Source organism: Epinephelus fuscoguttatus, linkage group LG13, assembly GCF_011397635.1.
Source record: "Epinephelus fuscoguttatus linkage group LG13, E.fuscoguttatus.final_Chr_v1".
NCBI lineage: Eukaryota > Metazoa > Chordata > Actinopteri > Perciformes > Serranidae > Epinephelus > Epinephelus fuscoguttatus.
The window spans coordinates 31,183,128-31,255,216 of record NC_064764.1 but is presented as its reverse complement, the minus strand read 5'-3'; the positions used below and the strand labels follow the sequence as shown (position 1 = coordinate 31,255,216).

General features: G+C 41.4%; 1 protein-coding gene across 2 annotated transcripts; it reads left to right on the top strand.

The window, feature by feature from the left end:
* The first annotated feature begins 37,948 nt into the window (after positions 1–37,948).
* Positions 37,949–46,520, top strand: shox (short stature homeobox). 2 transcript variants are annotated; one of them, XM_049593626.1, is made up of 6 exons: positions 37,949–38,367; positions 39,876–40,084; positions 43,201–43,258; positions 43,486–43,574; positions 45,739–45,951; positions 46,312–46,520. In XM_049593626.1, exons 1-6 carry the CDS (start codon positions 38,127–38,129, stop codon positions 46,399–46,401), a joined length of 900 nt encoding a protein of 299 aa, XP_049449583.1. In that variant the 5' UTR covers positions 37,949–38,126; the 3' UTR covers positions 46,402–46,520. The 2 variants fall into 2 exon arrangements, with proteins under 2 accessions (XP_049449583.1, XP_049449582.1); XM_049593625.1 differs by having other exon boundaries at positions 43,465–43,574.
* The last annotated feature ends 25,569 nt before the right edge of the window (positions 46,521–72,089 follow it).

Here is a 72,089-nt window from a genome sequence, read left to right as displayed (position 1 = left end):
GTATGGGTGAATGTGACTCCGTAGGCTGCAGTGCAAAAAGCACTTTGAGTGGTCAGATGACTAGAAAGGTGCCATATGAATGCAGGTTCATTTACCATTTACCATGAAGTAAAGGTTCAGTTGTGGGGATAGACACTGGGTGGATAGTTGGCTTATCTAATTGAGTGTTGATGGATTAGTATAGAATAGGGGTAGGCCTAGACAAGCACGTTGCTTCTTCCAACTCCATTCTGGACATAAAATAGTAATGTCTGTTGTATATGTTCAGCGTTATCTATCTTATTGCTGTTTTTTTTTAACATATATTTATTTCAAAATAAAGATGTTTGAAACAAAGTATATTTAAATTCAAAATCATAGTCCTAGTACGGCTTCATTGCACCCTGCTGTTGTTGTCTTGGTCACTCTCCTGTGGCAATGGAAGTTCTTTGGTCAGAATATTCAGGGCAAAGAAAACTAGTTGTTAAGGCTGTGTTTTTTTTAGTTGTTGCCTATTCCTGAGACATTTGACTCATTAAAAGTGAGGCCATTGATTCCAATCCAATATACGTTTTGTCAAATTCAGACAGTATCTTTTTATGGTCCACTATACGATTTGTTGTATGTGTGCGCTGAAAAAAAAGCTCTGTAAATGGGAAACAAACAACTATTCCAGCCAATCAGCAACAGCAGGCATGCATGTGATGTAACATCACAACAGGGGAAAGGCCACGGATGTATAAAGAGAAAGGCACGAGAAGGACGTGCTGTACTCCACAGCATGTTGTCAACAATCTGTCTCCAGAATCGCTGACTCCACCTTTAACAAACTGCTTTTTACATGGAACTTTTTGAGTACAGATTTTTTAGATGCTTTTACATGTAAAATCTTATGCACATTTAGAAATTAGCAAACACATTCACATATCGTGTGGCTCAGAGGTAGAGAGGGTTGTCCACCTAATCAGAAGATCGGCTGCTCGATCCCCGGCTCTTCCAGCCCGCATGTCTAAGTATCCTTGGGCAACATACTGAACCCCAAACTGCTCCCAATGGCTGTTGCATCGGTGTGTGAGTGTGTGTGTGAATGGTTACCGATTAGCAGGTGGCATTATGTATGGTAGCCTCGGCCACGAGTGTGTGAATGGGTGAATGTGACATGTAGCGTAAAAGCGTTTTGAGTAGTCGGAGGACTAGAAAGGTGCTACACAAGTGCAGTTTCCAATCTTGGCCCCGCCCACTTCCAGTACAGAAAGACAGATATTGTGGTGACTTAAACAGATACAGATTTGTATTACACAGCAGCAAGAGGATGGTGAGGCATTACCAGACATCTCCATTAATTTATTACAGAAAGTAAACAAGATGTAGTCCATAATAACCAACTTGAAAACAAAGAAAAATAACTGTGACATTAGCCTTGAGCTCTATTCTCCCTCAGACTTTTGCATACTGACTAGTTCTGCTGCTTCCAAACAAGCCTGATAATTAAACCCATGACCACAAGTGTTCAGCCGATCCAGCTCATCGCAGTAACAGGTAGCTAAAAGTGACTGACAGGCGTAACAACCTTTTAGACTTTACAGCATGTCTCTAAATCGCAGCGATCGCGATGTATCAACCGTTTATCTCTAACTAAGCTCTTGATCTGAACTAACTTTACTGAACATAATTAATAATCATAACAGCCGCTCCTCATCGCCCGTTACGATGTATTAGCGTCAAATATTTGTAGTGGTAGGAAAAAATCCAAATGTTGGAGAGGAAGCGATGAAGAGAAAGAAAGTTAATGCGAGGCGGTGAGAGGAACAGGGGTAACATTACTTGATTAGGTGAGCAGTTGGGGAAAAAAAAGGTGATTGGGTCTGTCCTCGGGCTACCTAACTCCACACACACACACACGCTGGTACTGCATGCTAATCATATTTCACCCCAATCACTAAACACACATTCATATTTGAAGGTTTATCCCAGGCGGCCATTTCAAATTATTATGTATGTGATTCCAACCACACAGAGCACAGAAAGTGTTTACTCTCTTCATTGAGGCGCTGGATAAGTTGAGAGCAGAAGCTAAGTGTACTACAGTCTATGGCAGAAGAATAAACATTTTCCTTTATAGCCCGAGGACCCACTTTTCATCTGTCAAGCATGTTTTAATAATTAATCTGTTTAATACACACACAGCATCTGCTGGGTACAACTCCCATCCTCCCATTCAAACTGACTAGCACAGCTGCCACTGTTTGGGTGTACTGTACAGGCCTGGAATATGATAAGATGGGTTTTTTTAATGCTTTGGAATACACAGACAGAATACGGCCGTGCATGCGGACATACAGGACATAGGCACACAACTTGTATATGCACACACTCCTGCAAAATAGTTAATGCTGTGACTATGGGCCTACTCTCCCTATGTATTTCTCCTTGGTGAGCAGGCCAAATGGGGATTGTGTAAATTAAATACATTTCTTTTTCCGGCAGCAGAGAGAAATGATGCCAGATTAAGCCCATGAATATATACATGGGCCAGGGCTGACCTGTCTCCAGACGCCTGATTTCCCTGGAGGGGTGCTGACATGGTGAGGGGCTCCAGGGGTGTGTAGGTGTGTGTATGCATGTGCTTGCTAGTGTGTGTGTGTGTGTGTGTGTGTGTGTGTGTGTGTGTGTGTGTGTGTGTTGCACAGTGCACCTCAGACAGAGGTGAGGAGATCTTTTGAACAGGTCCAAATTGAGCTTAATCTCATTCCTCATTGTGCTGGAACAGGAATGAAATTGCACAATTGCACTTTAATCGACGATCGAACACCCTCCTCCCCCACCTCCCCCTTTCCTCTCTCTCTCTCTCCTCCTTTTCATTTCCCTTGCTCTCTCTGTCTCTTTGTGTCCTTGGCCTTAAATTCCTTACATGGGCCGGTGGGCATGATTGCCGCTTAGCCTCTATTTTCTCCTCCTTTCTTTTTTGTTCCAATGGAAGCATCTAATAATGTCTGTTAAAGCAATCAGGAGGTTAATGTGGTTAGGATAAGGGCAATCATAAACCAATAAAGGCCATCCGGATGCCCCGTTTCTCTTTCATTCCACGTCTAATCCTGGGAGATTGTGATTTCGGGAATCCTGCGCTGCATCCGTTGCACTGGAGCGCATCTCCATCATGGGCAGGAAGGATTCAGTCAGTCCCCTGGGGTTGATTACACACACACACATACACGCAGTCATTTACGCCACACAGGTGCTTCTGATTACCTAAGGTAGGAAACCTTTGGTCAGCTGGATATTAGCCATATGAAGGGCATTTGCCTTTCTGAGTGAGTGGGGAGCAAAAAAGAAAAGAGGTTTATTTAAAAAAAAAAAAAAATCTCCGTCACGGTCTCCCAATCCTCGCAGAGTGATCATATTCAGCAGTTTGCCTTTTTGGTTCTCTCTCTGAGACGTTGTTCACAAAATCAAACAAACCACAGTCTCCAGGAGAATCTATTTTTGTTATGAGCGAAACAAGTTGAGGATAACATCTGACTCCACTAAACTAACAGCGACTGAGCGAGGATTACAGAGATCCGTGTCAGTTGCCACAAAGAAACACCCGATACGGTTGAATGCAGTTCAACCCTTAAGTCAACAGTCTTATGTGATGATACCAGAGCAGGGGTCTTCAACATTTTTCAGGCCAAGGACTCCTTAGCTCAAAGAGAGACGGAGCAAGGACCCCATGCCGCATATGGTGTGTAAAGCTAAGCTGCACTTGAGATCATCCCTTGAATATTTTTGTCTTCTCTTATTTGTGCTTGCCTGTCGCTGCTAATTCAGCAGCAGTTGTAGTATGGCTCGTGTGTTAGCCTCACTCACCAGTGGTTTCTGAGGTGGATGGTATTTCAGAGTCTCTTGCTCGATGAGTTAGAAAAAAACCCCATTGTGGCTCCTAAGAATGTCCGTACACTTGGAATAATAATACAGCTAATGGGCCAATATGTTTATGGGTAAGTGCTGCACAGTGATTCATTGTTAGCTAGCTCATACGATTGCACAGGGATTCCTGGGTAACAGTTAGCTTATCATTATTGTTGTGCCCTGTATAGTAAAGGGATAGTTCAGATTTTGTGAAATGGGGTTGTATGGGATACTTATCCATAGACAGTATATTACATACAGTAAATGTCAGTCTGCACAGCCCCAGTTTGGAGAAGCAGGCTGGTGTTTGACATGGAAGTTAGGTAACGTACTGCTGTGGAGGGGTCAGCAACAAAACGTATTTCAGCCACCTAAAAAAAGGTCAGTATCTATCTAACTTTAGAATATTTTCCCCACTTTAACTTGCTTTCAGGCACTTATTTCAAACAAGACAATGAAGCCGTTTTATTACGCCCTTCAAAGCCAGACTCCATTAAGAAAAACAGTGATTTAACATTGCTGAACACCGGAGCTGCTGGTCTGCTGCTGCCTTGATCAGTTATCTTGTTTGCGTTAATGTGTGACTTCAGCATTTAGAAGGGTTAGTTCGGATTCACCAAAGTCACACAATAACACAAACTAATTAACTGATTGAAGCAGTGGTACACCAGCAGCTCCTATGTTCAGTGAGCTTAAATTACTGTTTTTGTCAATGGAGCCTGGTGGTTTTGACCAGAGCGTAGATGGAGAACTGAAGCTGTTTAATTGCTTCCTCATCGGAACAAGCTGTCTAATGGAAAGGTAAATTGGTGAAAGTACTCTGAATATAGTGTACACTTCAGTTAATACTGATTTTTTGAAGTCACTAAAATATGTTTTGTTGCTGACCATGTCCACAGCAGTACATTGCTCAGCTTCCATGTTGGACTCCTGCCTGCTTCTCCAAACTTGGCGCATGCTGATTGACATCTACTGTATGTAATACACTGACTGTTCATTTAAACCTTTATTAAAGACTCGGGAAATCAGTTGAGGGAGACCCTCATTTTCAGTGATGCAGAGCATGGACGAAGACATTAAAAACAATCAAGCAAAGAACCATTATGTGTCAATTAAAACAGAAATGGAATCATACAAAACAACAAACAAGAGCAGCAATAAATGATCGCTAAAAGTAGAAATACAGGGTGATAAACATGCTAAGTTTCAGAAGTTAGGCATTTAAACATCCATAAGGGTGGCACAGTGTCCAAGTGTTCTGCGGATTATTCTATGTTTAAGGTGCACTGTAAGAGAATTACATCCTTCCTAGTTCAGTTCTGATTACAGAAATGTGAAGCAACACCCTATTCTGTGAGCGAGTGCCAAGACTATGTGAGGTCACATAATCTATGGATTACCCAAGACAACCCCACTTAGAAAAAAAAATAAAACAAATCTGACCTATCCCTTTAAATGTTTTTTTGTTTTTTTTTTTTATTCTTATAAATAGGCCAATTTTTCTTTACTAATAATGTGCAAGATTCACGTTAATGTGTGCTTTCAGACATATTTTAATGTCTAAAAAAACAATACAGAAAATTAGAATATCAAACAGGCACTCTGAGGACCTCCTGTTGAAGACCAGGGTACTAGAGGAAGAAAACCTGTGGCAGCAGCAACAAAAATGCAACACCGATACCATAAAATGTTTCCAAGTCATAAAATGGCACCCAACTAGCTCGGCAAATTGGATTTTTCCCCTTATTTCATATTGTTATTTGGTTACATGCACAATCAAAATGATCTTCCTTTAACTGCAGCCAGCTGGAATTCATACATGTGTATAATAGCACAATTATTACTCAACACACATTCCTCACCGTAATTTAATGGTTTCACAGCATTATACTGTGATGATAATGATTTCTGCATGTCAAAATGTGTATGCAAACATAATGAAAGGAAAAACATACACCATGGAAAGATGTGTCCCTGTTACATATTTAAAGAAAAAAAAAACTGCAGGTACTTGAGCCATGTAAAATGTGTTGATTTGTTGCTCAGGGTGTCGGAACAAAACAATGCAACAAAGGTTCCCAGGCTGTTGTATCTGGGGTGGATGTACTCATTATGGCCCATAATGAAGGGCCCTGCTTACCGCTGTGCATCTACTCAGCAACACTGACGACCTACATGCGCACACACACACACACTCACACATACGTATACATACACAGGCCAGGCTGCTGCCAGGCTGTCAAGTCCAAAAATAATTAGGCATCAAAATGAGTTTCCCTGTTTTTTTTTTTTTCTTTCCTCCCCTTGTTCATTTTATTCATGTGCTGGAACTCGGGAGACTGGCTAATGCAGTTAACATGCTCTCATCATGAATTTTCATTACACCATTACATGGGTACATTACAAGAGCAGGGGAGCTGTGACTACAGGGATGCCATCAACATGCACACACTGACAGAAACACACACAGACGGAGAAATCGCAGACACACATAAACCCATTCGTTTATTCAAATGAGCCGATGCATACTGGGAGATTCTGCATACTCTGCGTTGCCGTATGTGTGATATATGTAGCTTTTTGAATCACAGCTGGCTTACATTATTGGTAATGCTGTAAGTTCTGAAAAATGTGGTTAAAGTAATAGTTCGACAATTTGGGAAATACAGTTTTTGGCTTTTTTGTCGAAATTTGTATTAGAATTGACACTACTCTCGTACCCATCCATTAATTTTAGAGCTACAGCCGGCAGCCAGTTAGCTTAGCATTAAGACTAAACGCAGGGGGGACACAGCTAGCTTGGTTCTGTCTAAAGGTAAAAAAATCCACTACGGCTGCCCCCAAATAGTCGACCAAATGTTAGTCAACCAGAAAGGTCATTAGTCAGTAACATTTCACTTTGTTGCAGAAAAAAAACAAACAAACAAGCGTAAAATTCTATTAGGAGCTGCACCTTTACAAAATAAATCAAAACCTATATAGCTGGACCATGTGGGAATTTAATTTGAAAGGACAAACACAGGAAGTGTCCACACTCAGCAGTCAGGTTACAATCCAATCACAGCCGACAGACATCTTTCCCTTCTTCTGTAAATATACAGTCTGATAAATACGGAAAAGTTGATCATGTTAGTGCAGGGCTACCCAGAGTTTTACATCTGTCCCACAGACGATAGGCCTACACACTTACAAACAGCGCCTGGAAGAAGATCAGCTCTGCTCTCAGGATTTCAGGTAAATAGGCTCTATGGTGCTTGTTAAGGTTACAGACGTAACCTGCAACCGCGCTCTCGAAAGCTGACTCACAAAAGGCACCAGTAGCACACAGCACCCGACCTTGCATTTCCCAGGTGGTTAAAGATGTGGCATGTGTACGGCCCCTAATTTCCAGGGCTGGTACCTGGGGTTATTCCACAGGCTAGTGAATAACATGTCGGGCAGGAAATCCAAAGTGTGGGATCATTTTGAGAAGGTGAAGGACGAACCCAAGGTGATATGTAAACTCATCTTCATTGGTCGACTACAAACACGACGTATCATCTGAAACATGGAAGTAGCTACATGCCCATTAGCCACTTAGCACAGTCATTACTACTAATAAACTTTTGCTTGAAGTGTGCTATATTAATGCTCTGTTGTTACCGTAACAACAGAATTGGTTGATTTCCACTGACTTCCAAAACGACTTATATGACCGGTCCCAAAATGATATATGTTAAGTCCCCAGCAGTTTTAAATACATCTTTAACGTTATGAAACAGTCAGTGTTACTATACTATACTATACTATACTATCACTATAAAACTTAATGGGTAGCAACATTAGCAGGTGGTTAAGTGATAGATGTCACATATGTCACAAGTTTTGTATGATACACATACAAGCATACTATGCTTTGTTGTTATGAAGTCAGTGTTGCCACAAACAAAAAACTCTGCTGAGTGAAAGTCCTGTGCTTGTTTGACTCTTTCACCATCACTCCCACCTACCCTCTAGAGACATGTCTATATTTATATAACATTACTTGGAACTTCTTAATCCTACATCATCTCACTCCCTCTTCTGCTGTCTTAATTATTCCTCCAGCCACTAGCAGGCGCAGTCTTACAATAAACACAAGCATGGGTCATAATAAGCTGCTTACACAGTCGGCCTCTGTGGCTGTTTTGTTCGTTCGGTCGAGAGCTGCTTGAATCATCATCACATAGTTAGGAGTTAAATTATATCCATGCTCATGTTGTCCGGCAGGGGGAATATCATCACAACACATCCACGTTTACTCCCATGCACATGAACTGCACTAAAAACACTTAAATGCATCGTTACCTCTGAGGGCACAATGAGCAACAAGGGTGTGTGCAGGTGTGTGTGTGTGTGTGTGTGTGTGTGTGTGTGTGTCTCATTGCTAGCTGGGGCAGTGGAGCATTTTGGAGGCACGTGTCTATCTGTGTGTTAAATGGGTTTTCTATTGCTGATCTGCTCATGCTCAATTACCCAAAGTCTCCTGGGGCTTAGGGAAGGTAAACACACATCAGCTGGGCTTGATTTATTTCACTGTCCCACAGCAGCCTGGAATTAAGTCATGCATGCTCTCTCACACTCACATAAACGCTCTCCCCGCACAGATATGTGCAGATTATATTGTGACACTTATTTACTTACAGAGATGATCATGATCATAATTGTTGCTCAGTCAGTCGCTGAATTATATACGGATGAAACATCTCAAGTAGCCTACCTAAAAAGACATTAAATCCCAGAGATCAAACGGTTCATTATCACCAGACAGTAATGCTTACAATGCTTACACAGCTAACTTATGAACGTCCTAATGGCGTGACAGATGAGAGAGCGCTGCTGCCTTTGTTACCATGCCAAGGCCCTGCATCCCCTGAAGCCTAAATCTCCTGCCGTCCTTCCTTCCTTCCTCCCTCTGCCTTCGTTTCTACTTTCCTTTTTTACCTAACAGGTATCTGTGTATATGCCCACCTTTCCGTCCTCTGGATCTCATGCATGGTGTATTTATTGATTCTCATGAATAGACTGTCGATTGGGAGCCTGACCCCATTAGACCCCTATTAGATCCTATCTAAAGCCAGTCCTGGACCCAGCATGGTATCCTTGGTGAAATATGTCAAGGCTAATCACATGGCTAAAGCAGAGACGGAGGGAGAAACAGAAGGAAGAGAGAAGAGGAGAGATTGTTGGTCAGCCTACTTGTTTAATGATGAAAACATCCCGGGGTGGTGTGTTGGAGACCTTAGGCAAATTAGGGTTTATGGTTTCCTCCAACCCCCAATTTCACCATTTCCCTCTCATCATTTGTCTTAACAACACTAGTATTGAAACATGTGGAGTCACAGTGACTGACCAGCAGAAAAGTCCAATAACGAAACATCACCAAACTCCAAATAGGGTGGATTCTCTAAATTTGATCATGTTCAAGTGAGTCATTATTGAAAGCTCTCAATGTTCGATAGTTTTCTATTGTTCACTTCCCCACCGTTGTGCATGAACGCACGACAGGGCTTTTCTGTATACTTTGCATTTTAAAATTACATGCACCAAACATTTTTACCTGCATCAAGTTTTTTGTGACTGTCCTATTTTTTGTATTTGCCCATCTTTATCCACACTCTCGCCACGGTCGGGGCCGGGTACGGGTTCAGGTCTGACCGCAATTACAGTAGGTAATATACAGTGAAACTACTTTAAATTTTATATGGTCATAGGAACATTTTTAGCAGCTTCTCCACAAACCTAACATAGAAACATATTTTATTTAATTATATCACAACTTCTTTGGTAACTTCTTCTGCTTTATATGAAAATGTATACATATCAATAAACAGATATTACTGACTGAATATTGACCTCTATACTCTATATCTGAAAAAAATTGCAATTTTTATTCAGAAAAATATTAATATAAAATAGAAGATGCACTAAAATCTCTTGTGCTATTGGAAAAAAATGACTTTGCCACAACACCTGCATGGCTTTTGTAAATGGCAATTCAGGCAACACAGCAAGTGGTACTGCTGAGGCCTGTTCATTTAAGTATTTGAGGGAGTTTTATGAAGAAATAGGTGCAGATTCCAATGGAAAAATTCTCACATTTTTATGCAGTTTGTGCTCACCAGGTCTGAAATTACAAGTCTGAACATTAGCCACCTTGGCAACAAATTCGAAACGACACATCAAGTTGAAGCATGCAACCATTTTTATTTTTAAAAAAAGGAAGAAATCAAAGCAGCTAGTTGATTTTTTGAGGGTTTGAAGAACCTAGATTAAGCTCAAATTGTGAACTATGAATGTGAATCGCTTCATTTCAGTGGCACTCTAGAGCAGTGGTTCCCAACTGGTGGGTCGCGGTCCAAAAGTGGGTTGCGGGTCCATTCTCAATGGACCGCAAGTGACTCTGAAACATGTCAAGTTTGTAAAAAACACACTTTGTTTTACGGTACAGTGAATTTCCAGGATAGTGCGGTTATTTTTAAGTTGACAAATGGATAGCTACTTGACAGAGACAGCAAACTAGCTCAACGACATGGCCAAACACAAGTATGACGCCAAATATATTAAACTGTGTGGACCTTGAACTAATGACGAAGGAGAAATCTGGACCCTGTGGCTGGACCAGTTGGGAAACACTTCACTAGAGCATTATGTCAAACTAATATTTGAGGGTCTTCTGCTGTGGGTCAGGTCTGACATTTTATCCAGTTCATTAACAGTTAACTTTTTACAGGAACTGTAGTGTCATGTCTGTGCAGGGTAAAAGAGGAACTGGACACAAGATATCAGTGTGCAGGTGTCTTTTTAAAGTGACCATGAAACCAGTCTTCTAAAAAACAAAACCAGTTGATTTGAGAGCAGTGAGCGTGAGAGGGCTTGTGTTATTGGATACTGTATAAAGACTGGGTTGTAGCAGAGTGCCATGAGGATAGATGAATAAAATACAAAACAAGGAGGCAAAAGAAAGCACTGTAAAATAATGGTAGAAACACAGAAGGTTAAGGTGGGAACAATCCAACATTCTCCTCCCTTTCCTCCTCTCTCCTGCCCATCCGTCCTCCTCCTCTTCTCCGTCTTGCCACTTTCAAGCTGTCCTGGGCGATTGTTTGTCTTCAGAGCGTCGCTGTCTGCCAGACAGGACTGTAACATCAATGTTAGGAAGCGTTCCTTTCTCTGGTGTAAGGCTGCAATGACAACGTCTGCCATGTTTCACTCTGATCTCTCCATCAGTGTGAATAAGTGTATCGCCACGCTTCCTCAGACTGTCACTCACTCCTCTGGGGAGACACGCGCACTGCTCCTTATTATCTCTGCCAAGATGGACACCTTCAAATGGAAATGCTGCAGATGTAGATGCACAGGCGTACACACACACACACACACACACACACACACACACATATATAAATTGTATATTATATATGTGTGCATGTTATAAGCATATCTCAGCAGTCTGCAGATACACAGTTCTAATAGAAACTGGTAAGAGTGTGTATTTTTACAGATCAGCAGGTCAAGCTAGAAAATAGAGGCAGAAAGATGTGATGGATAAGGCCAGAGTCCTGTATTGTGTGTGTTTGTGCACATGGATTCCACTGAGCGTGTGCAACTAGTTTGTAGTGGCTGTGTTTGTGCACTTACGTGTGAGAATCTGTGTGTGTGAGCGAGCTGACCTGTAGTGCAGCTGCACAGCACAAGCTGACTACCTTTGTTAGATCCCTCTGTCTTTCGTGTCACATCAAAACACCTCATTATCTCCTCCTCTGTCATTGGAATTCAGACTGTTCTTTTTTTACTATTAACCTACTCAATATGCTCCCTCTCTCTCTCCTACTCACGCTGTTTGTCTCTCTCTTCCTCACTCTGCTCTCTCTGTCATCAGCTGCTGAGACAGTGTTGGGTAACAATTTCTTCCTTCTCGTTTGAAAGTGTTATTTAAATAACAGATGTCTCGTCCAGTGGAGGACGGGAGAAGAAAGCGTGAATGCTCGCGCTGCGGAATTCTTTCATAATTTGTCAGGTGAAGAAGACCTCTTCAGTGTGTGGCTTTAATGATCTTCATCAACCCTTTAGCTCCCTCTCAGGCAGCGGCAGACCATATGGTGGAGTGCGCCCTAGAGGGGACGACCCGGGTTGAAGACACAGATTTTATTTGTTAAATTAAAGGTAGGGTCTGGAGGATTTTCCAGTTGCTGTTTGTAAACACACATTCAAATTTGGCCCCTCCTATCAGGCTCAACTCTCCCGGTTTTCGGAGCCCGGAGGTACGGAAGAAGGCTTCACAGAAGAGGTTCAGGCAAGGCTCGCGCTTGTGCACGCTCGGACACGCTTGGGCACGGCACCTGCGCTCTCTCATTGGCTGGGGAAATCTCCGCCCAGAAGCAGTCCGAGCTCACAAAAGCATCAAAATACAGTTAAAGGGCAGGAGCTCTGCAAACAGAGTCACCACCACACATGAGTAGAAGCCCATAGGTGATGATTAAGCAAGATTTCATTTGTATATGTATATATTTTGTTTTGTTTGAAAATCCTCCAGATCCTACCTTTAAGGTTAAAGGTATACTATGTAGCAATTGTTGGTTACTGTTTGTCAACAGTGTCGCCAGCAATATTCGTTGTTGTTTTGTTTTTTTTCTTTTTGTGGGTATGTCTGCGATTTTGGAGCTTCCTTTTATATGCATTTTACTTACAGTCTGGCACCTGGTTGCTACTCTTTATTAAGTCCTGACCTCAACTATGCACTGTGCCCAGCAACATCAAAAACACAGCAAAATAATAAGAAAATACAGGCAGAGGGCAAAGTTTCTGCAGATAAAAACACTGCCACACACTTCTAGGGTCATAAGTGATGATTGAGAGGGATTACTTTTGTATAAAAGCCCCTTTTACGCTGCTTGTTTAAGGCAGGAAAGTCGCACTATTATTCCACATGGCTGTTCTGTATAAAAGGTAAAATCGCAGAATGGGGGACGGAGTTGTCTCGCTTTACAGCCGGCAACAGAGGTAGTAACAGCGCCAAATCCACATCTGTGTAAAAGGGAAAGCTAGCAGGATGGGCTATGTCTGTGACCCACTGCCAGGTGATTTAAAAAGCAGCTAGAAGCAGTTAGCGGCTAACTCAAAGGAGAAGAACTGCAGCTGAAAATGTTCACAAACTGGGGAGGCAGTGAGGTCCAGGAGCTCCTTACGCCCTGACCACAATGCATATATGAGCAGCACTGCTCAGATGCAACTCAGCTACACCTGGCCAAAATAAGTCCTTATGGTTTGCCCTGAGATTTACTAGTAGTCTGACTTAGTTGCTGCTTTCGTATGGATAGTTTTTACCATTATATTATTCAGTTTATATACATATATATATATATATATATATATATATATATATATATATACATATATATTTATGCAGTAATTGCTCATGACTATCATATTTGATGATGGGTGCCTTCTCTTCAGCTAAATACACACAGATTGTGAGACAAATTGTGTTGTCAGCAGCTCTGGTTGGCCTCACTTTAGTAGGTGTTATTTATGTGTTTATTGTAATTTTTTTGTTTTTGTTTTTTTACTTAACCTGCTGAGGGTATGAGGACCGAAATGTTGTTTGTCTGATAAGGGATGAAGGGACTGTTGTGCGATCTCTGTGTGAAAAGGACTTGACTCTCCACATTGACATGTAGAAAAATCCTACAGAGTATACCTTTAGGTCAAAGTCAAGTGTGGGAAAATTTTGGAAGTGACTTGAGGTTAACACACTGTTAGCCATGCATCAGAGTGCACAAACCAAATCTGATTCATTTCTCTGAGCTTGTTATGTTATTAGTGATGTTAGAAAATTTTGCCATGTCCAAGTCAACATACTATTTGAAGGGTAAGAATAAATAACTTTGCATTGCCAGCAGTTATTAACAGAAAATGGAAGCATTTCTAACGAGTCAGCTGTGATTCACAAGTACCCGGATGGCATGTATTTATCTGTTGCTGCAGGCGATCTCTCAAATCATTTGTTTTGATTTACAGACGGTGATGTGTTCAATGTGGACTGTGCATTTTTGTACTGAACTTGTCCACAGAGGCGAACAGTAATGCAGACTGCAGTTACTGCAGTTGAGGCCCCGGCCCCTTAATTACAGTACAAGTCAAACAGGAAATAAAAATTACTTGAAACAGGAAGTTCATATTACATCGTGAGCCTGGCTGTGTCAGCAGTGATCACTCTCTCCTCATTAGTGTGTTGTTTCACCTCATTGAAACGTTCACACACACACACACTCTGCACCTGTAGACTGTGGGCGCCAGGTGTCCGGAGAATGGATCACTTTTTCTATGGCTCATTTCAAGTAACAGCTGTGTTTCAAAGGAAGTCCATGCAGCAGGGACTTCCTGTGGAAGGATGCGTGGGGGTTACTGTAGAAATTCACATACTCTGTCTTTCTTCTTGTTGAGTATGTACTCTATACATGAATGAGCGTACTGTATATATGCGCGTATATGTAAGGATGTGTCTACATGTTTAGATAGATGTAGATACAGATAGGTTTGGTAATCACTCACGTTTTTCTCCCCGCTCACATCTTTTTTGATGGTGGCTGAAGGGTGACATGCACTCCTCCTCCTCTCCGCTCTGCATGGAGGATGGAAGCCTTCTCCTCCCTTCCTCCCGTATATGAAAGAGCAGCGCGGCCGAAAGCGGGGAAGGTGATAACCCTTTTGTTTAGTCTGAGCTCCATCACAGGCTCTGTCAAGCCCAACAGACAAGCAGACAGAGCCGTGACAGGCCCACTAATCTGACAGCTCCTCCACATCACAAAGCAAAGAGCAGCCATCACATCAAAGTGGCGCGAGAGAGGCACCGGCAGTGAGAGATTGACGCCGCTCCTTTGCTCTGCCATTTTCGCTGGTATCTTCATAGCGCCTCTGACATGCTGCGCACCAGGAACCTTCAGAGGAAGTATCCAGGTGGCAAAAGGGGGAAGCCTGAGTTGAGGGACTCCCCTCTGGCTGAGTGGTGAGCGCGGGTAACCTTCCTGGAGGATGAGTGTGTGATGCTCTGAGAGTACATGACAGGCTGTTTAAATGGATTTGTGTTTATGTGTTTGTGTTGTTGATGGGGGCGGGGGGCTGTTTTGAAGAGGAGTGGGGGGGTCATACCGCAGTGTGACTAGAAAAGTCACTATGAAGGAAAAGATATTACAAGAGACATTTTGTTAAACTGCTCTCTTTTCAGAAAGGCCCAGTTTCTCACATTTAAACCTGGAAGCTTCCCAGTACAACCTCAGTCATATCAAGACCATCCTTCCCCAAAATATGACCACATAAGTCATTTGTAAAAGCAGCTTATTGCGACTCATATTTACATTTATTGTAAGGTAGCTACCTTTACTGTCCACAGTAATTATGATGGGAGCAAAGGAGCAAGTCTGATGACACAGTATAAAGAGCAACACAGTCCACAAAAGGAATAAATTTGGGTGGATTGATGGATCAAACAAACATAGGACTTTGACCCAGAAGACTGCTGTTTGTGTCCCATGTGGAGTTATTTAACCTACATGTTACGTATGTGTAGCTTGTGCAAGGTACCAAGCTCATGTCACATACGCTGTAATTCAAATAACGTAACAAATGCTTAATTTAACTCAAACCATGATCTTCTTCTAAACCCAAGGAAGTAGTTTTGTTGAGTTAACCTAACCACGACTAACCGATACCGCCACAAGCGGACAATGCTTATACAAGCCATTTTTGTGTTGATCTCCTGCTAATGGTAGAGGTAATAATTAATAACATACTCCTGTGGGGCGTATTAGACGGTAGGAACAAATGACCTCTGTGGTCGTGTTGGTTGAAGGACATGTTGGTCTTATCTGGTGGCAACACTAAAGCAGGTGGGTGTTTGGGGGCTTGCTCAAGGAAAACTTAGGCCCTCTTTACAGCTGGTATTAACATGCATCCTGGTTGATCGGACCACAGGTGGACAGCTCTAAGTACAGGTGTGAATGCACTAAATGCATCCTCAACTTTTTAAAGTGGTGGTTATGAGGGACAGGCAAATGTTGTTCTTTCACCTTTCTGGCCCATGTATTGGGGATTGAACCAGCTGCCTGATATTCTCTTTTTGAGATGTAAAATAAGTTTTAAAAAAGTAAAGTGGAAATTAAAGGTTCATTTGACCCCACTATTAGGTGTTTTAAAATAATTCTATATCATTCAAAGGAAAATATAAGACTTCTAAGCATTTGAAAGTAAAAAATAATGCTGTTACAGCTGTTGTGTTCACTGTAAATGTTCTTTATATCTTGCAGAGATTTCTTTTAACTTTGACCCGGTTGAGAGTTTTAAACTAACCTTTATATACTAAAGCAGAATGAAATATATATGTTGGCAGTGATGGTACAGTTGTTAGCACTGTTACCTCACAGCAACAGGGTTCTGGGTTTGAAGCACTTCTCTGTGGTTTGCATGTTCCCCTCGTGTCAGCATGGGTTTTCACCGGGTTCTCGGGCTTCCTCCTTCAGTCCAAACACATGCAGGTTTCAGTTAGCTGGTGACTCTGCCCGTAGGTGTGAATGTGAGTGTGAATGGTTGTTTGTCCCTTTGTGTCAGCCCTGTAATAATCTGGTGACCTCTCGCCCAATGTCAGCTGGGATAGGCTCCAGCCCCAGCCAGTCAGGATTAATGGTTATAGATAATGAATGAATAAAATGAAATGAAAAAATATATTCGGAAATGCATAACAGTATAACCTCCTGAGACCCAAGCTGTTTTTTGGTATGCATTCGTTATTTCTCCTAGCTACTTGGGATCAGTAGCACCTGATAAGTATAAAAAACTAAACACTGTCAACAACAATAAAGTCCTGATGTCCTTAAACGAGACAGCAATCAAGTCTCAATGTCTTCAAACGAGTACTTCCTAATTAACAGTGTCTTAGCTTGTTACTCTCGCTAAAATAGAGTGTGCCAGGGCTGACGTCAAAACCTGGAAGTTTAGCATCACGCTGGTGAGAGAAAGTGAATGTGATTTTTGCATTGTGTTTTGGATTATGTCAGAAAATAAGCTCTGTGGCTGACACAAGTTTATGGTACTTACAGGTTTTGTTCAGCGAGATAATCTTCACATATGAACACCTTTCATACCGCATTTGAAGTTTAAATGCGATCGCCAGAAGTAAAAAGCTAACGTTAGGCTTTAACGGACTACATGACTACTCCACGGTCCCATGACTCTTTACGTCACCGCCACTAAGCTTTCACCTGATTTCGGTCGTTTTATTTTAAAAACATTGTATAATGGGGAAATCGGACTGTTTAAGCTAAATAAGAAGCTGTGATGGCGGACTGCCAGCACTCTCGTCTGTTCGGGGGTGATGACGTTTAATGTCCCCAACAGGGTTTGTAGTCGTATTGAGCAACTTGTTAGCAACCGCCTTTTTTACAACATGTAAAAGCTTCAAAATTCACAAGTAGGGTATTTACTGACGTGTTTTATGTCGTAGAACAAAACCTGAAACTCGATTAAGCTTTTGTTAACCACAGACCTTATTTGAGGCATTTTACCAAAATCCCATTCAAAAAACGTATTGACTTTTAGACAAGAGAACCAGAAGTGCTAAAAGCGCTAACGGAGTTCCAGGTTTACTGGCACACTCTATTGGTCAAATTTGTTGCCATGTTAAACTACAAACATTATTAATTGGAAATAACCATGTTTCAACCATAAAATGTGATCAGGTTTTAGATCTTGTCCACTTTTATTTTACATGGATTAGTGTATTGTGCTTTCACTACTATCAGATGGCACAAAAAGTGTCCACAAACAGGTCTGAGTTAGTAGAATGAAGTATAAGGTCAGGTAAACCCAAAATGCGATAGGACACAGGGTCTCAGGAAGATATGAATATGAAGGAATAACCCTACTTTCAAGCACACATAATTTCGAGAACCCACTGTGTGTGCCTTTTTCAAAGTTCTTTTATTAATGTATTTATGACCTAATTACCTCAGTCAGATTTGACACACTTCCATGTCGTCACTGTCGCAGAAAATCTTTCGTCTCTGTCGGGGTGGTTAGATGTTGCCTTTTCCAGTATTTTGAGAGGTGTTCATTTTTGACCCTCAAACTATTCAAAGGTGTTTTAAGTCGTGTGTAACTCCATCCATCTATCCATCCAAATAAATCCCACCAATCACCTGCCACTTCTTACAACTTCTGGAGCAGTTATACTGTAGGACTCTGAGACGTGTCAGAGAGTGGGGTCACGCCAGTTATGTGGGTCACATGTGATCTTCCTCATCCAGATGGTTTGCCAGATGCAGAGCTGCCAGTCGTCTGACAGAGCACACACCCTACCTGCATACGAAAACAAACACATTAAAAACAGAGAGCGGCATTCATCAAAAAAAAATATCACAGAACTATTAATTTAACCGGCTGGTCGCGAACAAAGCAGCTTCAAAACACCTTGCACACAGTTTGGCGAAGGATTTTCCACTTAATGTTAAGTAATAGAGTCGATGCGTTATGTGAGTTTTGGGACTGCGATGAGGTAATGGTCTTGTAGCACTCTGAAGTGCCCCGAGTCCATCTAATAATGTAAAACAACACTAATTTGAGAGAGCCGCTTCATCTCTGCATGTTAATCAATAAACTCATTACCTCCGGTGCTTAGTGAAGGATTCCCTGATGCCTGCTCACTGATGTAGACAGAAAAAAGGAAAGAGAGAGGGAAGGGAGATGGAGATGAGGGGGAGAGGGAGAGGTGGAGTGAGGGGTTGATTATAATTACAGATTTTAGCAGCCTGTGCCTTAGCATAACCTGCTCATTACAGTGAGTGTGTGTGTGAGTGTGTGTGTGTGTGTGTGTGTGTGTCGGCCTCACACTTTCAACACGGCCCTTATAGCCACAGTGCTCCCCAGCTTCCCCTTCTGCAGAGAGCCAAGAACAGCCCCGACACAAGTGGCCCATTTTAAATATAAACACACAAAAACCTGTTATTTCAATTGACCTTCGTCACATCAAGCTGTCAATGATCTCAGCTCTGTACTCTTAGTCGTTTTCTCCTCCTCTTTCTCCGAGGCTGGCTGCATGGTAATGAACATTTGGTTCAGAATAGGTGAGAGAGGGAGAGAGGGAAATGATATGCCAGGGCATTTAGCCTAGCAGTGTTTCTGGTGTAGGTGAGACAGCCAGCAGCATTTATGGAAATGGACAGAGCTGAGGGAGGCACTGTGGCTGCTGCTGCGTTTCTCCCCCCAAACTCCCAACAGCGGGGAATTAGAGAATACTCTGACAGATTTGGTATTCCTTTGTTAAAGGGATCCGCAAACTTTCATTTTGCGCCTGATTTGAGGTTTCTTTTGTCATTAAATGCCGGCAATCTTCCCTATTTGCTTACTTCTAAAATCGGGCACAGCGGCAGTGACGACACATTTCAGAGTTTGGATCTTCTGTCACGTCTGTGGATCTGAGCGTGTGTGCTCGCTCGCGTGCTTGTGTTTGTTGCGGATTCTCGGTGGTTGTTGATCATTATATTTGTCAGTGTTGTGCCGTAGTGTATCTAGCAGGCATCCCTGGCCTGCTTCTGGCTTGTGATTATGAGATGAGAGGTGTTTGTGATTGACTGAGCCATCCGCTGTCACTGTACACATCCATTAGCATAACTCTCCCAGCCGTCACTGTTTATCCACACGCCGCAGAGGCATGGTATGTAGGAGATTGAAACCAATAATTATGAATAAAAAAACCCTCCTCTTCCTGCATTCTATCAGAACTCGTGTCATTTATACGGCAGCTGACTTTAGCTCGAGTGTCCAGCTTCATTTTGTGACGGCGCGTGTTACACTGAGTCAGTTGGACGTGTGCCTTCACTCTCAATGTTTTCCTCAGGACAGGTAGTGTCATTGAAGTGTTGTTGGCAGAGGCAGTACGCTGTGAGATTAGGTGATTAGAAAATGTAACGTCACAATCAGTTTTACACGGAATAATAAATGTTTTGTATGAGGGGGAGAGAATCGTTCATTTTAAGCTCTTTGCTTTTTGTTTACCACTGTCAACCAGTGAATAAAAGGCAAGGTAAATGGAGGTAATGGAATCTATATCTGCATATCAACTCACTTTGAGGTTTTAATGGTGCTTGGTAGTCTCATTCCGAATCCATTAATATTCTGTTTAATACAGCTAAATGCTGCTAACTGTTTTTAACACTAGGAGACAGTCTCTGGGCTGTCTCTGTTTGTGCTGCCAGCACATCCACAACATCAGGTCGATGGATAGGGAGGCCATAAGTGACTGTGACAGCCAGTTTACACTCAGTTTAGACGCTTCTGCTTTTCCGTAAAGCTACATTACGTCTGCGAGCAGCAGGATCCAAATTCACTCAGCTGCACAGTCCTGTTGAGTTCAGTCAAGTGATATGAACTCAATTTATACACAGGAAATATGACTGGCTCATACATTATGATGAATTGCTATAGATTTAAGTACCAAACAGTATTTAAAATACCAGCTAATGCACAAAGTGCTTCCTTTACTCTTGTAAATATGTCCACTTTGCTGCTATTACTGATGTTTGCTTGAACACTGGTTTATATGACTCTGTGTTATGTAAAAGAGGTCACTTGTAATGACATCACCCAACTCTGCAATTCCCCCTTCCTAATACGCCTGAATATGCTGAGCATTTTAGCAGCTTTCAGCTCATCGTTTTGATTTTGTGATCTGCAACTTTACTGTTTTGCTTCATTGCTCCCATCAACCCAATTTCCAGCTGGCGGCTTTAAAAGCACTGCACTACCTGTGCAGGGCCGATGCCGATACCGATTTTTTTTCCATCACCCTTAGCCAATGACCGATTATGGACTGCCGATATTTGGGGCCGATACTGCTTTTGCTCCCTCAATTTACATAAAAAAAAAAGACACAGTGATAACAAATATTACAGGTCTCAAGTTTAAAATCAGAAACATTTATTGAACAGTAAAAAATACTAAAACAAGATGGAAAGTTTAGGTAGAAGAGGTAGAATATTATTATTATTATTATTTATACATTCAAATAAAAAAAAGAGTTCAGTGCTCTTAAATCTTCCAATAATGTCTTTATAAAATAAACAAATATTTAAGCTGAAGCATAAATAAAACAACAACTACTGTACACAGTAGGATTTGCTGCATGTGCGCTGCATGGTCTTCTGGCAACACAGAGCTGCCCGTGGATGCCTGTCTGTAAATCATGCCAGGGAAAAATAAATCCGCGAACCCACGCGCGTATCGGCCGATGCCGATACAAGTAAAAAACTCAAATATCGGCCGGATATATCGGCCAGCCGATGTATCGTTCTATCCTTACTACCTGTTATCAACTAGCTGGTGAACATAGTGAAGCATTTTGCAGCTGATAGTAAGATATTATTCTCAAGAGCTTGGTAGAGGCCAAAACAGAGCTAAAAGGGAGTGACCACTGAACTTAATCCATCAAACGTTCAGAGATACAACTATAATTCATGTTAATGAATCAACGTTTCCATTCAATATCTACACACTTGAATATGGTTATGGTTAGAAAAAGATTGTAGTTATGGCAAACTAGGGCTGCCTCTGACTAAGAATTTTCTTAGTTGACCAACAGTCGTCGGGCCATTAGTCGACTAGTCGTCTGCATGTTTATGATATTAATGTAATGATTAAATGATATATTTTGGTGGTTTGAGTTGAAGGTGTGAGAAAGAATAGTATCAGTAACATTGTTAACACTGTGCTACATTACAGAGAAATACAAAACCGTACTAATGAACCTTCATTAATATAGGCCTATATTTTATCTACAAGTGCACGTCACACACTGAGCGAGCCGCCTGTTAATGACGCTGTGGGCTAATGGGCATGTAGCTACTTCCATGTTTCAGATGATACGTCATGTTTGTAGTCGACCAATGAAGATGAGTTTACATATCACCTTGGGTTCGTCCTTCACCTTCTCAAAATGATCCCACACTTTGGATTTCCTGCCCGACATGTTATTAACTAGCCTGTGGAATAACCGCAGGTACCAGCCCTGGAAATTAACCTGACTCCTGTCTGACTGCTGAGCGTGGACACTTCCTGTGTCTGTCCTTTCAAATTAAATTCCCACATGGTCCAGTCATATAGGTTTTGATTTATGACAAGGTGCGGCTCCTAACAGTGCCATGTGTTGTTTTTTTGTTGTAATGAAATCTTGCCACTAAAGACCTTTCTGGTCGACTAACGTTTTTCAACTATTGGGGGGCAGCCCTGTACCAAACAAATTATGGTTAAGATGTGGTTAAAGTTAAGCCACTTAATAAAAATGCAAACATAAATTGCAGGTCTGTAACAGGTTGCAAACACTAGCCTATCAATTAACTCAATCTCTGGACTCTTAGCACTTTCCACCTCTCTACTTACACATTTCTTTCTGCATTGGCACTGAACGTTGGCGTTGGGCATTGATTGTAAGGGGCAGAATCGCTGCCAATCAAGTAATTGATTCACACGTTGATGTCATGAATCAGTTACCTGAAATGTTAATATGACAACTTTGACCATTCTATTTGTTTAGTATTGTTTCTCTTGCATGATGTATGCTTTAGTGGTGATTGGATCTGAATTTTAACTGGATTTTGCAAACTTACTTGCAGAGCGATTAATCGGATGGGAAACAGTAACCTATTGGAAGAATACAGCAGTGAGGACATCAGTTGTTTTCATTATTGTGAAGAAACTATCCTCAGCCCGACTTATGAGTTAGCACAAGTACTGAGACCTGCCACATTAAGAAGCCACAACATCTCAGCTCGGGTGAAATGTCCTTGTAACTGTTAAAATTTTACATAACGTAATCATTTTCAGTTGGAGTGTATGATGCTGAAACAGTTTGCACAGTCAGTTTCTTTAGTTTAAAAGAAAGTCCTTTATTTACCCAAAATTTATTGCATATGTGTCCTATTTAAGACAATTTAAGGATGAGACATCTTTGTACGATAGATGAATTAAGGCATGGTCTATACGTATACAAATATTCTTGAAAAACAATATTTCTGTCTGCCTAAAAGAAAAAATACTATTCAATTTACAAAATATCTCCGTCCACAATAGAACACAAAAACGACACCAGCATTAGCTGTCTTTCAGTCTCCCCTTGTCAAAGGGACTAAAGTGTACAGGCTAACATTACCTTTTTCGAAACACCTACTGGTGATCTCATCACTATTCATACCCATGTAAAAGTTTTCCCTCCACTCCTCATTGACAACAATCTCACTCTTGAAATTGTCCCACAATCTGCTGGTTTAACTGGGCCTGATCCAAAGTGTCGTTTCTGGCGAACCCTGATGTGGACCAATAACACTGGATGAACCCAAGTTTCAGAGAGGTCTAGAGTTTAAGTGATGGAGCAATACTAAGTTTAAATGTAAAATAGTTATTAGATCAAGCAGTGCTAACAAAACTTATGCCAGTAGTCGGCCATTGTTGTTATTATTACTAGCCCATGCTCATTCACAAATCAACAATGGGCATGTGTTGATTGAGTCGTTTCCCAAACTAAAAACTGTTGGATGTGGATGAGAGACCGAAATGTAGAGGAAAATTATGTTTTCAAAAATGTCTATAAACATGTAGACAGGGCCTGAACCCTTTGTTTACTTTAACTCCACCACCATCCATTCCATCACAGTCCAGTTTCATTCATTCCAGTGTATTCAAATCCACTTATCCCTTTTGGTAATTTGATTCCACATTAGTCTTATCCAGCTACAAATCACCAGCAGCGCCCACTGTCTAAAATCAGAGAAGCTTGTCAATGAATCCAATCAGACTGAGTGATCATGTTATGTCCCTCTGTTTTGCAGTGGTCAGACCTTAACAAGTGAGAGATGTTGTAGTGGGATGTGTTTGCCGTGATGATGGTACAAAGACAAAGTTTTACTCAAGTAGCGAGGAAAATGCTCCGTCCTTGTCCTGTGATTTTGTTTGAGTTCCAGCCTGGGCCCAGTTCAGTGGTTTCTGGGCAGAGGAAGCTGGCACTGTGGGGACATCTGGACGCAAGAGGGGAGCGTCCGTACAGGCAAACTACAGGGACAGCCGTGCCAGAGAGAGAGGCCCCCAGATCTGACGCCAGTGTTATGTTAATTTGATTTGTTAATTCAGTGGCCCTGTTTGAGGGAAATCTGCCACCAACACCTGCCACCGTTTCCAAAGGCAAGGACGCAGATCCGCTGTGACACTGGCTTCATTAAATAAACAAACCAGGTCCCCCATAACAGCATTTGGTGGAAGGCACCATCAATTCTTATACATTTAGATCACAGCGATTAGAGATGACACTGAGGAGCTACATCCCACTGTTTCAGAGACGCATGGGGCGAAGGCTGCATGCAAGTGAATGTGTGTCTCTGCGCTCCGTGTCTATGACTATTCCTCCGTCTTTGCCTTTGTGTGTGCCGTGTTGTTTGCGAACGAGAGCGTGTGTGAATGCGCCAAGTGTATTTTCACTCTGTCTCCCAGCTTTTCCACCAGAAAAGATGGCGACTGATGTATTTTTCAGGCATAGTTCCACAATCAAAGAGGCTCTTGTGGCCTTTCTGATGCGTCATGTAAATTTTATAAAGTGTGGAGCGGAGGAGAGTCAGAGAGAGCAACTGCAGCTCTGGAAAGCCTAATGTCTGTTTGCCTTTAACTCTGACGGGCTGTCTTTGCTCCTGTCTATCTTACTTCCCCTCCACTTACTCCCTCCAGTGTGGATCAAGGCCGGTCAAGGAGCATCTTACCACGGGGCCCGATGTCAGACAGAATGTGTGGACGTGTGTGGATGTCAGAGCTCAACCGGCTCTCAGGAAAAGGGGGGAAGCGAGATGTAGGGGGGAGAGATGTCACGACACAGACCTGGCTACAACCACACAACCCAAATGTTGGATTTACATAACGGAAGAATGTCATGCTGCATGTGAAATGTGTGTTTCAGTGTGTGTGTCTGTGTCGACGTGTTTACATGTTTCGTCTCAGTAACGGTCTTGGACAGGGAATCCAGGCTCTCACATATTTTCCTCAGCTGCAGTTCTGGCAGGTCCTCGGCCTACTGTGTGCTTTTCTAATGATTCAATTGGCTCAATGAGCATATGCTCTCCTCTGCATCATAAACGTCAATTAGATGTGTTGTAATGTGATTTGAGTGTGTGTGTGTGTGTGTGTGTGTGTGTGTGTGTGTGTGTGTGTGTGTGTGTGTGTGCAAGTCCAAGTGTGTAGGTTTAAGGCAGAGAGAGGCAGAAAGAGGAACAAGTTAGTCACTTGATTTATGGTTTTCTGTGACTCTAAAAACAACAAATGTCATCTGACGTAGACTTTAGACTGTTGAGCAGGTTTGTCGGGCTGCACCTGTTTGCCAATACAATCATATTTCATTAAATTATCTGCAGTAGATTGACATTACCTGGCTGGTTGATGACATTGCAAATGTATACCAATAACAACAAATTAAAACAACTTGACACATGTCACGCTAGAGGCCCCTTCTTCAGTTGAAACATGATGAATCTAATGGGTTGTAGCTTTTAGGAACTAATAATAAGCTATTAGGATATCAAAGTGGAATAGACAAGTTTTTAAAAAGCTAGTCTACCAGTTGATTTCCACTGACTTCTAAAATGACTCGTCCCCAAACAATATATATCACCTTTCTAATGGATGCAGTTTTAAACACGTCCTTAATGTTATGAAATATTTGCAGTTCCTCTCCAAAGCTACTTAGTTATGTTTGAGCAGCACAACTCATTGGTTAGGATTAGAAAAATATCATGTTGTGGAATTAAATAAGTACTTTTGTCATTAATGTGACGTGGTGAATGTCATGTGACATACATTTCTAGCGTAGCATGCTACACATACTAGCATCCAAGGCTACGTTACTGAAAGAATTTACCTTTGACTTCAGGATGCGAACGCTGGTCTTTGAGTTGAAAGGTGAAAGTGTTTGTTTGAACCATCCACCACCCCTCTCAGCTACTGAATAGGGCTCTGTACAACATTAAACAGACTTTGTCGATTTTATGCTACGTAAGGACACTTCCTCCTTTGCTCCAGTAATGATAATTACAGACACTAGAGGGTGCTATTTTAAGCAGGATTTATACGTCTGCATTGAATCAGGCTCTGTGTTGAGCCTACCCATTACTTTCTCACTGTAGCCTGTGCACCTCCCCAGATATGTAACTGCATGTCACAGTGATGCAGAACTCCTGTCTGTTTTTGTAAGCTGAAACCATTCCCCACAGCGGAAACGAAGCTTTTATTTAAGAGCTTTTCTATTCTTTTTATTTAATTTAAGCTTATTTACTTTAACACACTCCTCACTTTCATGCTGCGCTCTGGTACAGGCAGCTGCTGACTCAGACCCAGGGTGAGTCTGAGTGATACGGAGTCAGAGAGGCTTTGGCTGGTCAGACTCTGTTACCTTCTGATGGTGAATTAACGGCTCATAGCAACTTAATACAATACAGTCCTTGGTGTCTGCTTGATATCTAGTGTCGACAAAAAAATGTTTTTGCAACAGTTGTGATCCATCGCTGGCATAGTTAGCCCATATTAGCTCGGAGGACTGGCTTTGCTTGTTAACTATATTACATGAATGTTGCTGACACCCTGAACGCTAAACCTTGTTCAAGCTTTCAGACACTACATGGAAAAAATTAGAACAAATATTCATATTGAACAGCTAAATCTGATTTGGCTAACATTATTCTGAGTCAGGTACAGACCTAGTTTGAGTTTGGTGTCTAGACTGCGGCCTCATCACTCCCTGCAGGTATATTTACATGAGATATTGGGGAGTGACAATAAATATCCATCTACCTCACCTCGCCCTAGCCAGAGCCTGCAGGTGGATGCTGGGGCGGTGTTGGAGGTGGAACTGCAAGAGCAGGCAGCAATACTAATGCAGGGCAGTAGTGGCATTGACAAAGCAGAGGGAGAGCTGGGAAATTTTTGCATCTTAAATAGAGGGCCAAATTGGGGGCATGTGTTTTGTAGACATGGAGAGAGAGGTATGGCACATGCACATAAATCAATGCAGCTTGAGTTGACTGACTGAACCAGTTCACAGGTATTGCTGCATCAGTGGAAATAGTGGATGGTGGAATGTCCGAAGTGACTGTGGAAACACTACCTGGCAAAAGAAAGAGACACGTTGTTCGGCTCTGGGGAAAACTGAAAGCAATACGGTTGTCCTTCAAATCATAATACCACTTGGATACACCAGGGGGAGAGAAGTTTAATAGCTAGATAATAGTCTGTTTCCACTTAAATTATATAAATTCAGGTTATAATCTTGTGTGTTCACTCAGTTTCATACAAAAATTCATCTGTGCTTATTTTGATTATTAAAAAGCAAATGAAAATCTGGGGGAAATCCATAGAAGGATCAGATTTAGCACATTGTTTCAATTATTAAACTTCTCCTCACTTCTTCTGTTACCAAGAGTGTTTTCTGCTGTACTGATCAAAAGAGGACGCTGATTTCTGTAAACTTATAAGGAAACACAACTGTTGCATGTGTGGGGACATCCGGGTGAATGTCCTTCTCGCTTTTTTAAAAAAAAATCTGGCTGTTTTTCGGTGAAAATCGTGAAATAAATACATCCTTCTTCCAACAAATCTGAGACTGCACAGCTGTGGCTGCCGGCTTCAGAGATGCTTTACCTTCCAGCTTAACCAGTTAAACTGAAAGTCAACAGTTCATTGCTGCACCACCTCATGCTCTCAGCTGCCACGTCTCCCCGCCTGCCAGGGATGTTTACTGCTAAATATTGATAGACATCTGGAGTGCCATTCATCCACCATCAAACTTCGGCGTGCTAGTGAAGTAGGCCCAACCCTCTTCTCGGTGTGTCTCACACACACACACACACACACGTGCAGACAGACGCACATGTACACACAAAGGCACCTGGGGTGAGGTGTTTGGCATCATCGCAAATCAGAGGCCTTGGCCACAAAATCAAGCCCCTGGAATTTAGAAAGATTGGCCGCTTTCTCAAAGGCACAATGTTTTGGCAAAAACATGATATTGTGATTGGACAAATATGCCTTTGCTTGATAAATATATATCACAAAATCTTTACAAGCACAGGTGGTAATAACAGGATGCAGCTCCCAGCCTCATTCAAGAGTCTGAGCTCCACAAATATTGTTTTGAGAACAAGCAGTTGATTTTGGATGCATTTCTTTTGTCTCTTTGCTTGTTCCAGCTAAACAAAACAACGTTTCAGTCCCACGCCATTGAAGCTGCATTGTTTGTGTTTGTCATCTGGAGCAATGGTAGAGGAAAAGACCCGATGTTTGAGGGAAGGGCAAATTTGGAATAAACTGTCGAAAAGCACCTGCGGGATTGACAGAGTTTTAGCAGTTCTGTTCTCACCACAAGCCTCTTCACGTTAGACAGAGATACTTGTACGGGGTCAGATTGGAAACATGTGTTGTGTGAGCACCATGGAGAGACTGATCCTCCATCTTATTAGTGGAGAACTCAGAGTACACTACACTGGGGTTTACTAGACACACAAAAGAAGGAGATACAGGAGGAAAAAAAAACAAAGCTCTTTTGTCTTTTCTTAATTATTCATGCCTGGGAGGGATGCTCTCTCTCCTTTGTTTTTGTCAGCTGACACATGTACAGGTACGATGGTGCAGGCAGAGTGTGTGTGTGTGTTTGTATATTTGTGTTTGTCTCTGTGCTTTTGTAATTGCACAGAAATGCCAGTTAAATGCATGCATCTCCCTTTGTCTGCGTGCGTTACAAGCAGACACAATGTGTCCGTCAGCGTCTGTGCATGCGGGCGACATGGAGTCAGTTCAGCCACATTGGAAGCAGCAGCTTTTCTCCTCAGTCCAAATCAAAGTGAGGAAGGAAGCGCAACAATGAGCCCAGCAGTTTGAGCTGATGGGCTCTTTAAATCCACCACAGACAACAGCAGCTCTGCGACGACCCTGCCCCACGCTCTAATCGCTTCAAATGAAGTCATGAAGGAAACGCAGCACAGCCAGCCTGAGCTCTCCTGTTCCGCAAGGTGCAGCAGCACTTGTTTGTGCAGAATGTCTGGCAATTAAAAATAATTGGGAAGCAGGTTTGCCCACGAATCTTCCAAGAGTGCCAGTTATGATCTAATGAAGCTTCATTAGGCATGCTGAAAGCTGAGAGCGCCGTATGACAACGGCAATTAGCCAGGATCATAGGCAAAAAATAATCATTAAAAAATACCTCGGCCAAGATTAGCTTTTCACTTAATGACCAATTCATTAGCTAATTGATTTCTTATTAGTTACAGGCAGAGACGACTGTTTGGGGTACTGGTGCCGGTAATTAACAGCATTTACGCCATTAGTCAATCGCCTAATTTTCCAGGAAAACAACTTTGGAGGGGAGCATAGCTGGAGGCTTAGGGCCATTTGCTTTTTAGCTCCTCTGCTGTGTTATCTCTTTAATATCGAGAGGGGAATTGTCTTTCAGCTTAGGGGTTGTTAACACGCACTAATACCTACTGATTACCCATTCATGTCATGTGACCACGTGTTTGGTGCCCGAATCCATCTGAGTGGAGATGGATGGATGAGGGGATAGGAGGCAGGGAAGGAGGGATGAGAGAGGTGATGTAATTAAAAGGAAAAAAAAAGATCATGACTTGCACCGCAAATTTGTTACATTCTTTATTTAATATGACTTTTTTTTCAGTACCACATCTGCGCTGCCTGCACCTATAGATTAGGTGCGTCAAATGAATTGAGAGGGAATTAGATTAATTATTGCTCTCAGCTGGTGAGGCTGTTTCTGAAGGTCTTCTTCCTTCCATCAGGCCCGAGTTAAAGCAGACAAGGATGGATGGATGAGTAGTGACAGGTGCTCCCTGCCTACAGCAGCTCACTGAGCTATCAACTGGCAGCTTATAATGACTGTCTGGAGACGGCATATACCACTGCCCACTTTACTATGAAACAACACATGAGAAACATATGATCTAAAATGTAGCTGAATAACTAATAATACCAATCATTTTTTACAACATAATCAATTACTAATGATGACCTGTCAGTGGTTTTCTCATCACTGATTGGTCAGAGGACATAATTATGATCTCATGACTTGTTTACAAAGTTACAATTGTGCTCTTTGAAAGGTTTAGTGTGTAAGATTTAGTGGCATCTAGCAGTGGGGCTGCAGAACTGAAACTTCTCCCATGTGTGAAGTGTGTAGGAGAATGTGAAAATATAAAAACATAAATGGCCCTATCTAGAGCCAGTATTTGATTTGCCCATTCTGGGCTACTGTAGAAGTAACATGGTGGGAAAGAGCACCCACTCCCTACAGTATGTAGATACAGGGCCCCAGAGCTAGTGGTGACGAAGGCGGACTGTTGCACCGCCTGTTTGTTGGCCAAAAAGATGCACTTGAACACACCGCAAAGACTACAGCCAATGGCCAACTAGCACAGATATTCTGCACCTGCATGAGGAAATAACTCTCCACACCAGCAGGTGGCGGTAGTCTGCATCCGTCAATCAAAAAGCGAAACTGGAGAAGCGACAGGATGGACTCATAGACTGTATAGAAAGATGGAAGATGCGTCTCCACTTACCCACAGTGTACAAAAATGAAGCCAAAATATTCAAGATATGGACGCTGCCGCCTTGCACTGGTGGCATCAGTTGGAGCCAGTCTGCACGGTGGCAATCTCCAGGGTGTAGAGTTCTCATCCATACACCTGTCCGACCAATCGCAAGCAGTGCCACTGTTGGAGAGCGCACTGATTGACACACAGAGCTGTCAATTATGACGTCATTTTTATAGCATCAGATAACCAATGAAAAACAAACCATCTTTGTTAAAATTTATTTGAGGCCTAGTTTGAGTCTTCAGTTTGGGCCATGTCCCCTACACTAACATGGAGGGGTTGGGGTTTATGACCTATACTACAGCAAGCCACCAGGGGGTGCATGGTTTGCTGTAGCTTCACTTTTGGGTATCTATCATATCGTCCATCTTTATTATACACTCTATGGATGGACTCAAGATGCTAGTTAGCCAGTTAGCACATTAAACTACAAATAATATTTACCGTGCACTAGTAGCAATAACACAAACAGCTACGAAGTGTTTCTACTAAAGAGCTCAATGGCTAAAAGATTAATCTGACCTAATGTAACAAGTTTGTTTCAGTCTCACACTCTCTTGACTTTAGTTGTTTACTTTCCTCACTTTGGTTTCACTTCTTGTGCACTGAGCTGAACTGACAGTCAGAGCGATCTCATTAATCGATGAGCTCCGTCATCTCCAATGCCAATCCGGCACGCTGAATCAGCTGAAAAAACCCCAACAAGGGCTGACAGACGCTCATAGATGGCCTGATATTGACCAACAGTTGACCATCGTCATGGTGTGTCAGGCCCATAAAGTAATAAAAACATGTCAGTTCTTATTTTCAGGTTGTCATAAAGTAATACAAACATAATTATGAGTATTATAACCCATTTCAGCAATAGATACTCCTATATTCTAGACACTGGACCTTTAACTGATGGCTGTCTCTGTGCTTTGTCATAACAAACACATCACGTTTTGACTGCTTCTCCGAGGAAAAAATATCCAGTTTTCTATTCCTGTCTATTTCAGACTTCCTTGTCCACCTGCATCTGACTCTCACACATTTCCCTTCGGCCGCTCACCTTCTTTCTGTGCTCAAAAATGTATTTCCTAACTGTGCAGTAGTGGCAGTGCTTGTCTATATGTCCAGCAGATGCCCAAAGTGTCAAAGCTGAGGTACAGCATGATAAGTCAAAAATATGCCTGCCACTCTTACAGGTGAGAGCGGCATGCGATATTTTTGACTTGTCTAAATGGCACATCTGAAGACGTCAAACCAGGTCTACGGAAAGTGGACGCAAGTTTGACTGTTTAGTCGTTGCAGCTCTGGCCTCTGTCTCTTTGGAGGAGAGATGGGAAATTCAAAGGGATGAGATGATAGACATGTCTGATAGGAGAGAGGCAGTGATTTGGCCCATCAAAGCCTGCCTTCAGCCAACAGACACAGCCTGCGGCACATGCCGGATGAGTCTTACCCACATATATACATGTGGGTGTGTTGGTGTGTCACAAGTGTGCTCAATGTGTGCACACTCTGGCTTGTGCCCTTCTCCTAAACGGGGCCACTGGTGTAACTAATGTAGTGGGTGAACTAGTTTTATGAGGACTCGCTGGCTTTGAGTCCCAGCTACAGAGGGCACTCCTGTCTGATCACACACACACAAAAGCAAGCCTCTTCTTCATGCATCACCATCCTCATCCTAATCTCTGGCATCTGTTCTTCATTCAGCCATTCTCCCTGTGCTCTACCTCTCTGTTTTCCTGGGCAGACCCCTTCTCTGTGTTTTCCTCACCTTTATTTATCCCTCAATCCCCTCCTCAAATCCACTCTCTCCCCTTGTGTCTCTCCTCCGTCTCCTCTGTCTGTGCTGGGTCTTCGGTTCTGTTAATTAAATCTAATGAAGTCATCTATCAAGGACTCCTCTTTTCTCAACACCACAACATAAATCACTCTCTGTAAAAGATGCTATCCCTCTTTCTCCCTCTCTCTTGCTCTCTGCACTGTGAACAGAAGACGGCCGCTCTCTCCTTTTTTTTTCTTCCTCTCTAGACCATGGCTTTAATTGTGTGATTGAGAAAGTGTAACATCACTCCATAAAAGACCTCAAATGGCTGCTCTCCGGCTGACACCAGAGGGACCCCTTATAGCCTGCTGTGGTGAGGCACGCACATACACACACAAAGCAAGCGACTTAAAACAGACACTTATTGTAAATGGGCCTCGTTGGTCTCTGAAGACGTTGTTAACATGTCTGTGGGATGGTTCCCCCTGCCAAGAGGGAACTTGATCCATCTCCACATTTGCAAAATTAATTTCTATTACAAGCTGTGACTGACTAACACTGCCCAAATTGGGATTTATTTCCTCCCACAATGCACAATAGTAATCTCAAATGGAGGGATCTAACTGAAATCAGCTTCAAACTGACTGCTGTGCTCCTTTTCTATCAAATCTCTTCTTCTCCTCCGCTGGTGGATGAACAATACAAAATTAGACAATTACATAAATAGCCCTTTCTTCATATCGTTTCAGGTCACCGCGCCGCGTCCCCTCCAAAGCTGATGATGCAAACCTGATGTAACGAAATGCGCACGAGACGCCCAGACACATCTAAATAATGTATAAATGATACATCTTGTTAGCCTCTGCTCACAGGTTCAGTTGTCTTCTCGTGCACCAAATGATCAATGTCCTCCTATTATCCTCGTGCACTCTCTTCAGTTCCATTCCCAATTCTCCCCGCCTCTCCCCAGGTCTTTCATGTTGCCCTCTGGGAGCCAAACAAAACACGGTTTTCTACTGCAAATAAGGAGCTAAAACACCATGTGATCAGTCATGAATTATTTGAACTCTATTGATTTGTATAAAATGCTGCATTCCCCCTGAGTATTTGACCAATAAGAACAATAGTTTCCTTATATGGACTTGAGGAAAACACACTCTTTTTTGTAAATGAAAAGAGATGCTGGTAATTAATGAGTTGATTTAACCTGAAGAGCAAACTGAAGCTTGTTAAGGAGAGAAAGAAACAGAAAGAGAAGGAGTGTGTTTGATTTCCAAGCATTGTCAGTGGATTACTGTGTTTTTCCCTGCAAATCTGCACTGCATTTAAGGGTATAATGTCAATTTCATGCCTTTTTTTTCCCTCAACAAGAGGCCCCGGTGCCCTGTGGGTAGATAGCAGTTAGAGAATACACAGGGAAAAATAACAATCCAAAAAGGAGAACCAACATATTCCCAAAACATCCCAGTCGAGCACGAGCTAATGTTCAGCACATTGTGGTATTTTCTTGTTGAATTTTTTTTCTTTTTTTGCCCCGAAAGCCTCATTTAGATGGCAGACAAGGCTTTTGAACACAGAACAGCCTGTAGTCTCGGTGGACCGCTGCAACACTGGAAAAGGACCTAAATGAAGGCACCAGACAATGTAGCAACCACGAGATCCCTGCACCCCGCAGACAAGCCAGAGGAGCCTAATAAACAAACACACAATCACTGTCATTAACATGACAGCCAGTTAAAATCCTCCTCTTCCTCACAAGAAAAAAAGGTTTAAACCTCTCCGCCAGGGGAAGAATCCAATTTTCTCTCTCTGCACATCTGTACAGCATCTCTGCATTGCTGAATCAGATTCAAGTATACCACTTTATTGCATTTTTTCACCGCTCCCCTGTCCCTATAGAATCAGATGATGATATTTGGAGATAAGCACTCTGCTCTAAAAGAAGCTTTATGATCGTGGAAATTATATTAGAAGGTAGAGGTGCAGTAGTTGCTTTTTAAGTTAAATTTCCAGAGCTCACTCTGCTCTCCCGGGGCCAAGTATAACATTTAGACAATCACATCTGTCATGTATTCTGATTTTACTCAAGCATGCTGCAGAGAGATGAGCATGGGTGCATGTGCAAACGCATCTTCTGTTATCTGTCTTTTTTACACACACTTAATTTGCCCTATAAGCACACAGTTAGTAATTAAAAAATCCAGTCATTTGGCTTTTAATGCCAAATTTAAAGTAATTAAATGATTCAATTATTGACTCCTCTCATAAGCTGAAAAAAGAAATCTTGGCAAACTTCCAGCAGCTGGGATGTGCATTTAGGATCGCTGCACACATGAGAGATTAGCCTAGCAAAGGGAACAGGTTGAAAAAGTGCTGTGGCATTTGTCTGGGTGAGGACCTGGTGTCCAGGCAGGCAGCGGCCGCTCCGACCCTCCTCCTATTCCCTTTCTCTCTTCCTAATCTGGATACCAGCAGCACCAGAGGGATTTCAAACCTTCACACAGGCTACAGGGCACTAACACAATTCAATTCCAATATTCAACACGCTACCTAAAAGCCTACATCTGATGTATGATCAATGGGGAGCAACACAATCCTAATTTGCTCATTGCTTTGCGTTGCTACAGCATGTCCCCCCACTTTCTCTCTTCCACACTGTCTCTTCACCCTCCCTCCTCTCCCTCTCTCACTCTCTCTCTCTGCTCTCCTCCAGCCAGCGCAGACTCATTTAAGTCTGCTGATGTCTTGATAATGTTCCAAAGCCTTCACAAGCAGGTAGAGAAGGAATTCCTCAGCTCCCTAATTAGCAGTAAATGGACGATGGGGGCATGAGTAGGTTTATGGACAGTAAAAGACTTTGTCACCTCCTGCAAGGGCTATATTTCACTGGTAACTCAATGTACAGAAACCTGCAGCCATGTGGATGTGTAGCAAGCGCTCACACTGTTTTCAGTAGATTTAATAGAGTAAAAAAAAAGGACAAATGCATCAGCCTTTTTCTCAGTAAGTCACTTAAGCTTAGGTGATTATGTGCTTTAATTGCCCTGTTTACTTAATTCATCACATAGGTAGACAAAAATGGGTATAAACATGAACAAGTGGTATCACAGTAGGAGTAGAAATATATTTTTTTGTAGGTGCAGATGACACTAATTAATCAGCAGTTATCAATTAAGGTAGATATTTAAATTAAAATAAAAAATAAATAAAAAAAAAATAGAAATTAGGTGTCTGATCACTGTAGAAAAAACACAGCTTATTAATTTAATTCACATAAGAACTTAAAAAAAACTACAAAAAAAACCCTGAATATAATTAAACTGAATTATTTGCATAATGATAATTATTAAAATAATAATAGAGATTAAATTATATGTCTTGGTGCATTTACCGCACACTGTGTCCCCTGCCTGTCCTCTGCTCGGCCACACTAATAGCATCAATAACACTCACAATAAATAAACAACTGAATAATTAAAACAACATGCCGGGTTTTTTTTCCCCGGGAGCGCACGTGCAGCAGGGAAGGCGGGGTGTTGGGATCGCGGGGAATGAACGGCAAGTGAAAATATGATTGAGGCCCCTTTAAGAGTTTTTTTGGCCACTAAACTGTAGCGACACCAGCGTTGGTGCGTAAAGAGCATCCCTCCTGGATTCCTTCTGATATTCCTCCAGGCTGCTGCTGATTGGACGCCACATGCCTCAAGTCTGGGAGATTATAAGCAATAATTATTACCAAAAAAAAAATATGTAGGAAAAGTGGAGGAAATTCTAGCTTTAGTGTTTAATAAAAAATAATATGAAAAGTAATAAAAATAAAGATACATTGTGATATAGGCTGTCTTATTTTAATTGGATGCTGTGTTCGTCATTCATATTAAACATGCACAGCCTATAGGCCTTCTGGCGATGTGTCTTCCATTATTATTCTGGAGGAATATTTTGTTTTGCATTGAAGAGTTGTAAATTAGCTCCAGTGTTCAAAACACAATAGTTAAAATAATATTCTAATAATAAATATAGTTGCATCTGTGCTGGTTAACCGTTTATTTCACTGTTTAATAAAATATTATGATCTGATTTTTGGTTTCTGCCCATGTTCATGTATCCAACAGTGATATATTTTAAATTACGCACTAAAAAGACTCAACAAATAAAGGTAGATGATCTTTTTTGGTTCCCAGAGTTGGGTGGCACATGCAGGCGCCGTGCGTAAAAGTTCCACATTTCCTCTAATTTCACTTTTATGAAGCTCCTGTTGGTGGATTATTTCGTTACACGCACGTGCGCCCTTTTTGTAAACGCCACTTTTATTGTGTGTGTGTGGGGGGGTGATATCGAGGCACACGACTGGGAGCGCAGATTTGCGTCTTAAAGAGGATTTAGGTCCATTAACAACAAAAAAGGCGCAGTTCGTGGCACGAGGGAGCGACCTCGACTTGTGCGTCAGCCGCAGTGATGTGAAGCGGGGCTCACTGATAAATGGAGAGACATCAAACCGAGTCATTAGAGAGCTGAGATATGAGACTTTCACAGTGGCGGGCCGCTCAGGGCGGCACACCCAGGGGAGCACACTCTTCTCCCGGCCTTTTGTGTTTGTGTGCTGGACTGATGAACGACTTAGATAACGTTAAGCCATTATGGGCTCACTTATTCCCATGAAAAATCCTGTAAATAGAGGGAACATTTTTTTTTATCTCCCCACTGTTGATATCTATTGATTTGTAGCCTCATATTTGTAACCGGAAACCACAAAGGATTACAAGTGAATACTCAAAAGGGAGCCGAATTTATAAGAGCTAAATATTAATTACAGCTTTATCTAGTGATTAGAAATGTGTTGCTGTTAAATGCTGGCTACTTTTCCTCATGATTCCCAGTTTGTTAGATTTATTTAAAATATTTAAAGAAGGCAGAGAGAGGTGAAAATCACTGTAAAATGGTAAAACATTTGAATTAAAACGCACTAAAAATCATGAAACAGGAGGTTTTTGGCCTTCTAAAATTTTACTGATATCAGCTGCAGGTAATTGACGTGTGCTGGGGTGTTTAAAAAATATTTAGGATTAGGAAATATATATTTTTTCAATTAATTAAATTAAATTTTGATCTCACATCTGAGTTTTTAGACTTTAAAATCAACCCCACATTAGTGAAGTGCATTCAGCTGATGCAGCAGAGGTTATAGGTGACTTATATGAGCCACACATTAGCGCTCAGACACATTTATCAACTCAACAAACACCGTGGAAAAAAAAAAATAAAAAATCACGGGGCAATCCCACAAACCCAGCAATTGTATCTCCTAATCGCGTTAATTAAATTTTCGCCGAATTAATTAGGCATAACAGCCATATACAGCCTCCTCGCAGGAGAGAGCCACCGTAGGCATTTTAATGACCCCGTAATTCAATTAACCGCCTCCATCAGCTCCATCATTGATTTGTGGAGGAAGAAGAAGAGGAAGAAGAAGAAGGGAAAAAAAGCTGCTGAAAGTTGAATTCTGCAAAGTCGAGCCGGCCTGTAATTGCTCAAGACACAGAGATCGGAGGGAAGAGGGGGTGGGGGGGCTGGGCTGAGGTGGCCGTGTATAAATAGTGTGCTCTCAAATACACAGTCACAACAGCAGGAGTGATCTCACCTCCTCTCCACCCCTTCTATCTATCGCTGCTGCCAGCCTCCCCAAAAAACGAGCGTATCCGTGCGCAGTGCTGGTGCTATATAGACACGGTAAGGTATACACACACACTGAGAATTCACGGTGGATTTCCTTGACCGGGACCACTACTGAGCGCGCAGAGCCGACCATGGAAGAACTTACGGCATTCGTGTCGAAATCTTTCGATCAGAAAACCAAGGAAAGCAGCAAAGAGAGTATCACGTACAGGGAAGTTTTGGAGAGCGGCTTGACACGGGCGAGGGAGCTGGGCAGCCCGGAGACAAACCTGCAGGACATAACGGAGGGCTGCCCGGTGCATCTGTTCAAGGACCACGTCGAGCTGGAAAAGGAGAAACTCAAGGACTTTAATGTTTCGAGAGCGACTGAGGGTAAGATTTATTTAATATCTTTAGGAGAAAAATGCTCCGTATTGTGTCGGGGGAAATGTCTCAAGTTCAGTTTAGCATCGAGAGCGACGTTTTTCTTTCTTTCTTTTTTTATTTTGGTTGTTTTGTTTTCACAAATCCACGCGTAAAAATGAGTTTACGCACGAGTGCGCGTTTAGTTGGAGTAGATTTAGAAAGTTAGCACATTATTGTGTTGTTATAATGATTATTTAACATAGCAGGAGGCGGGCCCTTCGTCTGATGGTCGTTTTAACTGTTTGATGATTGTTGTCAGACGTTCACTCGGTGCCCAAACGAAAATACGCTTATTGTAATTTTTTAAAATATAATTTAATCACATTTGTAACGTTTAATACTCAGTTTAGCCTCATTTTAATGGCAGTTTAACATTTTGTGCCAACAGGAAAATATTTGTCCACTAAGAGGATGTAATAAAGTGTATATACTCCACTTTATTTTCCTTTCTGTCTTATCATTTTATATCATATGTGCCATTATTTAAAAGCTCATCACTAATACTACAGTGATGTAGTGTCCCCTTTAAAATCTACACTCTGTATGGTTTACTAGTTTGGATTATGCACTCCAAAAAATCACACTTTCACGTGTTAAATTCCTGCAAATTGAAAATCTGCCACTTTTAAAAATGGATATCCCTCTTTAATTAATTGTTAAAAGGTGCAGGCCTGTTTTCACCCATTTAGCTGGTTTCTATATTTATCTTGCAGGCAGGGTGAAAAAGAATCAGCATTATAAGCGGTATTATTGTGCCTCATACTTTAACATTAATGCAAGCTAATAGAGGGAGGCTCAATCTCTGTGTGTGGGGTTAATTTCATAGGCATTTTTATATGACATTATATGTAATATTAAATGACTTCCAGGTGTGGAGAAACACATTTTCACGCCATAACAAAACAGGCTAGCTAATGATACCAACACACTGGTAACACCTAATGGTGCAGTATAAGGTTAAGGGAATATTGTCAGTGTGTCACAGTGAGTGAGATAAAGACATGATAAGGAGATGAAATGTTAAGAGTGACCATTTTTTATTTATAGCCTGAAATAACCTCAGCGTGTTTTACGGAGGCGAGTAATTAGGCCCAAATCTGCTCCGTTTAGCCGGAGCTTAATTCTCTGCTCTTTAAATCGCCTCTGCCCATATTAGGCTTACATGCCATGTATTGACTGATTTACTTTCTCTGACATTACACTGACTTATGGAGGCTGGAAACGCAGCCACAGGCCTCCTTCTCCTTCTCTTGAAGAAACAGGCTGTGTAATGTGTGTGTTGCTGCCAAATTGCCAGGCCTAAGGCCCCTGACAGGGCCCGGTGTAGAGGCTATGTGGGGGCCAGTAATGTGAGACAGATAGTGGATGTTTATGTTGCTGCTGCAGGAGGGCGTAAAGTCCAGAATGTAAACGCCATCTTTTCCTTCTTTGTTTTTTTATTTATTTATTTATTTAAACCGTGGGCCGTTTAACAGGGATTTACGAGTGCAAGGAGAAGAAGGAGGACGTGAAGTCGGAGGACGAGGATGCACAGGGCAAACTGAAGCAGCGGAGGAGTCGCACTAACTTCACCTTGGAGCAACTCAACGAGCTGGAGCGGCTCTTCGACGAGACGCACTACCCGGACGCTTTCATGAGAGAGGAGCTGAGCCAGCGGCTGGGACTGTCCGAGGCCAGAGTGCAGGTGAGGGTCTACTCCTCTTCCTCCTCCTCCTCCTCTTCTTCTTCTTCCTCTTTTCTCTAACTTATCTGAGTCAAAATGGCAAACCCAGCGGGGCTGCAGTGTGAGCAGGAAACATTCTTGCAGGGACTGGCAGTGTGTCAGTGTGACAATATTCTCAGTGTTAAGAAGTGATATTAGGAGTATTATAGTTTTGATTGTGATCTAATCAGTCTTTAATTGAAGCTGCGATCACTCATATTTATTAAAAAATGTGTGCAACATGAAAAAGCATAGATTTATCTTGAATTTATTTGCATATAAAACAATTAACACACCCAATAAACCCAATTTATTATCAGCTCTTTTTCAAATTTCCTTTTTTTAGAAAAATAAAAAATAATCCAGTTTTTATTAATCCATTTTGACCTCATGCTGGTCATGTTTTCCAGCTTTTAAAAAAAAATTATAAATCAAAGAAAATATGTAAATCGAGAGATTGTTGTGTGTCCTGCAACATTAAAAATAAATAAATAAAATATCAATATCTCATTAGGGTGCAGGCATGATTACTTCACATACCTGAGAGATAAATGACGCACATTTTGTTTTAAAAAACACTAAAATAATCTTATAATATTCCTTTTTGGATTTTTAAAGTGTCTGTAGCACTCAGTAGTTTAATTTCATCGCAATCTGCTTTTTAAAATTCCTCGTGGTGTCGTAATACTCCTGCAGGGTGTCACACTTTCACTGTTACAGTTGTATAAAATCCTGCAAAAATTGTGTGCACGATTAATTTGGCTCTTTCAGGATTTGTAGGCTCGCATATTGAAATGAATTCACATTTTGACTCAGTGTTAAACCACGTGCCTGTGTCTTCTGTGGTGCAATCAACACACAGTAACGAAAACATGAAAGAAAACGACACTAATATATAAATAATAAACTTCTACAGGCTGTGTTGGCAGCATGAGTCGATGCTATCAAACACGTGCTGCTGCTGCTGCTGTAAATGATCCGGGATGCAACAACCCTACTGAGGTTGCAGCAGTAGGCCTGCAGATCCAGCAGCCCTACGATCAACGATCCGAGCAGCCTTAGGGGAGCAAAAAAAAATCCCAGCAATGATTAAAATGAATGAAGAGCCTGAATGGCTGCTTCAGGGGACGCGCTCTTATGTCAACTCGTATCTCTCCTCATTTTCTTTGTAATATCTGCCATTGGCTTGATGTAGTGTCCCCATAAAAACAGATTAGAAATAACTCAATTCTGGCCCAACTCTGCTGCTGTTCAGCGATCTAATCAGATGAATAAAAGCCATCGTGGAGCTTTATAAGCCCACCGACTACCATTTTGAGCTCGGGCTTGGCTGACAGAACAACACTGCAGTTATCACTAATAAAGTCCATCGCATTTAAATAATCTGTGGTGTGAATATGCTCCTGTGTGTGTGTCCTGTGATCAGAGATCACTGATGGCGTCTGCTTGGACAAATAAAGCATTTTAAGGTGCGTTTTGGGAGCACGTTGTCTCCACATTTAGTGCGCGTGGATGGCAGCAGAGGCTGTTGCAGGCTGTGAAACCTGCGCTCCGAGCAGCTGTCAATGAATCTAATTGAAAGTTATGAGAGCTTGGTGAGGAGCAGGCAGTAATTCGGTTAGGACTAATATCTTTGGGTTTCTGGCGCGCTGCTAAATTAAATGTCATTATTCACTGTCTCTAATAAAAAATCAAAAAGGAAATGAGATTAGGGTATTTGTGAAGCGCATCATTGAGTGGCCCTTAATGAAGAAATAACTGTCTGAACCAGTGTAGTTCACTTTGCTTAACATACTGGCGCGTAATTGGAATTGATCCCGGGCCCGTCTAATATTAGCCTTGATTTATCTGAGGGATTACTGTGCGTCCATGCACAATCACCTGGGATTTTCATAAACACCTTTTTCTAGCATCATTTAACGCTGCAGAGCTGGTTACACATCGCCTATACATGCATGACAATTTACAATGTGTGCTTTTATTTATTATTATTATTGTCATTATTATTAATGAAAATAACAGCAGGAATGATGGAAATAATAATTAAAATAATGTTACTTAATTAGTAAAAAAATAAAAAAAAAACACCTCACATTAATGCAACTTGCAATTTAATGATATTAAAAAAATATAAAATATTAAAACCTTTATTAAAAATATGTTTACACGATTATTATTTGCAGAATAGAGCAGTGTGTATGCATTTTAATATTTCCATTTGACTTCGGCTCATCTGCCGCTCGTCTCTCAGTTCATAATAGTAATTGTAGTCCCATCGACACGCCGATGCTCGCAGCTCAAAATGGCTCCACGGCACCTTGAGTCATCATCATCATCACCACCATCATCATCCCCATCATCATCATCAGTCTGCGCCCTTTGTGGTCCCGCGACCAGCCGCTAATTTCGCATCTGTAAATGATAATCATTGCGGGGGTCGGAGGGGAGGGGAGATAATGTTATTCACCGAGGCAAATTAGGTTGATGATGATTAACAATAGGCCGCAGCCTGCAGCTTCAAAGACAGACAGCTAATTGGAAGCTGCTTAACGAAGGCTTTTATTATTATTATTATTATTATTATTATTGCATCTTTTTAAAGATATTTTGACAGAATATTTCCATTGCATTTTTTATAGTGTATGATTGTGCTGAGTTTATAGTCATTTTATTGCATTTTATTATCTAACATCATAATGTTCCTCGAAGATTTTGCTGTAAAACTAAATATCACGTTTATAGTGGCCTTGTTTTTTGATTCAGGATTTTCTGTAGTCGTTTTTATTTTTTAATTTAGTCTTGCATACATTTCTAACAAATTCCAGCCTTATTTATGTCCTTTAAATCTTTATTTTTATATCACAAAAATTGACAGTTATTTTTTCTCTACAAGCAGCTAATTAAGATTTAATGTGCTCATACTCGTGTGTAACCTGCCTGTGAATTTTCTTTATACTTGTTACAAATAAATTAAAATAACATCAGGTATGATTTTTTTTTTTTTTTAAAGGACAGCAATTACGTTTTGTTAAAAGCTGTGTTTATTTTTAATTTTTAGTATTTTTCCTCTAGATAACTCCCTTCTTTCCTCATTACAGGTCTGGTTTCAGAACAGAAGAGCAAAATGTCGAAAACAAGAAAACCAGATGCACAAAGGTAAATGTCGCTTTTTCTTTTTTTTTTTTTTTAAAAAAAATCACTTTCTGAATGATGTTATTTATATTTTTCCTTTTTTGGTGGGTGGTTATTTATTATTTTATATATTTTTGCAATTTGACACTTTTTTAATTGCATGTGGATAAAAGAAAAAAAACTGTGACCTGCTCATCTCACATAACAACAACTGTCTGGCTGTCTGACAGACATCTTTCCCTTCTCTCCAGGTGTTATTCTGGGCAGCGGCAGTCACCTTGACGCGTGCAGAGTAGCACCCTATGTCAATATGGGTGCCCTACGGATGCCCTTCCAACAGGTAGGCCGTGGTCTTTTATTAGAGCTGACAAACATTTAGAAGCATCCAATCAGGAGGGGCGGGCAGAATAAATGTAGAAAAGTTAAAAATGCAGGAAGAAAGAAAAGATGATTACTCAGCATGTTGTTGTGGAGGAGGTGAAGACAGTGGCTGTAGTGAGCTGGAGCTACATGTGTGTGTTTTCCTGTGGTGGAATCTGTGTCAAAGCGCAAGCCTTCTATATTTGTATGCTCACAAGAATCTATAGGCCATGTGCAGCTATTAGATGTGAGTGATGAGAGACTGTGTGTGTGTGTGTGTGTGTGTGTTGGAGAGGGGGGGGAGGGAGCGAGCTCAGACCTCAGTGCACCTTTCACCTCCTGGCTGTGTGGAGAGAGGTTTAGCTGTAACAGGGAGAGAGGGAGAGCTGGACAGACATTTTGATCTGCTGCTATCTGCTCTCGCGTCCTGGCTGCTGTGTTGTCTGCTTGACCCCTCGTGGAAAAAAAAGCGGCGGCCTAATTAAGCCAACAGTGCGGCAGGCGCGAGCACATAAAAGAGATGATGAAAGCGGCGAATGGAGTGGGCTCTGATGGATATTGGCGTTGAGCTGCACTGGCAGGGGTGGAGGCTTGAGGCCTGCATACCGAGATAGGCTCGCTGTTTGAGGTTGAGCTGGGCGTTGGGCAGCGTATTACAATGCTGCATATGCATATAAAACAAGTGAATGGCAAGTGGTATGGTTGGGTAAGGTGCGTGACCTGTAAGTATAAGGTCTGAGGGTCGAATCTGGCTCCTTCTTGTTCTTTTTCAGTTTCAACCAACAAGCCGTAGTGTAATGAGGGGTGTCACAGGTATACGGGGTGTACCCACCTCTTAGTATCCCCACCTATCAGTCAAAAAGGAATATACAGGAGAGATGTCCTCTGTAACCAACCCATTGTACTTGTAGTACACGCACTGCAACAACTGCCCCTACACCAGTGCCAACAAGTGACGAAAAACTGCCCAAATCATCCTTATAAACAAAATGCTATGTAAGCTGTGAGCGTGTACGTGTGTGACAAACTCATATGCACATGTACGAAGATACACATGCGTCAAACGTCCACTATCTGTCTCCTCAGGGACGGATCATGTTCTGTCACGTCCCCCCAGAACACCCCATCAAACCCAAGTTTCAAGAAGTTGCTTACCATCAGAGCTCATACATTTTAATCAGATGTTTTCACACTGTACATTTGGAAATTATCAGTCGCAGCTGCAGTTTGTTACCCCGATTGTTAGTGTGTGGAAACGCTTGTTGTTTGCAGGAGGTTTTGTTTCGGATGCCATCGCAGCACTGCGATACATCTGTGGTTTGAATTAATTCTCCCTTTCATTTAACAACTTAAGTCGTTTTCAGTCATTTTAAGGCCAATATGAAAGGGAACGGAGTGGGGAGAAGAAAAAATATTTAGTCGAGTTAAAACTTTGACTTTATATCGTTCTATTTTGGTTGGAGAAGAAAGCACGAAATACTTTAGTTTTCCCCACTTCTTCCTGCGGTGTTTGAAACACATGAGGAATGGCAACAGGCTCAGCTCGCTCCCTCTGAAGTGAGTGGATGCTTAATTTTCACCTACTTCTTATAAAATAATTGCCAAGAATGTGAAAACTGATATTCTATGCTCCTTATGGTTCCTTTTTTTCCCTTGACTCAGGAATATGTCTGGATAAATATTTATAACTCCAAATATGTGAATATCTTTTTAGTGCAAAATTGTTTATTTATGCAATTGAATACATAATCAGGGTAACAAGACTGCATATTTCCAAGGGTATAACCGAGTCCTCAGTCTGAATTAAACAAATCTGTTCTGGGTCCTCGAAAGACTTTGATTCTAGACGATTAAATTGGATGTGGTGTCTGAGAGCAATGTATGATTCATTAACTTTTAGAATAGCTGACATGAAAAAAAGGGGCTGAAGCGCAGAGTGCAGCCCTTAACTATTTTCTTAGAAAACACACTGTAAGCAACAGCTTTGAGGGGGTAAAATTTGAGGGGGAATTTAATAGTGTCAGACTGTGAAACCTAAATCCTCACCCCTCTTCACACACACACACACACCCTCACACACACACACACACACACACGGCCTGAGGCACCCATGCTGACTAACTTTGTGTTTTGCCGTTCTGCAGGTCCAAGCCCAGCTCCAGTTGGACGGCGTCGCCCACTCCCACCCCCATCTGCACCCTCACCTGGCCGCTCACGCTCCCTACCTGATGTTTCCGCCTCCTCCGTTCGGACTACCTATCGCATCGCTCGCCGACTCGGCCTCTGCAGCGGCAGCGGTGGCGGCAGCTGCCAAAAGCAACAGCAAGAACTCGAGCATCGCCGACCTGCGACTCAAGGCAAGAAAACACGCCGAGGCTCTGGGACTCTGACCCCACCGGGCTGCCCCTCCGCTCACCTGATGCCCATAATCGCCTCTCACACAAGACTGAGCCTGTGAAAGGGCCGTGACACTCACAGCTAAAACTAAACTAAACAAAAACACTGAGTGAGAATGAAAGAGAGGAACACATACAGAGAGGGGGGAGAGAGAGTGTGTGTGAGAGAGAAAGAGGGGAGAACAGTGGAGGAGGAAAATAAAAAAAAATAAAAAGGAGGGAGCGAGAAAATTGTCACAAAACCAGCTGCCAAAACAAACCACTTGTAGAGAACGGTAATTAAATACCAATGAAATCACCTTTTACTTTTCGCCCCAACAGGCAGGACTTCTGCGGGGCCAGTGGCTCAGTCCACTCCAGGCACAGATCACATCCCAAGGACCGTACAAACACATGTGGATGTCTGTCTGAGGGCCAGGCCGGGGCCCGTCAGACCAGAAGACGTTAGAACAAAGCAAACTGGCAGGCAGCAGCAGGGCCAAAAGCAGAGCCTCGCTGACGCTGGCTGCCGCCATGTTGACAATGCGGAGGGGTTGAGCATGGGGGGAAAACAGACCCACCTCACCGAGGCATTGGAACGGCTGTCACCTTTACACCCTCCCCCGCCCCTCACTAGAAAAACGAAGAAAAAACATTTAAAAAAGGCCATATTTGTCTCCAACCACTGTGTTCCCTGCTGCTGCCAAGTGCATGAGCTCTAATGGAGGACCGTTCTGGGACTGGCCTCCATCCACACCTGACATAAACGCTCGACAACTGTTTTTAACACTGCCATTCAACATGCCCACACCCCCCTCCTACACCTACAAAGGTCTCCATTATGGTTTGATATCCTTCTTCTTCTTCTGGACTTGTGCTGTAACAAAAGCAACAACTCATGTTTCCTTTGCTGCAGAGGGGAGAGATGTTACTCTGTTGCTGGGCATGTGTCGGCGAGGTTTTGCATTTCTCCTCACAGCGTCCTCCCTCTCTCTCTGTCTTTATTTCTTTCTGTTTGTTGTGTTGTATCCTGGGTAAAGAAGTGAAGATAGCCTTTGCACTTCAGGTCTTGTATGTGGGTGTTTTACAAACGGCACTACAAGCAGATACTACTTTACTAATTAAAGGGGGACGGGGGGGATTTGATATTGTCATGTGATCAGCAAAAAGGACATTATCTTGGATAAAGGGTATACCTTTTTTTTCCCTCCTTTTCTTTTTTTTGTAATTCTGAAAATATGAAGAAAGCATCAGTCAAACTGAAATGCAATGGTGTGCAGTTTAAGTGCAATACTGTAAATAGCAAAAAAGTAAAAACAGCTAGCAGTTAATCCTCAACGATAAAGAGACCCAATGATTTTTTCTTTTCTGTTGGAGTGTTGAATATCTTTGCCAAACACACCAGTTTTTCTACAGCAGTGTGTATTTTGTTAAGTCCGAGGAAAGTCGCTCATGACCAGGTGCCATATCCCACGTATGTATCCAAGCAGTTTTGTATACATCAGGTGCAGTTTGTCACTTGTTGAGGAAAACACGAGCACACACACGCTGCAGAAAGTTTTATTCGGGTTCCGGATGATTAAATAAAATCACTTCGCTACTCTAAATCCATTTACGTTAGGAAATGTTTGGAAAGTGTTCACAATAAAATCAACAAATTAGCATTGTAATCCAAACCGAGCAGTTATTTACAATATGATTAGCTTAATTTTGCATGTTCTAGGTGACTTTTCATCATTAATTTCCCCGACAACTCAAACAGTATTACACAAATTGCTCCAGACAAAAACTTTTTGGATTATTTTGACAACCTTTTTAAACACTGCTGTCAGAGCTGCGCCAAACATGTAGATCACTTTGAGATCTACGTACCTCTAACAGTCTCCAAAAAAAGCATTTCTCTCTGTTAACAGACCTCCATTTAGAATTGTTTATCTATGTCTCCATTTTTAAATTAAACATATGGGTGTTTTATTTATTATTTTTTGTCTGAAAGTTTATGAGAGATGAAATCGTTGAACTACAAGTGTACATTTTTACATGGCTTTGCATTTATTTTTGTATGTTTTTTTTTAAGTGTTTAAATTTGAATTAGGAGGTGTGGCTGTAGTGCATTGTTTGCCTAAAAAAACAAAAAAAATGTAGCGTGTCCGAGTTTACAAACATTTCAGGGATGGTTGAATTGAAACAATACTCCATGGAATTTGTTGTACCCATTAAAAAATGATTATCATTTCATATGCAAGCATGCCTAAACATGAATCATCGTACGGTTTGTTTTTCCCCTTTTGATTCGCAAAATATGAATGTACATCTTGTACAAGTAAACTATCAATAAAGTTATAAATATTTGTACTTGAGTTTTAAAATACTTATGCACCAGGAGCTTTGAGGTTTACACAATGTGGAAACTAGAGTGGCAACAAATAATCGACTAGTTGTCAACTATTAAAGTAAATGGCAACTAATTAGATAATCGATTAATTTGAGAATTCTTTTTAAAGAAAAAGAAGTCAAAATTCTCTGATTGCAGTTTCTTAAATATTATTATTTTATGGTTTATTTACTCCTCTATGACAGTAAACTGGATATCTTTGATTTGAGGACAAAACAAGACGTGAGGACGTCATCTTGGGCTTTGGGAAACTGACGTTTTTCACCATTTCCTGCTCTCTTAAAGACCAAAGAACTTATCGATTAATAAAGAAAATAATGGACAACAAAAATAATTGTTAGTTGCAGCCCGAGTGGAAACCTACTTTGTTACTCAAGAATATAAACAAGACGATAGTCCTGGTATATTACAAAATTAAAGACAGAATTAAGCACATTTTCAAGATAGTAACAGCAGTTAGGAGCTAATCTCCATCCCTTATGTCTGGAAAATGTGCGTCCTGCTGCAGATCCACGCTCTCTCAGACCGTGTTGATGCTCAGCAACTGTCTCAACCTGTGGATCAATATCAATATCAGTCCAGAGTTGACATTCACGTATAGACTCCATGTTCGCCAACCCAGCTCATCACATCCAATCTGAGCCGTGCACCAGCATGGAAAATTGAGCTGCTATAAAATCCAGATGCAACCCTAATCTGGAGCCCCCCTACATGGTACATCTCTCCGCCTGTGTTCGTCAAAATGACACAGATAGGATTGGTATGGAAAGTGGGGCTGTAGCGTCGTCAAATAGAAGCAAGATGGCTGTAACCGGAGCGGGAAGCCTATAAGTGTCGGGGGAAAATAGAAGGCAAGCCAGAGATTTGAGGGATACTGTATGTATGACATGTAATCTTCTTTGAGCTCGGTGCTCAAAGAGGATCTTTCCTCCTTGTTTCGACGGCAATGATTAACTTTGAGCAGATGACATGGGAAGGTCAAGAGTTGCCGTATGTTCATCAGCATCTGCATTTGAAGTCCGCCGCCACACATGCATTCGTGTGCAAAAACACTCGCATGTTCCCTCCACTTGTTCTTCCCACACATACTAAATTTTGCACATCTAAAATGCTTGGCCTTTTTTTTTTTCAAGTGTATTAGCTTCCTCTGGGAGCTTAATTCCAGATGTGTGTACACAAAGTAATTACACCATGTGGTATAGTGGCCTATTGTCTGAACCCCATGCAGGAATTAGCCCAAATGGCGTCCTGTTGAGTGCCGTACCCCCTAGAAGGTCGCCGCGCGTTTAATTTGTACCTCGTTGCTCATACATCAAGATTGAGTGATATAGTCGCAGACTGATGGCTCCGTATTTACCCAGTGACCCCTCCGGCTGGGACCTGCTGGGGCCAGGTCTGGAAATAACAGCATCCTTTTATGTGTACTAATAATTAGCATGGCACACACGGCCATCCATCAACCACCAATGAGCCATGGCTGCTTTGTCAACATGTTCGAGCACATAACGCTATTTATGTTGGCTGCAAGTGAGAAATACACAATAATATATTAATAGTGGAGTGTGTGTGTGTGTGTGTGTGTGTGTGTGTGTGTGCTGATATTTAGCGGATTGCTATGCTTGATATTACATCTGGTTCTATCAGCCCTGGCCCTGCTCACTAAGCCGTACGAGCTTTGTAGAGGGTTTTTACTACTGTCCCATCTCACTCCCACAAAAAATACTCCTGTCCTGTCCCAGGCTCATGACAGAGTGAAAAAAACCAAATCCTGTCCCGTCCAAATCCTGGAAGAATGACTCTTGTTGCCTCCTGTGCTTGTGTTGTCTTTTAATAATATAGAAAATAGTGTTTATTCATATTAGAACTGCATATTAATATAAAAGCTAAGCATATTCAACCAACTATACGTTAGCATAATGCTGAAATAACTCCTAACATAACAGCTGAAACAGCTATATTGAACATATTCGTTATATTTTTTAAAGTATCTTTTTCATATTTTTATTGTAATTATTCAATGCTACATTTATGTCCTTGACATCAATGTAAATTTCTTGTGAGTGAAAACCTACTTGGTACCTTAATCTGATTTTAACTCAAACAACCATTTGGTAAATAACTAGTACTTATTCCGTTAGCTTGTTGCTAACACGTAATGGGAATTACCATTAACGTGAATTTAGCTTTGTGTTATTGTCTTTTTAAACAACCCATTATACTTCACTTTCTTAACATAAAATGACATGTGCTCATACTTACAGATAAATATTTCCTCTGTGGAAGCGAACTAACAGCTGCTGTCGTTAGCTTGATGTTGTTATGATGATTCCTGTCCTGCCCGCTCCTGTTGACTTTTTCCTGTCCTGTCCTAGTCATGCGATGAATAGTGAAATTGACTTCCATCTGGCAGGAATCCCACAGAAATCCCGTGACCCACAGTAGTCCCTAAAAAATGTCTCTGCTGCTATTTTTTTAACATCAACATGAGACAATATCAAAATGGTTAAATGACCTTTCTAGTCTTCTGACCACTCAAAGCGCTTTTTACACTACAGGTCACATTCACCCATTCACACACACACGTTCACACACTGGTGGCCGAGGCTACCGTGTGAGTTGCCACCTTTCAGACATTCACACCGACAGGACATCCATCTGTGCAATTTGGGGTTCAGTATCTTGCCAAAGGATCCTCCGACATTCGGACTGGAGGAGCTGGGGAGCAAACTGCTGATCTTCCGATAAGTAGACAACCTGCTCTACATCTTGAGTCATAGCTGACCCCAGAAATAATTGGCTGTAAAAAATGTGACAACATTTTGTGACATTTTTGCCAACAAATAGTGACAAAACAATTAGCTTCGAGATGGGCCAAATAGACAAGTTAGGTAGGCTAAGTATTTTATTGTCTCTTGCCAATAAACAAGTGTTCCTCGGATTGTATGGTTAAAAAAATTTAATAAGAATAATATTTGGCAGTTGTATTACATATGATGAGTTAAACAAAATTGATGAACGAGACAAGCATGTAAATCACAAACTGGGAGACGTCCTTACATGCTTTTTCAAACAGTTTGCCAGCGCTACAACTCATAATTTAAGTTACATAAATTAGATTTTAGGCTGGTTTAAGACAAATATTCACAGTTTTAGGCGCTACTAATGTAAAAGGTCTGACTTCACATGCTTATTTGTAATTTATTCGTGCTTAAACTAATATTTACAACCTACACGTTGGTTCAGTGCCATGTGAAGTGGCAACATATTACAGTGAGTAGGGCCCCCAAAAGGTCAAGGTTGGGCCCTCGTCTTTTTTTGCTGACGAGCTTTTCAGATTTTCTTTTTGAGTGTGTTTGTTTTTAGGAGAGAATCAGATCCCATTCTTCTGGTGAACTGTTTTCTGATTCTCTGAAACATCCACAACAAAACAACTGATGTTCTCCGCTCTCAGATGAGCTAATGGATGCCTGTAAGTGCTAAATATTAGTCTTGGCCACCACCTTAGTTTTTTTCCCTTTTGTTTATTCTGATCACCTCAACCTCCTCGTCAAGGATGTCCACCTCTGAATCTTTGCACAACATGCAAGTCCCTGAAGTTATGGTGCTACGCCGCGTTACCCTATCAGAGGTCAAGTGCTCAGGGGTCACGTGAAAATAGTTTTTATCACAGTTCATTCTCGTAATCCTCTTTGAAATGTCACACACAACTATGATCAGACGGAATGTGAGCTGTTGTAGCCTCGCCATAAAGCCGGCAGTGGTGTGAAGTGACAGCGTGTACTACAGGCCTGAGAAGACACTGAGTGTTTAGCACAGAGACATGAAGTTAAAGCTTTTGTCATTCTATATCACAGTAACTCTGGGGGGCTACTTGCAACAACTCCGAAAATAAGCGTCCATTTGGTTTAGCTGAGAGTTTTTTTTTTCTCCTGTGAGCCAACTTTGTGGTTCTTAAATCCCAAGTAAATCCTGTTCCGGCAGTTTCAGTTGTAGCTTGAAGTGAAGCCACCCAGAGAAACCTCAGCTGAAAACAATCGAGCTGAAGTGCTGAAGTCACTACGGTCGGCCAGGGATCAAAGGCCGCCTTTCATCCCAGTTTGTTTGGGCTAGACTCGGGTTTGCTTTGTTGGCTAATGCTCATAAATGTATCTGGAGTCATCAACAGTGCAAAACTATATTAAAACTAACATTTTAAGTCTGGGTCAACACTGTGTTTTTTCTGTTTTTTTTTTTTTTTCTGCAGTGGAGATGGAAAGTGTCAAGAATTTAAACTTGAGGGAAGAAGAAGGAAAAAAATAGCAGGGCATTAAGTTCACATTCCATTCAGCCGTTTATGTTACACTCATTAGCGGTTTATTTTCAGATCAAGCTTTCGACTTGTGTTGTTGTAATCCAAGTAACTTATCTAATAAAAACACAGTCCTGTTTCTGTCCTGTCGCAGTGTAATGTCCCATCATTTAGGGGTCATTAATAAATGCATTATCTTCATCCATAAAACCTCAAATTAAATAATTAAATATGAATTTGGCTTCAATTTTGACATCTTTTACTGTCTTTTATCATCCTCCGTCACAGTCATTTATTGCATACACTGATTAACTTTCACTGCAGTAACTTAAATGAGAGATGCAGTAAGAGATATGGGATATGTGCACGGTGGTTGTTTTGAGCTTCGTGTTTTGGTTTGTGCTTTAATCTTCTGGTTAGCTCTGGTTAGAGTGGGTTTCTCTCTTGCGGAGTGTCGTTGCAGCTCCATCCAGTGGGCTCACAGTATTTATGACCGGAGTGTTTCCTTGTTCTCCTCCTGTATCTCTGTCTCCGCTGGGAGGATCCGTTCAGGGGCCGGGGGACAGAGTCAGATTAGTGTCACGTGGCAGCTGAGTTAAAGTTTATTCTCAGTTTAACCACAGTGAAAATAATCAAACAAGCTTGTTTAAATAAAGAATATAATGGATTTATTGAGGTAGTTTTTACAGTCACGGTATCACAGATTTTAAAGAAACAGTCACTTAACAAAATTACAGAAAATTGCAGATTTCATGGAAGACATTTTCACATGTCAGTAGGAGAAGCACGTGTATATGATAAAATGTATGAAATTCATGATGGCTAAATGCTATTTACCTGCTTTAGTTTCAGGGTTGGGACATTTCGCATGCTGGCTCACTGTCACACTGTCATGGCTTACTGGGACACTTGAATAAAAAGGTCATAGGTGTAGATTTTGGGGGCACACATGTCGCTCTCAGTATTTAGAACGTGCATTTCTCCCCACCAATTAAAAATATGTAGCAAGTAGCAAAGGACATTTATTTTGACAAAACTAAAGACATTTACATTAGCAGAAAAGGTACAAATTGGTGCATAAAAATACACCACACTGCACAGAATTAAATGTTTGTTGTGCTCAAAACTTTGCGAAAATATTGCAAGGGACTTTCCCCCCTCAATATTTATAACGTGTATTCACCCCCGCCCCGATACAAACAAGGAAGTAGCAAAGGACTTTTAATTTGACAAAATTTAAGACATGGTGCAGAAAAATTCACCAGACTGCATTAAAATTAAATATTTATGGTTCCCAAAACTTTGCAAAAATATGGCAGAGGACATTTCCCCCTCAATATTTAGAACATGTGCATTTGTCCCCACCCCAGTACAAACATTAAAGGAGCAGAAGACCTTTACTTTGACAAAATTAAGAAATTTATATCATAAATTGGTGCAGAAAAAAATCACCAGACTGTACAAAATTAGATGTTTGTGATGCCTAAAACTTTCCAAACATATTGCAGGGGACGTTTCCTGCTCAATATTTACAGCATGTGCGTTCGTCCCCACCAAAATGAAAACATTAAAGGAGCAGCAGACTTTTAATTTGACAAAACTAAAGACATTTATATCATAAACTGGTGCAGAAAAATTCTCAAGACTGCACAAAATTAAATGTTTTTGATGTCCAAAACCTTGCAAAAATATCACAAGGAACATTTCCCCCCTCGATATTTACATGTGCATTCATCACCCCCAGTAAAAACATTAAAGTAGCAAAATTCACCAGAATGCAGGAAATTAGGTGTTTGATGCTCAAACATCTCTGGTGGACTCCCAACACCCATTTGTTCCAGTGTTTGGTGTGAAAAAGGGTTTATTGAAATGAAAATCTAATTTCTAACCTGTATTAAAAGGAACATTTTGTGCAATAACTGAACTCAAATATTGTACAATTTAGCAACATGAAAGTGTTTTCACTATATAAACATGTCATGAGTGAACCATTAACTTCACCCCATGGCTTAAAATGCAAAACTCTATATATGGCTTTATACAACTAGTGCTATAATTAGGGCTACAACTAACATTGTCTTCTTTTTTTTTTTCTTTTTTTTTGGTAAATTATGAATTAATCTACCTATTATTGTCACAATTATTTAGTTAATCTATAAAATGTCAAAAAATGTTCATCTTACCTTCCCAGAGCCCAAAGTGACGTCTCCAAATTGCTTGCTTTGTCCATTTAACTGTCCAAAACCCAAAGACTGTCATACATTACCACATTATATGTCATTCACTGTTTTAAATGACCAAAAACGCAGCAAATTCTCACATATGTGAAGTAAGGAGCAGCAGATGTTTGATATTTTTGCTTGAAAAATCACAAAAAAATGATAAGTCGATCATGAAAATAGTTGGCGATTAATTTTCTTTCAATCGACTAATCGATTAATCAACTAATTGTTGCAACTCTAGTTATAGTAATAATAATTGTAGACCATATCTACAGTGTTCCTGCTGTGAATTTTCTTTATTGAAGTTAAGACTTCCAAGTGAGTGAACCCCTCTGCTTCTCTGGCATTGGTAGGACAGTGAACAATATAAATATAACAAACCTATTTTATTAGCTGGGATAAATGATAAGAAATAAAGTACCTTGTATCCCAGAAAATATCTTATCTTATCTAGTTTTGCCTTTATTTTACTGGCATTTATTTTAAAATGGAATCAGCTCACTGATATGTTGTGAAGAGATGTACACATGAAAAGGTCTCTGCAGGAAGAAGAAAAAAGGAAACAAACATGCCCCAAAATGAATGATGGTTATTTTTATTAAGAACCTAAAATTGTGCTAATTTAGATGTTGAAAATAAATTGTAAGTTGATGAACTGGCTTCAGAAACCGTGATGACATTAGACATCAGAGTCTTGGCTCTTGTTCTCACTGACAGTTGTTCATGTTCATAACCAGGCTTTGAACTGCCCACAGTCACTGAGAACATATGAACTCTATTGTCAAGTGACTCTTCTTTCAAAATAAAACCGCTTCATTTTGAAAGAAAAAAAAACCCCATCTATGATAAATGATGCATTGTTTTTCCTTTCTCTTTTTTCTTTCACACTGCAACATGGTGGATATGGAACAAATAAACATTCAGCAGCACTTTAAAACCATAATTCATTTTGAAATGTCCTCCATTGAAGTGCTGAGTAACAAACACTTCACTTAGAGCTGTTTTCAAAAATATGTTTCTTAAAATGTCAAATCTCTTTACTGGAGGCTTCTTCAAAGATTTTTTTAATTACACAACTTCAAACCGGTATTTAGACAACAAATTCACCCAGAGAAAATAATCATTGCATATTAATGTGATCAATAATCCCAACCAAACAGCAGTTTTATTTCCAGCCAGGCTGCCTGTTTGTCTGAGCTGCACTTCACACTGCAAACAACACACTCCGTCGTGTTGTGGAGTCGATACCGTTTGGCTTGTGTGCACAGACAGTTTAGGCTATGTCCATATTTACAAAAAAAATTAATCTAAATGGGAAAGCAAATATGATTAAGTTGAGAAATTGAAACAGATGTCAACAGCAAATGTTTGCGAACCATCCCAACAGACCATCAGAGTAAATTCCAAGACTATTAGCTTTAGTTAGCTCAGATTGCCAGGAGGTCTCAAATTCACATTCCTCATCTCAGTGCATGTTGGTCCAGTTGCACAGTGAAGAAGCAGGTGGTCTGAAGTGAAGTTTTAATTGCGTTTGTCACAGTAACTGATGACATTAAACACTCTGTTAGTGAGAGAAAATCAAAAGAGGAAGAAACTACATTTTGTTTGTGTAGGCTTCCTGGAAACATTCCTCTAAAGTTGTGCCAAACTTTAGTGTGACTATATGCAGAATAATTTTCCACGTTTTTATTTTGTGGCTTATTATCACACTCCGTCACCCAGAGTGGTTTATGCTAATCTGGACTAAGGCGGAGCAAAGGTCACCAAAATGATTTCTCCTTTCAACGCTCCACTTGGAGATTGTTCAGAAGCTTTTTGTTTTGATGTGGCTCAGCAAAACATCTGCTTGACAGAGAATTAGCTCTGATACATTTCCAAAGCCTGGGAGAGAGACTTTGCACCTTGTTAAAAGATTTCACTACTGACAGGGAGGCCATCTTGGGCTGTGAGCATGAGAAAGTTTGTATGATGTGACACAATTAATGAATAACACCAGTCGCACTTTGAGTCAAATCTGTTTTTCCAAACCATTTGCTCCACACTTGCACATATAGTGAGCATTATGAGAAATAAGGACATTTGCTAAAAACATGTTTGGGATTATTCCTGACAGTGATGATGCTGCATTAAACATCTAGAAGTTGTTTGATCTTCATGATGTTTTAAAAGAATGTAATAATGTTTAGAGGGACATTATACACTTTTCTTTGCATAAGGTTTTGTACACAGCAATCATCTCATCTCATCCTGCCCTGTAAGCTAAAATTATGTTTACATACAACTGTTGTTACAATTTGCACAACCCAGTTGTTGGAATAAATGTTGGCCCTGTATGTTTCTGCAAACCATGAATATGTTATTTGTACATGATTATGTAGCAGATACATCGAAACTTTACCTTTCTTTACATCTAAACAACGCTGTGGTAGACATATGGTTAGGTTTAGACACAAATACAACTTGCTTTGGGTCAGAAAAGGTCATGTTTGGGCTTTAAAAGATTTGGCAGCACAATAACAGCTGGAAATGCAGCAATGTCTCAGTTTAAACAACAGCTTTTCGTGGCATGATCAAAGCAGGAAATGCAGGCTTGGTAAAAACAACAACTGTTTCCACAGCACAAGCCTGGCTGGAAATGTGGTGATGTCTTGATAGAAAACAACAGCTTTTCATGGCATGATCCCAGCAGGAAAAGCAACAATGTCTAATTGAAAAACAACCACTTTTTGTAGCACAATCATGGCTAGAGATGTCTCGTTAAAAAACAACCACTTTTCATGGCATGATCCTGGCTGGAAATGCAGTGATGTCTCATTAAAAAACAATTGCTTTTTGTGGCAGGAAAAGCTAAAAAGTTAAAAAAAGAAAACATCCGCTCTTCATAGTACAATCCTGGTTGGAAACAAACCAATGTCTCAATAAAAAACAACCGCTTTGTGTGGCACTATACTGGCAGGTGACGCAGCGATGTCTCGTTAAAAACAACTGATTTTGTAGCACAATCCCGGCTGGAAATGCACCAATGTCTCATTTAAGATTAACTGCTTTTTGTTCCGCAATCCTTGCTGGGAAGCAGTGATGTCTGGGTAAAAAACAACCACTTTTGATGGCACTATCCCCTGTGGAAAAATAGCCACACAGATCGCTAACCCCCCAAATTTGGTGGCTAGAAAGCCACTGAAAACACAGCAATGACTCGCTTCAACACAACCGTTTTTGGGGATTTTTGGCCTCGAGCAGTGGTCTGCAGCTTCAGAGGCATCTCGTCTGGGTGTCACGCCATCCACTATCCCCTCCACCTCCTGATGACAAAGTCAGGTCATATAAATGTTATCAGATCTATGTCACTTTAGAAACGTTGATATGGTACGTATGAGATGTACGAATGTAACATATTCGAGGTTTGCACAAAAGAAGATGTGTTTGGCCAAAACCTTTTTCCTTAAGCTGTGACCGAAGTGCTTTTGTTGCCTAAACCACACATACTTAGGATGTGAACCTCAGACTCTGGGGTCAAAGTCCTGTACTTTGTACGGCCATTATCTAAAAATGTTGCCTGTGAACATAGTCAAAGCAGAGATTACATTTCTCACCACAGCATAATTGGGTAAACATTAGTAGTATTTGAACTTAATTTTTAGAGGAAAAGGTTTTCTCATCTTATCTCACGCTACAAGCCATCCCACAATGCATCTCCCCTCGGTGAACAGATAAAAAGACAAACCTGCGTTGCTGTGTGTCCTCAGTCTGCAGGGCGGCTGGGAGGAGATTTTAGCAGAAGGAGCCTTGCAGATTCAGGGCAATCAGACAGAGGGTGAATGTTAATGAAAAAGCAAACAGCCCACCACTGCAATTTGTGCTGGAAACCATGTTTGAGCAATTGCCGCGCCTCTGTACTCCTCTCCTCTCGCCCTGCAAACAAGGAACACTTCAGGGAAAATAATTATCTGTCATTTCCAGTGTGAGGGTCAAATGCATTTAGATGCAAATGAAAACAACTTCCAGTTTTGGAGTCTTGCTAATGAAATGGAAAAATGCAAATATGGTGCAGAAAACATTTTTACTGTGATCAAAACTATGTGATCACTGGGACGTGTTTGGGGAAATTAACAGGCAACTTTGTGCCAAGTTTTGGCTTCTCAGACTAAAAAGGGATCAAATGAACAAGAGAGGGTTGACTGTGATTTCTTGCTGCCTGTTCAATGAAACAACTTCGATTTAGAACCATGGGCAGAGTTGGTCTGAATCAGAGATGAAACAGTAAATGAGAGAAACAAAATTTCAGCTTTATTTTCTCTCCATCACGGAGGCGTCGAGCGTGAGTCATTTAGCGCGAGTCCTCTGCTGCAAATCCACAAAGAGTTTTAAGTGTGGATGAACAGATTAAGCGTTTGAATCTCTGATCTAAACCCGTACTTTCCAAGGCCAAAAGGTCAGACCTGACTGAGTGAATTCAGATTTTGTCCTCAGGGAACATTTTGGTTGTAGGAAATGTGATTTACATAAAATATGGTCAGCAGCTCTCTGTGTGCAGTAATGAAAAAAAATCACTGAAGCGTTTCAGGACTGCTCATCAGTCTCATTCAAATCAGATATCTATGGATTTTAATATCTAAAACTATGGATAAGTCCTGAAAAAGCCTTCCTTTAATACTAAAATGACAGCTTTTCCAGCAGTTGTGCCTATGACAGAAATTGCTTAAAGTTAGAAAGCTGTGTCAATAGCATGGCAGTTAAAGGTAGACAAATATTGTCTGTAAAGAGGGGCCTCACCAACTGAATCAGCTGTATCACTTTACAGAATGTGACCTTGTGAGTAAATGGCTGAGACGCAGCAACTCCTCCTAATGCTGAACTAACATTTAACAGCAACGTAATCCAAAATGTGCCACATAAGCATTTATTAAGGGACTGTATGAAAATGATCTGGGAGGAAAGAGGAGAAGCCTTATGGTTTACTTTTTTAAAAGTAAGACTCATTGGTACAACTCACTTTGCCATTAAAAGTGTAATCAGTCTACTCCAGTTTAAACCTTAAAGGGACAGTTCACCGTAAAATAAAAAATACACATTTTTTCGCGCGTACCTGTAGTGCTATTTATCAGTCTAGACTGTTTTGATGTAAGTTGCAGAGTGTTGGAGATATCGGCTGTAGAGATTCTTTCCAATAATATGGAACTCAATGGCACTCAGCTTGTGGTGCTCAAAGCGCCAAAAAATACATTTGAAAAACTCACCAGCAACGCCTCTTTCCAGAAATCAGGACCGACCAAGTTACTCAAGATAATCCACAGACCTTGTTGTGAGCAGTTTAATGCAGGAACTATTTTCTTTGTACCAAACTGCCCCTGCCAAATATATCACTGAGCAGAAGGAAGTGTGCATCTACTCAAGGGCGACAGGCAAACCGGTCTCCTTCTGAAGTCATCGAATACCGGCGCTTGGGCAGTTACTTTGGTGTCAGACATCAATGAAAAAAGCTGTCCTTTCACATCTGCATAATGCACAGCCGGTCGCCGTAATTGTGTAAGGACAAGTGACGGCATCAGGGAAAAATGCAGCAGGACAACAACGTAAGTTAACGAGCTGAAAAATCAGAGAGGGTCGTTGGGAGGGGTGGTGGATGGGGCCAATGAGGAGGCCGCTGTTCACTTCCCGTTAGAGCTTAGATTCTCTGCCTGAGCCCGAGCCCGGCCCAACCCGGCCCGCGGGTCCAAGCCGGGTCGGGCCGGGAGCCCCCCTCTATGATTTGATAATGTTATAGGCTATGTATGACGTGTGCGGTGCGAGTGTGACGGGGATGAGGAGGGCTGTGTGAGTGCGCGTGCTGGTGTGTGTGTTAGTGAGCTGGAGGAGAGAGCAGGAGTGCACAGATGGAGTTACAGCTAAGTTGTTGTTTGTTGGTTGTTTTGGCGTGGTTACGGCCAACAGTAACCTGTACTGTTCAGTCATAAACGGTGGTTTAATTGCAGAATAACACTTGTTTTATTACATAATCATGCTTCCGTGTTGCGCCATTCATTAAGATCCTATATTTCTGTCATTCAAATAACAAGAATTGTGGTTTCATACTCTTAATTATAACAGCCAACTTATTGAAAAATGTCGGGTTTAAATCGGGCTTGGGCCCATAATTACAGTTAATTGGACGGGCCGGGCCGGTCCCGGACATAACGTGCACGGGCTCGGGCCGGGTCAGGCTGGATTTTTTGGGCCCGATCTAAGCTCTACTTCCCGTATGAACGTAAAGCCAAACCCTGTTTTTTTTTCCCTGAACCCAACTGTGTGCACTGGGTTCATCCACCACCCCTCTCTCCCATCCTACTTGGACTTCTGCCACTTTGACTTGTGTTCTTGTCCCACTGCGTTTCCCCCTAATGCTGCCGGTTGCTGTTAAATAAAGACAGCTACTGGCTGCGTATAATGCCGACGTGAAAGGCCTGGGTTGTTGGAGGTGGTAAAAGTGGCACCAATTTTAACTACTTTATAAACTGCCAGGTATCTTAATCCAGTGTTTCCCAACTGGTCCAGCTACAGAGTCCAGATTTTTCCTTAGTGATTGTTTAAGGTCCCACAGATTAATACATTCAGCATCGTACTTGCATTTGAACATGTCGTTGAGCTAGTTTGCTGTCTCTGTTTACTAACACATCTGCAAGATACTTGCAGTCGATTCAGAAGGGGCCTGCAACCCACTTTTGGACTGCGACCCACCAGTTGGGAACCACTAGCTTAATCTGTGATAATACATCATACTGTATTAGCTGATTTGTATTTTGTATTTTATATTTTAGTGACAAAAGCTGTCAAATAAATGTAGTGAAGTAAAAAGTACAATATTTGCCTTAAAAATGCAGTGGACTGGAAGTATTAAGTACTGTACCTCAAAATTGTACTTAAGTAGTGTAGCCTAGTTGTGTAAATGTAGTTATTTTCCACCAGGAAATGCGCTTATGTGCTCTCTGGAAATATAATGTTAATCAGATCCACATCTTTTTGTTTTGTCAAAATTAATTTATTGATCCTATCAATGACAAGATTACTTGGATGAGAAAAATACATCCCTGATACAGAGACACAGTAATTGTCTTCATATGGTAAAATGTCATTTTTCTGGGATGAGTAAAAGTAGGCCCTCCGCCTACTCTCCCAAATATTTTGCCACTACATTCCTTCGTCAAAAAGAAAAATACATAACCCTCCACCTGTTTGACCCCACTCTTTAATTTCCACACACTCCCTAAATTGATCAATCCGGGAAAAGATCGCTTGATAAAAAAACATAGCCTGTGCAGCTTTATAAATTTGGGTGGAAAAACCTCCCCGCTTTTGTCACTTCAGTAGAGATTCATCATGATCAGCAACAAAATGAGAACAAGTAATGCAAGTGGTACAATAAGCCAACACAATGTGTAGCAAATTAATCAGACTTGGCCCAGGGCACGCTCGGGAAAAATGATCTCATTTGACCAGACGGGTCGGGGCTCCTTTCTAATTATATCACAGTACAACACCATGACTCCTCATCTTTGTTGTGGTTATTAGGAAAATAAAAACAGCAACTTCACTGTCAAATATTAAACCAGTGTAAGCACTTCTGAATCCTTAGTGCGGGACTGCCTCAGTGTTTGTCCAGCAACCAATTCATATTTCTTAATTTATGAATTATGCATGTTTTTCCTCTTAATAGGAAACAGATGGGTGGAAGAATTAACTTGGACCGTTTGTGCTCGGATAATGATTTTATGCAAATGGAGATGCATTGAGATGTATATTTACAAAACTGACAATACAATACTAAGATTGTTATCTAAATGACAAAACACTTGATCTATGAGCTGATCTTTGGTTTCATATGCACGCTGGAATGATCCTGCATAGCTAAAAGTTAAATACTAATGCGCAGTTTTCAAATTAAAAATCAATATATGTACATTTGAATGCGGCAGTATCGTATGTAGATCGCACACGTCTGCGTGACCTCGCTGATGAATCAAAAGCCTTTAACTTGGTGCTACAGTCTTATCTGGATGTGGCATCATGAGATAAATATGAGTCCAAATGGAATAAAATGCATCTAAGTAAACTAAACAATCCCCATCACGGCCCACCGGGGTCATCGTCAGCCATGTAAAATAACAATATGTCATATACACACATCTGACCTCTTCACCCCCCATGTTACTGCCGAAGTGCAACGCCTTTAGGGGGGCACCTAGACTTCCAGAACATACTCTCTGCACAACGGGTTACTTATTGCCTCCCCTTAAGGTGAAAAATAGGAGAATATTTCATACGATAAAGGCAAATGGGTCTATAAATTGCCTGAGGGAAAGCTAGCTTTCCTGATTGCTACTCATCTCACTGTTTCCCAGATGTTTTATGCTCTTCTGACTGGTAATCAATAGCTACACATGCCGCCTCGCAGCCAGCACTGGTCTTTTATAGTACGCCTAAGGAGTAGTTGTCAGTCAGTGGCAGCCTTATAAATAGACTGAGGCTGCATGTGGACAGATGGATGCTTTCCCTGTCAATTGTGTAATGCCACAGTCCAAACAGGCAGCTTTTGTTTTTTGTTTTTTTCACAAAAGACATTTTGTATTATGGGCATTGTAGGATTATTGTGCTATGTAAGGGACTGTCTGAATAAAACCTTCTGCAAAAATGAAAACACGTAGAAAAAAGTTTCCCTCTCTAGTCGCCCTTGTAAAGGTTTATAAATTGTAATCTGAAGATTTCGAGATAATGTGAAGTGGTTGGACTTTAGTAGGGGTACAGCCTCTTGTCTGTCTAGTTTATCAGTAAGTGACTCAGCGGTCAGGCACAAGTGGAATGTAGCTTAGGGTGCTGAATGCGTTGGGTCCGGCTCTGCTCACTGTGACTTCACTTGGACTTGAGTCTTAATTGATACCTTCCACCAAACCCAAAGATTAAAACTTATGTTATTTAAAAGGTGTGTCACAAATCAGTTCATTTACCTTCCTACCAGGTCAAGGGATGAATGGATTAGGGTCAAAGGATGAAGGGTGAGGAATGAAATGATGATGGTTGAGGGATGAAGGGTGAAGGATGAATGGATGAGGGTCAAGAGTTGAGGTATGAAGGAATAAGGGTCAAGGGATAAAGGGATAAAATGATTAGGGTTGAGGGACGAATGGATTTGGGTCGAGGGATGAAGGGATGAGGGTCGAAGGGTAAAGGTATGAGGGGATGAAAGGTGAGACAAAATTAGATGAGGTTCATTGGATAAAAGGATGAGAGGATGAATGGTGAGGGATAATGGATGGGAGGGTTGAGGGGTGAATGGATGTGGGTCGAGGGATGAAGGGATGAGGGGATTAAAGGTGAGGGATGAAGGTGTGAGGGGAGTTCATTGGATAAAAGGATGAGAGGATGAATGGTGAGAGATACTGGATGAGGGTTGAGGGGTGAATGGATGAAGGGATTAGGGCCAAGGGATGAAGGTATTAGGGTTGAGGGATGAAGGTATGAAGGGATGAGAGGATGAAGGGTGAGGGTAGAATGGATGAGCATTAAGGGATGAATGGATGAGGGTCATGGGATGAAGGGTGAAGGATAAAGTAATAATGGTCGAGGGATGAAGGTATGAGGAGATAAAGGGTGAGACATAATTAGATGAGGTTCATTGGATAAAAGGATGAGAGGATGGGTGGTGAGGGATAATGGATGAGGGTTGAATGGATGAGGGATGAAGGGATGAGGGGATTAAAGGTGAGGGATGAAGATTTGAGGGGATGAAGGGTGAGGAATGAATGGATGAGGGTTGAGGGATTAATGGATGAGGGTCAAGGGATGAAGGGTGAAGGATGAGATGATGATGGTCATGGAATGAAGGATGAAGGAATTAGGGCCAAGGGATGAAGGTATTAGGGTTGAGGTATGAAGGGATGAGAGGATAAAGGTGAGGGAAGAATGGATGAGCATTAAGGGATGAATGGATGAGGGTCATAGGATGAAGGGTGAAGGATAAAATAATGATGGTCGAGGGTTGAGGGATGAAGGTATGAGGAGATGATAGATGAGGAATGAATGGATGAGGTTCAATGGATGAAGAGATGAGAGGATGAAGGGTGAGGGATGAATGAATGAGGGTTGAGGGATTAATGGATGAGGGTATAGAGATGTGGGGTAAAAGATGAAATGATGATGAAGAGATTAAGGCCAAGGGATGAAGGGATGAGAGGGTGAAGGGTGAGGAATGACTGGACCAGGGATAAAGGGTGAGAGATGAAACAATAGTGGTCGAGGGATGAAGAATAAAGGGATTAGAGTCAATGGATAAAGATATGAGAAGATGAAAGGTAAGGGATCAATGGCTCAGGGTTGAGGTATGAAGGATGAGGGATGAAAGGATGAGGGTCAAGGAATGAACAGTGGAGGATAATTGGATGAGAGTTGAGGGATGAAGGGATGGAAGGATCGGGGTTGAGGAATGAAGGGATGAGGGGGTGAAGGGTGAGTGACAAAAGAATGGGGGGGTGAAGGCTGAGTGGTGAATGGATGAGGGTTGTGGGACGAAGGCTGAGGGGTGAGTGGATGAAGAAAGAAATCCAGGTCACAGACAAGTGTGACGATGGACGTGTCAGTTGAAAGCGGAAACACAGGAGGGGACTGGGGGAGCTGAGACTCTTTGCATAGAAGAAATAGTTAGGCAAAAAAGGAATTGAGGGAGTCAGGATGTGAGAACTGAGTCATAGAAGAAGAGAACAGAATACTACTTAAATACTTTTGGGCGGAAATGGGATGTTTTTGGAGGCGTAGTCTTTGTTCCTGAACTTAGTTATAAAACTACATTAATGAAGCCATTATATTATATCCCGCAAACCTTGTTTAACCTGGCGCCTTATTAGAAAGTTTAAATCAGTCATTTTAATGGCATGCAGCCGACGCAGTGGAAAACATAAACCCATACATCTGTCAGCTTTGAAAAATCACATTCTCTACAGTAGGTGTTTACAGACATTTGTATGGACACCCTCAATTTCCAGACACTGCAGTGATGATTATCCACCAGTGAAAGATACATCAGTAAATCCAGCAAGGCTGCTGTTTGCTTTGAAGAGAACAGAGTACCTAATTACCCTTATTTACAGGACGCTTCTGAGTAAAGCATCATATTATCTTGCTGTGACAGATTCACTTGCCTAATAAAGATGATCATTAGGATTTTCACTTCTCCAGCTATGCCTCATGGATATTACTGCTTTCTGCTGGCAATCAGACACACACAAAAATACATCTTTGAAGTAAAGGGCAGAGAACCCTATCGTGAGTTATTATGGATGTGTTGGAGGAATTTATAGAGTGTTATTGACGCCCGCAAACCCGCAGGGATGACACGCACACACATTAACACACTAACAAAAATGAATGTAGAGTATAATCGCCCTCAGAAAGAACTAAGAGTGTTTTATTTTTGCACCAGCTGAGCTTGATAACTGTTTCCATCCGCGCAGCAAATAAACGTCGCAGGTACATAATGTGGGACACGCTGATGAAAAAGAATCGGCCCTGTTAAGTTACTGTACTGTTTGTCCCTACAGGCATGCTTATGCTATATTGATGAGCAAATTAACAGGGTTGGATTTGACTGGAGAGGCCTCTATTAGATGAAGCCATGAAAGATGAATTCAATTGTGATTTGAATAGCACAACCCACACCAGATGAATTTCAACGGGAGGCAGGAAATTGGCTGGCACTAAATTGAGTTGCGCTTGTTATGATGAATGCTCGGCAGTATATCAGTTTGGATTTAATTTATCATCACACCCGGTGCTTATACATAAAGTCAGAGGACATATATAACCCTGCTGTAGAAGTGTGCATAAGCAGTCAAACGCTGCTTTAAATTCTTTGACTGAACCTGTTTAGTTTGGATGCTAAACTTGATGAACTCTTCCTCCTCTCTGCTGTTATTCTGAGACCCAATTAGATGTACATATCCCACACAATGCTGCCGTTGGAGGCCAGAGTGCGTCTGTTTGTCCAAAGGGAAGAGGCGTGGGAGAAACACATAGTGGTTTTACCCGCCAACACGCTGCACTGGGCATGGTGCATATCAATACAAGCAGCAACTAATAACACTGGCTGCAGGTATGTCTCCCAACATCAGAGGGAGATGAGTGCAAAGGTTGTTTCATCTTTTATAGATCCTGTTTGAAACCAGCAATTGCCTCAAAGAAAGACTGAGTGAAGAACCAAAGAGTTAGAACCAAAGCCAGCGTGTGTGTGTGTGTGTGTGCTCGTGTGTTATGTGTGTATAAATCATGTATATGTACATTTCGTGTGTGTATCGTGCCCCAGCCGTGTAACCGGCCTATTTGCAACAATCTTGCATTGTCTTTGAAATTGTTTATGTAGGCCCATATCCCTACGGCCGGATATGCAGGGGGTTGTAGAGTTCCCTGTGGAGGTCAGCCTCTCTGAAGCCCCCCACCACAGCACCCCCCTCATTTGCGATTGCCCTATGTGATAGCACCCAGCAGGCCCGAGAACACAAGCCTAATGTTCTGGATGGATGGTGTCATGAAAGAAGACAATTATCAGGCAGTGAGCGAGGTCTCCCAGGGTTATGGTTTTAGTCAGATCATTTATTTTATGTAGTTTTTGAAGCAGGAGCTTTAAAGTTTAACAGCCCTAGGGTTCCTTTTGCTTTTTTTTTTTTTTTGCCCTGGCTGTGTGTATTTGTGCGAGGGTGTATTGCTGGGAATGGAGTTTTTGATGATCTAATTGGCTATTATTGGATGTTTTGAGGCAATAACATTGTGCTTTTTTTGTTTTGTTTTAAGGTGTAGTACGTGTGATATTGAATCGACTTCACGCAAGCCCTTTCTACACCCTTCAGCATGTTGGCCACAGCAGCTGCTGCATACATACACTAGAGAAATAGAGGTGGATAGATGGAATTAGAAAGAGGGGGATGTGTTGCTCAGAATTACAACTTTTGTTTCTTCTTACTGATTCTGTAGATTTACTCTCACTAGTCAAGCGACAAGAAATCTGCTTCAGATGCACTAAACATATATTTGTAAAGCTACACTCTATGTAGGTAAGAAAGAAACAGACAGAGGTGAAAAGAGCAAGAGATCAGTGCTATCAGTCATCAGGGTTGAGCTCTACGTACTTAAATATCCCCGGGCATTCGTCAAATGAAGAGTTGCTAAGATATAGTTATCCCCCCAAAACCACTTTTACATTTCTCTTTGTGTTTAAGTCAAACAAACATGACAGAGACAACAAACAAGAAGTGTTCATTAGTGAGTTTTATGACATGACTTAAGCTCTGATTTTCCGCTTGTCAAGTTTTTGGAGCACCCTGACAAATGCCCTGGATCAGGGGCAAATCAGCACTTGCAAATCGGCACTTGAGTGCTACATGTGAACTAATCAAAGACAGGAGCCAAGAGAATCGCTGATGCATTGCAAGCACACTCTAGCATGCTAAATATCTGAACCTGTTGTGGACCTGTTGGCAAGCTACAGCCATAGAGAGTGAAAGACACATGTTGAGGGAAAACCTTTAGGAAGGGGGTCGACTGTAACAATAGGAACTTAACTGCATGTGTTGCACTAGCAAAGTGGACCAAAGTAGGAAACAGGTTATAAATAGTAAAGACCTGTTGAAACTATGGATGTCTAAAATTGTAAATAGGCTATTTTGTGAACTGTGTGACAGCAAAAAAATCCTGTCCTGCACTGGTTTTACGTCATTTTCCGTGTCGCTTCTTGTGTCTGTCTTTGTGAGGAAATGTAATTTGGAGAGCCTGCCTGTTCCAAAACATTCTCACTCCAACCTCGTCATATATCGACGTTAGGTCATGGACTTTTCCATGTCCACATACAACGTGCAAGGTACCTTAGGTGTGTTGGTCGTGAGGCTGTGGCACACTTGTTTTTCAAGATAGCAAACATGGTGGTATCTTGTTAAACTAGATAGCATGTCAGAAAGGGGGTTAAATATCACTCCAAAGTTAGGGAACAACTAGCATGCCCATTTTCAAAGGGGTCGCTTGAACTTTCACTTCAAGATATCTGAGTGATCTATGGATATCGTCATGTCTCCTCTAAACTTGAAAAGGCTTGTACCCAGTAAATGTTTTATTCTTTATATCAGCTATACATTTGTCTTTTTAGGTAAAAGCACGACCAGCCTATTTAAAGAATAGTAGAGTCTTAAACATTTTTCCATAAGTTGTCATGTGTGACCCAAAATATGATAATGTATGATTTCAGTCTGTTTCTAACTCGATTTTTGAACTTTAACCAAATTTCAGCTTTGTCAAGTGTCATTAGCTGTTCAGTGTACAGGGTAGATGGAGGACTGATCATGGCCTGATCAACTACTACCAACCAGCCATCAGACGTTTGGATGAACCTCTGAGTCCATACCCCAAGGTCAGTGCCTTTTTTGCACTCAATCATACAGTGTAGCTGATATCAAGCTGGCTTGTTGGTGCTGCTACCTTGCTAACTTGTGTGTGTTGTGTCTGTTTATTTGTGTGTTAGAGAGAGAGAGAGAGAGAAAGAATCAAAATTTGGACTTCCCATTTTTGCAGAAATGGACTTCTAGGGTACTTTCTCATCTGCCCTGTTTGGTTTGGTTCAATCAAACTCAAGTTCATTTGCCCCCTAAGTGCGGTTCGTTTGAACAGGTGTGAACACAGCAATCACACTCAGGTGTGCACCAAAACAACCAGACCGAGACCTTCTTGAAGAGGTGGTCTCAGTCCGGTTACAAGTGAACTCTGGTACGGTTTGTTTGTGGTGAGAACGTGTTCTGACCTCAATCCGAACCAACTGCAGTCGCTGCAGTGACTTAGTCGTTAGACAGTGTCGCATTTATCTTGCAAGTGTACTCTTCTTCAACATTTTGTTTACTTCCTGGATTTTTCCCACATGGAAATTCTGACCAATCAAGAACAGCTTTCTAACACAAGGCATTTGATCCGGTCCACTTGTAAATGCTGCTGTGAGAACACGATCCAACTCTAGGCAATTAAGCAACTTTGTAAGAAAATTAGTCCCTGATTCAGACCAAAGCAAGACAACTCTACGTCTGAAAGCACCCGAAGGCTCTTTTTGGGATGTCTGTCTCTACGATATTGTGAACCATAGTTCTGCTAGCAAACAAACTTCTACCTGGATCTCTCAAATGAATCATTATTGACTATTGTCAGTAGCCAGAAGAGTCTGCAGGAGCCAACAGATCATTGTATTATCTTTTCGACATGTACAGGTGAGCATTCAGGTCGTGGCCTGACAACTGAAGAGCATCATGAGCTTTGGCTTCACATCACAGATGATTTACTCATGTAGTGAGAGTAGGAATTAAACAAAAACAATTGAAAAACAGACTTAAATTGTACATTGTATGCCCAGCTTATGTGAATTACTTAAACAGCATTTGTTTAAGAATGAGTCTGTCCCAAGCTGTTTGATCCATATCAGCAGTTTCCACTGTGTATAAAGTAAATTGAAAGTATTTCACAATGTGGATTGTTAGATTTCTGTTTCACAGTCAAGTGTTTTTGATATTGCGCCCTTTCATAAGAATTCTGTTCTGCAAGAATTTGGTCACAATTGTTAACTGTTTTCAGAGTACCACTGCTCATATTAGACAAACAGCTGTGATAGAAATAGGACTATCTAAGAATACACTCTCTTTAGTAAAATGTCCTATTCTGAAGTACCAGATAACAAACAAAGGCTTTTGTAACAAAATGTTGTCTCTGCAGGGTATCTGCGCCTTGTGTGTTTTTCATACAGAGAGAATGAGCGAGCTTTGAGTGTGTGTTTGTATACGCCTTGTGGCGTGCTTCAGGCCATGAGCTAAACTGCTGGGTGCCATAGAGTAGCACAAGCTGCATTAGGGTGGTTATATTAAACTAATCGCAGTGGTGTACCGATCATAATTACACATGCTCAATTCAGTATTATATGATCTTAAGTCTGCTTAGATAAGCATCAATGTTATGCCACATTATTTCAGTGGAGATTTGTAGTTTGATTTCCGTAGAACCGGTTGTGCCACATTACGATGGCTCCTTATGCATAGCCAATAATACCACTTCCTGTGCAATCAGCCTCACTACTTTCCCAGTGAGCGGCCCCACGTCTCCTACGATTACATCCTCCCTCTGTAATCTGTACTTCCACCCAAATGAGGCCGGCCTGAGTAATTTGCGTGAAGATTCGCCAAATTAAGAAATATAATGGGCGAGAATCCGGTCCGTTCTCCTGGTTATTGAATACAGGAGCGCCAAAAGCGATGCTCTCTTTGTACCCTATTGTTTCTTGTGGGTAATCACATTCACCAAGTCCCAACCCTGTGAGCCTGAGCCTCTCCCAACTGGAAAACAAAGGCGGTCAGGACAATCTGTAATATTAATCTGATTGGGTTAACAGTGTCTCAGGGGCTCCTCCAGCCTGACTCCTCAACTACCTGTGGCTGTTTTAATCTGATTGCACTAATAGCATATTCAAAATCAGGACCTTGCCACCTTCCCCCACTGTTGCACATAACTTCTAATAGAACATCCTGTATTTCACATGAACACTCACAAATTTGTAAATAATTACTATCACATGGGGGGAAAATAATAGGCGGCCCCAATTCAAATTCACTAGCTCGAGGCAGTGTGGTAATCATGGAGGAGAGCGGGACAGGCAGAATGGGGGATACAGGGTGTAAGGAGAGAGAGGAAGGTAATCACATTTTATAACAACCACAGACTCTGACAGTTTGATAAGAAAAAGAGTTCAGAGTGAATAATGAGCAACTTTGTACATAGCACTTATGACTTTATGCGCTACATCATTTGTCAGTGTGTGTTCTCGCTTTGAAATGGCTGTTACCCATAGTTAAAACGAACTTGGCACAATCTAATGGATTCATTGTTCGTTTATGGACGGCTCCTTACAAATAGCCGGGTATATTTCAGTGGCTACAGGCATGTATTTGTGACTTAAAAGCAAACAACACACACATTCTGGGAAGTTGGTGATGGATTGGATGTGTTATCTGCCTGTTAGCACAACAGCCCATTATCAATGTGCCCAGGTTACTGCGATAGCTGTAAAGCAATAAAGACAGCCTGATTCTAGCCACAGCTGAGTAGGAGTTCAGTGGCTGCCTGCGTCCTATCACTTTCAAATGAGCACCACAAATCACTTCAGCGGGATGCCTGCACCAGT

Coding starts and splice junctions, on each gene's coding strand:
- shox (XM_049593625.1), top strand. CDS start 38,127: ATGGAAGAACTTACGGCATTCGTGTCGAAATCTTTCGATCAGAAAACC. Junction 38,368..39,875: donor TGTTTCGAGAGCGACTGAGG/GTAAGATTTATT, acceptor GCCGTTTAACAG/GGATTTACGAGTGCAAGGAG. Junction 43,259..43,464: donor AGAAAACCAGATGCACAAAG/GTAAATGTCGCT, acceptor GCTGTCTGACAG/ACATCTTTCCCTTCTCTCCA.